Raw genomic sequence first — 71,686 nt, 5'->3', positions numbered from 1 at the left:
CAAGGCTAAGGTTGCTCTTTGTTCTGAAAATCGGTAGTTGGTTTAGTTTTTTATTAGTGCCCAATTCACCCCCTCTCTAGGGCCATTAGATCCTTTCACTAGGATGATATGTATTCTGAATGATAATGTTTAAGGTATGACAATTTTTTTATATGAGTAACTACCATAAGTAGTTTGTAAAAGCGCAATACATAACACATGCAATAATAAGTCAGGTTTTAGTTGATCATGTAGATTATCTGAAAATATCAGTTCAATATGATCAAGGAAATAGGACTTACCTTCTTATAAGTTCTCCTCCAAGCCTTAGTCGTAATCAGGATCCTCCAGACTCATGATGCTTCCTACGCAGTACTCACAAAACTCCGGTGGTTCTGCAAACGCAACTACGATTAATCATGAATTATACTAGAGAAGAATCAAATAATACCAAATGGAAATCTAAAAGAGTCCTAATGGATACCACGATGTGATAGATAGGTAGATCTTGAATTTAGATAAATTTTGACGAAAGAATCATTGAAATCAGAGCCAGAACAGAGAAGTTATGACTCTTGGAAGATTTAATATAAAATTAAATCAAGAAAATTTGTAATTATACTATTCATGAGTGGGACCCACACGTACAGTACACGGTTAGGCCAAATGGGCTTGGGCTTGGGCCTAGATCGGGTCACACAATACTCGGCCCACTCAATCGGGCCGGTCAGTTTTAACATACTGTTGAAGCTGGGTCAGCCCATTGGGGCATGGCATTTGACAGCTGGGCCGGCCTTAATGGGCCATCGGTCTGTGGGCCGAGCTTCGGACGGTTCGGCCGGTCGTGTGGGTGAGGCTGAGCCCAACCATGCATGTCCGTGCATGTGGGTTCGCCAGTTGGGCGGAGCGGTGAAGGCAGGGAGCGGCAGCGAGCAAGGGCGGCAGAGCAGAACTAGAAAACTCATCGTCGATGCGGTAGGGCTACGGCTCGGGTTAAGGTATTGAAGCTAATAGTCTACGTGGGCATGGATCCATAATGGGGGTCGGTGAAGGCAAGCGACCACTGGAGCGGGTCCAGTTGACAGCTGAAGGCGGCCATAAGGGCAGCAGCTCGGATAATGGCGGAGGAGAGGAAGGAGAGCAGGATTCTGTCGGCTAAGGGTTCCTACAGGTGTGGCATGTCGCGGGGAGTCTATCTAAGGGGGTTCAGAGGCTAATAGCCTGGCCATATCCCGGTCAGTGGCGTGTGACCAAGGCACGGTGGTGCTTGGTCATCGCGGAGAGCCATGTCGACGATGGGCAAAAGGGAAAGTAACACGTGCATAACAAGGAGAAGGGTGAGGGAAAACTCACCGCATGTTTGTCTGGCCGGAAGGGTGCTGCAATAGTGGCTAGATGTGTGCCTCCTTCGGGTGGTGGTCAGAGACAGGGAAGAAAGCAGTGCGAGCTCTAATCCAGTGGGGAAGGCACGCTAATCCAGTCGGGGATGCCGTGCATGACTCTTCTCCTTGCTCCACACAACTTGGGCTCGGTCGATTCGTGCTTGAGTTCATCAGATTTTGGTTGTGACTGTGGGAATTTGGGCGATGGTGGCGAGATGGGGGGAAATAGGAAAATGGGGGGTGATGCTCTATTTATAGAGGGAGCAGTGAGGTGGTGCGGCGCTTGCATTGTGCTATCCTCGGCAATGATATTTCGCACAGCGTGATGGTGCCCACCCTTTTTCCTGCTGCATGGCAGTTCTGTGCGGGCTATGCACGCATGGGCGCATAAGTTGTTGCGTCGGAAGCTTTGGCGGCGGGAGAGAGAGCTGAGAAAGGGTGAGAGAGCGAGAGTGCGGATAAGTTGCCGGCACATTGAATGTGTTGGCCACGATGTCTTGGCAAGGACAGCATGACGCTGTCGCGCTGGACGAGGGAGACAGGTGCTCGCCCAACTCACGTGGCATGCTGAGAAGAATGTGGGCGGACCGTTGGATGGCTAACTTGTGGGATGGTGGTGCTTGCGCTCGTGCGTCCGCGCGATGGCCTACGCAGGAGTTGGCTGAGCTGGTTTGCTAGGCGTGTGTCACACCTGGCTATATAAAGGAACAAAACCAGATGTAAACCACATGTATGTCATGATCAAGTTTCATACGTGCAGTGACTTCATCAGTGTATCACACAGTGTCATTATTACAATGCTTAAATTAAACAAAATACAAAGACCTCAAAGTCTTTAACTAAAACACACAAGCAAAACACAGCGAAGCTTCTATCTTCCACAAGCAATCGACCGAGGGTCCGCTAGCCTAGCAATCTTCATCTTCATCGGCGAGGTAGTCTAGTTCTTCTTCATTGTCGGAGCAGCGTTTGATGTTCATTTTGGATGAAAATAGCAAGTGTGAAAAATAAATGACATGTAAGCTTAAATAAAGGAACAAGCTGTAATGAGTAAAATTTGCACAAATGCCAACTATGCTAACGAAGAGTTATAAAAACATCCTATTTAACTATGTGATTCATCACTAGACTTCCAACTTGAGAAATATCCCCATATATTTCTCAACTAACCAAAAAGCACTTCGGATTTCCGAACCATCCAACTTGATACCCTCCACATAACCAAGAGCCATCCAACCAAACCAACTAAACCAAACCAACTAAGCATGTGAGGATCTAAATTTCTCATGACCGTGAGCACGCCTGATATATCAGATTTTACACTCTATAGAGGTTGTTCAGCTTTCCCCATGAGTCGTGATTTCCTTATTGTCGTGCCGACCAAGCACTTAACACATGCCTATGGTGTGTTGCACGAAGATCACTACAAGACCGTTACAAAGTTTCATTCAGTATATGCACGTCCGCTAGGTTTCACCGTCGTCAAAGTGGTTTTCACACCACCCAGAAGCCCCCTTTTGCGCCTTGTAGTTTTCAGCAAGTTTTTACCCTTCTCTTCCACTACACATCTCATACCACTAACCAAATAGCTCTGGCCTTAGCCGTCTTCACACATCCACTCTTCCGTTTGGCACGCATAAAACTGGAATCCACTAATTAATAGGCCATGTCTATCCCATACTAGGTCTCGCGGTTGGTACGAAACTTCTTGGGTTGCCGCTCCACGAACCAGTCCTTACTTAGGTCACTTGAGTAAACACTAAATCAACTACATAACTATCATCATCAACATCACTATTTTGCTCAAGGCCTAAGGTCCCATGATGCTATGCCATTACCAGAATTCCCAACCCATAGTTGCATAGTTCATTAGTCATGCCATCAACCCATTCATACCCTTGTGCTGAATACACAGGATTTGCTTCTAACCAAACTGACACCAAGCAAGCAAGACCTCGACAAATACATGGGATTTTCAAGACCTCAACAAATACATGGGATTTTCTTCATTGCCGGCAGCGACTAACCCCAGATTTGGTTGTCCGCCATGCAAAGAGAAGGATCTGGGACCCGAGGACTTACCAGAGGCTTAGGGAGGACTATGGACCTGCTACTGCGGCCGAACACACTGACGATGGGGAACCTGGGAGCTCGACTGTCGGACCTGTGACAACCCAATCATCAGTCGTAGGGGACGATGCACCGGATGCCCATGTCACGTCCCAAAACATTAATCACATAATTAAGCATGCATAATCATCATGGCAATTGTTTCTACGTATTTATTTATTAAATTAAGTTTCAAACATGTTTCAAAAGTACTTAGGAGATGGTCTAGAGCTCTTTAGTAAAGCCCTAAATATTTTGGAGAAGAAGAAGAATAGAAAAGGGAAGAAAAAGAAAAGGACTATTTCCGCGGTCTGACTGGGATCCCTAGTGGTCTGATCGCTAGGGGCAGCCACATGGGCTTGCCACGTGGGCTTTCTGTGGTTCGATCGGGAGCTTTCGTGATCAAACCGCTAGAGCTCAGAGGCACGACTTAAGTGAGTCAATCACTCACTCTCTCTCTCTCTCTCCTCTCTTTTCTCTTTTCTCTCTCTCACTCCCTCTCCCTCACCCAAACCTTAGAGAAAGAAGGAGATGACGACCACAACGACCGAAGATCGACGGCGGGGACTTCCTCGAGCTTCCTGAAGGCTTCCCCATGTTCTTCCCCCTCTTCTTCATCACCAGAGACGCTTTTCCCCGTGCTTCTTCATCTCAAGCTTAGCAACCACCTCGAGGCTTAATCTACAAATCGGAGCTTCCCCAAGGTGAACCAATCCAATAGGAAGTTCCCCTACACTGAGGTAAACCTTCCCATGCCATTTTCCATCATTTTCTAGCTCTAGTCACTCATCATTTTGAATTGAACCAAGAAACCCAAGTTAAATCTAGATCTAGATCTCATCCATAGGGTTTCACGTGTTTGGACCGTGCATGTTGTCCGAACAATCATAGAAAATATTCCCCTAGTCTTGTGGAGTACTTTGGTACTCTTCGTAGTCGAAGGTTTCACCGGAGCCTTCGCTTGCGGCCTTGTAAAATGACGCCGGCAGAGTCTCGCGGTCTGACCACTGCTCTGGCCGGTCTGACTGCTGATAAGTTAGTTCAAAACCACAGCAAAACCCAATAGTCAGGTGTCAGACCACCATTAGGGACGGTCTGACCGCTAGCTGCTGATCTGATTATCATCGTATTGTCGGTCTGATTGTCAAGGCCCTAAACTCCCTGCATGCCACCGGTCTAACCGCCACTATATCGTCGGTCTGATCGCTAGTAGCTCCAAGCTTTATGCACTTAGGCTATCTTATCCGAAGTTCAAACCATTTTTAACCTAGATTGTTTAGCGTTCCTTTGCAAATGTTTTCAAAGCACGATACTTTATTATTGTTCGAGCATGCATCATATCACACTTTTCCATCATTCACTTGTTTATGCGATGCATTCTTGATTCGTTTAGAGAGTGTCACGCCAACGGTTAACCGAAATGCTTAGCGATTGGTAAGCGTCGGAGCAACAAGATAAGCATTTAAGCATACTCAACCCACTACTTTAGATTGATTGCGTCTATGTATATTTTCACGATTAGCGTTCCGGAGTCAAGTGATAGGTAGAACCTATGTTGATACATTACTTTAATATTAATATTGTTGTTGATCCTTATCCTTGTAACTTGGATATGATAATGTTGATATCTAACTTCAAAGGTTAACCGAAATGCTTAGCAATACATAGGTCATCTATTGAAGTCGAGTGGTGGTTCAACCATTGCTCACAAGCTTAGGGCTTACTTATGCCACAATGATAATGATATTGGGATGGATGAGTTGTGATGATGAGGTGAGATGTGGGTGGTACTAGGGGTAGGTCGGGAGAGGAACCCGGATGCCATAGACAGCTTGTATCGTTTAAGCACTGACCGTTGTTGCAATTGGCTCTATCACTTTTCGTACTAACCACATGCTGATCTAATGTTAAGATAAGTTAATTATCATACACTGTGTTGACATTTGTCTTGCGGCCCTATGACATGTAAGAGAAAAAGAAAAGGAGAAGCAAGGTGACAGGGAATCGGAGGTGTCCGGGACACGCTCGCAGTAACCCCGATGCCTTGAGGGCATGTGCAAGTGGGTAGTTTCGGGTATGAGAAAGATTGACACGAGTACCTCTTTATATGAGCCTATGTGGTCACGCAAGTCACATGGTTCTCGAGTCATGTGAGTAAAGATGTACCCATATAGGTTGTAAGAACAATTCGAATTGTCGTACTTTCGGTCATAAGCATGCGTATGTCCATTCGCAGCAGTCATAGAGTCACAAATGTGAGATAATGTGGTATGGTATGTTAGGATGTGGTTGAGATGATAATGTTACAGATATATGTTCTGATAGTTTCAATTACATATATATTCATGTTGAGGTGATATATGTTCTGATAGTTTCATTTACATATATGTTCATGTTGAGGATTACAAGTAGAAATGTGCATATTATTAAGAATAGATGCTCACATATTTGTATCAAAACTGTTTTTGCATATGCTCACGTTATTTTGAGATGGAACATAAGGGCATATTACTTCACCTATCTTTGTTGTTAATATATTTTGTCTTCAGTTACATAGTTTCTCTTTTGGCTAGGAGTGATCTATTTTATTGTTCCACTAGCTCTCTCTTTTATTGTAAATTATCAGAAATTGTTAATATTGAAAGATTTGTAATATAATTTCATTATACACTCTTTATTAAGCTTTGTTATGATAATATATGTTAGAAATGTGTGTTCCGATCTTGGACATAAAACACATATCGAGACTACCGGAATGAAATCCTAGTTAATCACTGCAGTTGTAATTATAGAAATGATCGACTTAATGATTAATTAGAATACTATTTGAATGGTTTCTCATAGCCCGGTCGTCGGAGGCTGCTTGCTTCCATCGACCATTGAAACCGCCCGACTCGCCTCCGCCAGGGCTCGCCAGATCCTTTTTTCGCCCCTTCGCGGGAGCCACGATCCATTCCTGAGTCCCGTCATGAACAGTAAAGTTAGCACCGTATTCTGCCGCAAAAATATCATCACCGCTCCCCTCCCCGCATCCCTATAGAGGTCGATATGGACTCCGTTGGAGATATTTTGTAGGGTGACACCGAGTGGCATCCGACGTGGATGCTGGTCTAGAGACGGATACTGATTCTGCCGGAGATAGTCTAATATCTCAAATTCAAATCCATCGATTGGTCATATGTGCTTTAATTTTTCTTCAAAAGACTCGTCCAAGCACTCCACCCAAACAAGCACGATTTAACAAAACAAAATCAGACACCAAAAGCATCGTCAGCCGCAAGAACAGCTCAGATCAGGACCGCTGGAATTGATTCCTCCCCGAGTTCCAATCTTCAACGCAATCCCAGCAACCACCCAACAACCAACCCAGCACAAAACAACCCATCCTTTTCTCTTTCACGAGCTCCTTGGTTCGCAATTCACGTGACAAGAATTCCCAGCTTTCCCGATCCCAAATCCAGCTCACTAAACAAAGCAGCAGGCAAGCGCATCGCCTAGTGGAGCAACAAACAAAACGCACCACCCAAGCAACGCATCCCCGCTACCCTGTCTGCCGGTCCGGTCTACCCCCTCTCGCCGGCCGCTCCGTCTTCCCCCCCTCCAAATCGCCCCCAAGATCCCCACCCCGTCCCAGACTCAAACCCAAAAGCCGCCAGCCATGTCGTCCCGCTTCACCCAGGGCGGCGACCACCGCGGGGGCGACTCAGGCGACGCCGCCCTCGCCCGCGACATCGTGACGCTCCACAAGGCGCTCTCCCTCGACCCCTCCACCCACCGCCGCCGCTCCCTCCCGCTCCCCGCCCCGTCCCCCGCCGAGCAGGCGCGGCACAAGCCGCGGCTCAAGCCCTCCTCCTCCTCTTCCTCCTCGCGCAAGCTCCTGCCTTCTGCCGCGGCCAACTCCTCCGCTTCCACCTCCTCCTCCTCGTCTTCGTTCTGGAAGAAGTCCCTGACCGCCATCTCGCACCTGGGCCGGCGCCGCCTCGACTGCGCGTTCACGCTGCACGTGCACTCGGTTGACGGCCTCCCCGCGGCGCTCGACGGGTCCCCGGTGTCCGTCCAGTTCCGCCGGATGTCCGTATCAGCGTCCACGCACCCCGTCGCGGCGGCACTCGGCGCCGCCGCGTTCGAGGAGGCGCTCACGCTGCGCTCCCCGGTCTACTTCTCCCGCGGCGCCAAGACCGCAGTCAAGTACGAGCCGCGGGCCTTCGCCGTCGCCGTGGCCGCCTCTTCGCTCAACCTCGGCAGGCACGAGGTCGACCTCACCAGGCTGCTTCCGATCTCCTTCGATGACCTCGAGGACGGCGGCGACTCCGGGTTCGGGAAGTGGAGCACCAGCTTCCGGCTGTCCGGCCCCGCCCGCGGCGCGCGGCTCAACGTCACCTTTTCGTGCGCGCTCGTCGGTGGATGTGGCGGCGAGCAGCACAAGACCGGGGAGGTAGCGGGGCTGCGGCGAGGGTCGATGGCGCGGCCGGTGTCAGTGCAGGCGCCGACGCCAGTGCCAGCGCGGAGCAGGGATGTGAGGGTGCTTCACGAGGTGTTGCCGAGCTTGAGGTCTACTTTTGTTGGTGATGGGGGTCTTGATGCGAGGAAAGAAGAGGTGGTGGCAACATTAGACAACTGCTTGGAAGAGGGGTCGCCAGAGTCGAAGCATTGCACATCAGTAGAGGTTAAGAAGGTGGACTTGGTGCATCCAGAGGGTGGTTGCGACGGTGCGGAGTTTAGTGTTGTTGATCATGGAGTTGAGGTATCCTCAGATGACCCAGAAAGGCTCAAACATGTGGAGACTAGCAATGTGGCTGTTCAAAAGGAATTTGGGTCTAAAATTGATGAAGAGGGAAAGGTCAAACCTGTGCTAGCAAGTGATGATCTCACTGAAGACCAGACTGTTGCAGTGAAGCCGGAAGAGGTGGCCTGTGACGATGATCTTGCTGAAGATCAGGCTATTGGAGTGAAACCGGAAGAGGCGGCCAGCGATGTTGCTCTTCAAAGGAAGAATGTGGGAGACATGCTGGCTGAAATGACCAAAGCAGCGTCACTGTCTACTGCAGTGCTGGAAGGGGAGGATCAGTTGGTACCAGATACAGAACTGGAGGATTTGGAGTGTATATTCAACAACCTCTCAATTGATGATCCGGAGGAATTTGACTCGCCAATTGCAAACGATAAGCTTTCTAGGCGATTGAGCTGCGTGGGTGTGACTGATAGTTACAAGTCCACCAGTAGGAAGAGCAGATCATGCAGCATGGATGCTTCATCTGATTATGTTGCTAGTGAGTTCTTGGATATGCTTGGGATAGAACATAGTCCATTTGGTCGAACCTCAGATGGTGATTCCGAGTCACCAAGAGAGCGGCTTTGGAAGCAGTTTGAAGAAGAAGCTCTAGCATCTGGTAATGCTATTCTTGGTTTGGACTTCGATGATGGAATGGAAGAACCTACATTTGAGGATGTTGTAGAGGATTTTGATCTCTCTGCAATCATACGTGAGGCTGAACTTGAGTTACAGAATGGAATTCAGGCCATAGATACTAGATTTCGAGCTAAGTCGTTGGAAGATGAGGAAACTGAAGCGTTAATGCGTCAATTTGGGCTAAATGAGAAGTCCTTCCAATCTTCTCCACCTGGAAGTAGAAGTGGCTTTGGTAGCCCCATTGACCTCCCACCTGAGCAGCCCCTTGAGCTACCACCCTTGGCCGATGGTTTGGGTCCATTTATTCAGACAAAAGATGGAGGATTTCTGCGGTCAATGAATCCAGCCCTGTTCAAAAATGCCAAGAACAATTGCAGCTTGGTCATGCAAGCTTCTTCTCCGATCGTATTGCCTGCAGAGATGGGCTCTGGGATTATGGAGATATTGCATGGTCTGGCCTCAGTTGGAATTGAAAAGTTATCAATGCAGGCAAACAAACTTATGCCCTTAGAAGACGTTAATGGCAAAATGATGCAGCAGATTGCCTGGGATGCTGCTCCAGCTTTAGAGTCTGCTGAAAGGTTAGGAATCTTCCTTTTCATGCTTGTTTGTGCCTTTCCCTACTTTATCTTATGCCTTGGTTAATATTTTTTTTTCTCTTACCGATGCAGATATGACCTATTGGACAAGCATAGCATGGATGCGTTGGTAGGAGGAGGTAGCTATGCTGCCCTTGGTAAGAAGAAGAAAGGGAGGTGTGCTGATCTGTCATCATCTTTGGGTGGGGAAAGTGCTTCAGAATATGTTTCGCTTGAAGATCTTGCACCATTAGCTATGGAAAAGATTGAAGCCCTTTCCATTGAGGGTTTGAGGATACAATCTGGCATGTCAGAAGAAGAGGCACCCTCAAATATCAGTGCCCAGCCTATTGGGGATCTTTCATCCCTGCAAGGAAAGTCTGCAGAGAATACCTGGTCCCTTGGTCTAGAGGGAACTGCAGGCTTGCAGCTTCTGGATGTTAAGCAAAGTGGAGATGAAGTGGATGGTTTGATGGGCTTGTCAATCACTCTAGATGAGTGGATGAAGCTTGATTCTGGGGTAGTGGATGAAGAGGACCAGTACAGTGATCGGACATCGAAGATACTTGCTGCTCACCATGCTAAATCAATGGAGTTAGTTGCTGAAAGCTGGAATGGAGACAAAAAGAACAGGAAATCTGGTAGAAGATGGGGTTTGTTAGGGAACAACTTCACTGTTGCTCTCATGGTTCAACTGCGTGACCCACTACGTAATTACGAGCCAGTTGGCACTCCTATGCTTTCTTTAATTCAAGTGGAAAGGGTTTTTATCCCCCCAAAGCCCAAGATTTACACTACTGTCTCAGACAAAGGTAACAGTGAGCAAGATGACGAGGAGCCCAAGACTGAAGAGGTTCCAGATAAGGCGTTGGCCACGAAAGAGAAGGTTGAGGAATTAGAAGATTCAGTTCCTCGGTTCAAGGTTACAGAAGTGCATGTTGCCGGTTTCAAGAGCGAACCTGAGAAGACAAAACCATGGGGTAATCAAACGCAGCAGCAGTCTGGCTCAAGATGGCTGCTTGCAGCTGGCATGGGCAAGGGCAATAAGCATCCCCTGATGAAATCCAAAGCTATAGCGAAGCCAACCAAAGAAGCAGCTGGTCAGGCAGGAGACACCCTCTGGAGCATCTCTTCACGTGTTCATGGAGCAGGTACCCGATGGGGTGAGCTAGCAGGACCTAAGAATCATTCACGGAACCCAAATATCCTCCTTCAAAAGGACAAGAGATTTCGGTGATGGCTTGGCGATTCAGTAGTTAGCACTTAGATCTATCTGGTAAGGAGGGGGCTTATTTATCTGCAATCGGACCTCACCGGAAATGTGGTTTGTCACATCATGTACATTGAGTTCACTTGCATACCGAACCATTTAGGATCATGTTTTTTTTTCGAACCTGCAGGAAAGCTATATATTATTATATTAAAAAGAAAAATGATTTAATTTATAAGGAAACTTAGTCTAAAAATCTTAACAAGTACAGCAGTACAACTCGTGGAACTCTGCTCACACGTAAACCAAAGAAGAACGAAAGAAACCCTTAGATCCATAAATCAATGACGGAGGTTCGGCGAAGCAGCATATATACAATCCAACAATCACAAACAAACAACACCAACATTGAGCAACGTTACACCGTAAGCAATTGCGTCTAGCTAGCACCTCGATCAGGGTAAGAGACATAGGACATAGAAGTATAGTCAGTGTTGTGAAGTGCCAAAGGTGAAGGGAAGCCCTGTCGAACAGAAGAACATCGGACAAAAGGGTATACAACAGTGGAGGATGGTGTGCCCTGTAAGGAGTGCCGTCAGCTGTAACACCAAGACAACAGAGGGACTCTCCAAATGATGTCTTCAAGAGGGAAGCCGAACCTTCGCACGTCCGAAAAGCCAGACAGGGCTTTCACTCGGAGAGGTCCCATAGGGAAGCCTCGCCACGGCGCCTTCAGGGAAGTTATGATGCCCGCGAGCATCACCGTCATCGGCAACAAGATGCATGTCGGGGCTTTCGCCCATAGTTCCCCCTACCACGGCACAACCCATTGAAGCCAGAGGCTCGATGGGTCGACCGGATCAATCACCTGCAAGGAACAGCCAGCAGCATGTATCACAAGAACACAACGCAACCGCTAACAAGAGATGATCGGGGGCAAAGCCCCGACCTGCAACCACGCACACATGACCGTCGGAGGTGCACCAACTTCGTCATCAACAACGACAGGTCACCGCAAAGGAGCATTGGAGGGCACTGATGGCCCCTCCGAGTGCATGGTGCATCAGGCCGACCGCAAAGAGCCTTGCCAGACGGCGACCAACCGGCCAACAGTCAATTCCCGTAGCCCCTAGCCTCGCAATCCCGCATGCCCACAACCCTTCGTCGGAGCCGAAGAGACCGCAAACAGGCGGCAAGAGGTGAGAAAGGCAAGCCACCGCACGGATCCAACCGGGAAGCAGCAGATTTGGCGAAGCACTGCGCGGATCTAGTCGGAGCGAGCAAGCGCAGAGGTTGATCCGATCGAAGCAAGCAGCACACACAGGGGTAGGAGGAGGGGAGGGGAGAGGGGAAGAGGTTGGGAGGGGGAAGAGAGAGGGTGGAACGGAGGGACGGAGGAGTGGCCTCTGCCGCCATCGCCGGTCGGCCTTGGCGGCTGTGGCCTCGTCAGATCTAGGAGGAGGGGCATGTGGAGGCATAGGAGGATCCCCGAGTCAGCCTTCTCTAAGATCATGCTTGCAATGGGTTGTACAGAGAAACTGGTGTTTCTCTTGGGCTCAATTGTACAGAGAAACTAGTGTTTCTTATCACAAATAAAAGAGCTGCTTCTGCCTGCGAAGGTGCAATACTATCTGTTGCACCGATCGTATATCCATTCATGCTTGTTATGTATTGACATTTCTGGTGCAATACTATCTGGCTATTTTCACGCTGCTAGTTGTATTGACATTTCTATCATGTGCTTCACTGTCGTCCCAATTCTCAATGTGTTCATGGAGCCAGTCCAATAGCATGGTTATTTTCTCCATAAAAACATGAGTTATTGTTTTGCTAAAAAACTCTAAAGATGAAATTAGGCAGACCTGTTTCGACATCATGGTGCTGTGAGAAAAAAGGGTACGATTTCATCAAACATGCTGAATAGATCTGCCGTCCCCTGCTGCGTTCTAGACTTCTACGCTCTAGCAATGCATAAACACCAGATGGGCAGGGCCCTGCTGCGTTCTAGACTTCTACGCTCTAGCAATGCATAAACACCAGATGGGCAGGGCAGCCCTGCAGCATGGAGCTTTCCGAGCAGGTTGGTGCAGCAGTGCGGCCTAGCAATCCACACAATGGGATTGGAGTTCAAGACATCCCGTGGTCGCCTTTGGATGTAATGATTTTAGGGGTCCCGTGATTTCATAACTGGTTGGACATAACTTTGTTTAAAGAATTTGTGGACTGGATGTCTGAATCCATCAGATCTAGCTTAAAAATATAGTTATAACAGAGTTAATCGCTCAGCTATAAATCAGTGTTATTGGAATAAAAAATATGATATAGAGTGATCGGCGTAAAGGTTTCACCGTTATAGAGCGGCCGTTCTATTGGTAGGTCCGCCTATGCCACAGACAGCTCATGAAACTATCATTCAGCACAGGCCGCAAAGCAAAAGACAGTCCTTGTAATCTATTCTCGTGATCTCGTCCAGCGGACGCTTTGATAATTGACCATAGAATGATGTACCCCTCGGTTTTTGACATGAAACGCAAGTCCTCGGCCTCTCTTCGTCTTGATTCCGTCTTCATTTTGCGTGTTCGGCTTGAGCAGCGCCAGTTGTTCCTGCCAAGTCATCTCGTCAGATTTCATCACACCCCGGTCCGTAAAGCTCGATGTAGAATTACGGAACACTGGAACAGATGCTGGTAGTCGCGCTAGGTGACCAGATGCGCATGGTCAGTGATACGGCGGGGTGCAGCGTGCGCCGGGTCCAAAAGCCAACGCAGCCGCGCCCGCACGTGTGCTCGATGATGCCGATGCCAACGGGGCAGCTCTTCCCTTTTCCAAACCCATGTGTTGTCATTCGTGTGAGCCTTCCACGTTTACTGACTGGTACCCATGGGCATTTTGCTTGCCTGCGAGCTCAATCGCCGCATCTGAAAGGAAGATGGCAGTTTCAGCCAGCAGAGATGCAAGCAAGGTAGCCATCAGCCAGAACGATATTTTACCAGTTCCAGTTATCTGAAACCGCGGAACGCCGTACTTCTTTTTTAACACTGGGATGACCAAAGCCTCGACCTTTTCTGGATCCTCGGAAAAATTCAAGGTAAAAAGATAACCTTCTGAAAAGAATCCTCGGAGAATTCCAATTTGTTTTCTGTTCTTAGAGTTTCAGAGGCCATTTCCCAAAATCAAAATTAATGTGGATTGGAATGGACGGCACGCCACAATAACCCTATGGTTGCACGTCGTCGTCATCATCGCCGTGGAGGATGATCTCTTACCTTCTCCTTCAGCCACTTTTTTCCACGCTGTACTGGTAAAAGAGTGAGATGTAGACTTGAAGCCTGCCTGTTTCCAAGCTGCTTCGAACCCCATGGTACCCGTCGCCGCATCATGAGATCAGTATGCATCCCTGTCTGTTTTTATACTCCAAACCAACTCGATCTAATCGATCGTGCGTGCGTGCACGTTCTGGTACGTAGTAAACATGTTGTGCAACGCGGCCTGCACTTGTTGAAAACCTGGGATCTTTGTGTTATCCCGTATTGGACCCAAAAATAAGTGACAACGAACGTATCGAGTCTTAGTAAAGAACAGGTAGTCTGAAATCGGAATGCCTGAAATGTGCACGCCTGGCCTTAACTACGTCCACCTTGTTTAGCTGTCCTGCCTTCTAATCTCTACTACTTAAAAAGATATAGTTAAATTCCGACCGTGCATGCTACAGTACATGCGCACCCTAATTAGAAAATTCTCTAATTAGTAATTTTCCTAATCACATCAACTAACTCATATTTGGCATCTCGTGCATGGAGCGTGCCCACGCGGAGTACACGAGGCAACGCTTGGGCTAGTAAATGTAAGCACACAAGGCATGATCCATGAAGAGGAAAATACCACCTAATATGCATATATTCATCATCAAAAGCCAAGTTGTATGTTTAAGGATGAAAATGTAAAAATCAACATAGCGTTTGCAATGAATTTATGATGATTTTAAGAAGCAAACTAGAATAACGGTAAAACAAAATTAAAAAGCAGTTTGATGTATTTGGTCGGCAAATTTAAAGTACTATATATGCAAAGTCATACAAATGCAAAAACAAATTGGCAAAGCAAAGGAGAGAGCAATGAGATATGGGGTTGCAGCAAAATGCAACGTGATGTATTGGCTAGGAAAATTAAAGTATTATATAGGCAAATTCATACAAAATCAGCATACCATAGGCAATTAGAATGATTTTACGAAGCAAACTAGGATAACTATAAACAAAATTGAAAAGCAATTCAATATATTTGTTCGGCATATTTGAAGCACTGTATAAACAAATTCATACAAATGTAAAAGGCAAATCGGTCAAAAATCATAAGCAATTTGTTGCATCTCTGCAAGCAAAAAAGCAATTCGGTCCACGATCTAGGAGGTAGCAATTTGTTTACAACATAATTGAAAATTCAAATATCACAAATTGCCTTCATTAGATTGTAAAAGAATGGAAAAAAAATTGCTAGATCAACTTAATTAAAATGTTTGAGAAGATGGCTAAAACTGCCCAGATTAGAACAAAAATTTTGAAAAAAAAAGTAAATGAATGCTTGAGGTGTTAGCCCAAATTGCTCATATCAGAACATAAAATTGAAAATTAAATTGCCAAGTAAATTCATACAAAAATCCAGAAGCAAGTCGAAAGAAAATTTTCATGCACAAATTAGAAATCAATTTATACAAACTATAAAATCAACTTGTAGGATTCAACAAGCAAATTTACACAAACTTCATAATCAACTTGGTCGGAGGCATGCCGCAATAAAAAAACCAGAGGTGCCATCTCTTGGATGACAATGCTGGCACGAGAAGGTTAGTGCAGTTCGTATCTAGCCTGCCTACAACCACACCTTCCCCTGAGATCGTCATCGACGAGAGCCAAATGCGCAATTTTTGCATCGGCCGCGAAGGCATGGCCATATGCCTGAAACATTAACGACATCTCAATATGTGTGCATGGGAACCCAATTGAGCAGGGAGGATAGATTTTGATAAGCAATAGAGGACAAAAGAGCTTCAATTGAGAGAGATGGGAAGTTATCAAACTTTCTAGAGGGTCATTAGCAACCAGTGGCACACAAGCAGCGAAGCGACGGTCGCAACAGATACTTACTGTGTCGCCGAGGGTGTTATGATTGAGGATGGTGGTGGAGCAATGCGGGGCATCATTGTCGTTAGGGTCATCGTCGTCGAGGAGCGACAGTGAGCTCCCACAGCTCTTCTGTGGCCTCCATGGTCACCTTGCTTGCCTCCCCGGCGTCGTTGTCGCAGGAATCATCGTCACAGAAGTAGTGACGTGGCCTAGCACATCGACTTGGGAGAACTCTAACACCACCTCCATGGCCTCCATGGTCACCTGGCCTACTTGTCCAATGGTAGATCTAGAGTGTCGGAGGGTGAACTCCTCAAGCAAGGATCCGGAGGGACCCTCTTTGAGATTCGGCCGGAGGGATGATTCTGAATCTGTTTTGCGGGTGAAATAAATGGGCGTAAATGCGATGCAAGTGGAATGGAATGATCGGGTGCAGAAAGTAATAAATGCTCAGGAGGTTTTTAGACAGGTTCGGGCCACACTGAGCGTAACACCCTACTCCTGTGTGTATGCTATAAATGCTCTGAGAATGTTTCTCTGAGTGTTTGCTGGGTTACAAGAATATCTGTCTAGTCTAGAGCTTCGTGTTCCTTGTTCTTCGATGATCTAAGTTTATGTGCTTGTTGTTATCCAACTTGTTTGAGCTTTTCTTCACTCTGTCCGGCCTTTGTCCCGTGTCGCTTCTCTGGGAAGCCCGCCCCGCCTTAAATATCCGCCAGGGCGGTAGCGTGTCCAGAAAGGGATGGCGCGAGTTCCAAGGCGCCATAAATAGAAAGCAACCGTCATGGGCTGCTGCGCGAGGTGACGGGGAGGGTTGAAAACGTGCCCTGTCCGGTCTTGTAAGTCATCATACCATTTTTCAATGGGCGCCGCGAGGAGGGCCCACCGGGCAACCATCGAGCAGCCCGGAGTGCCCGCCCGGTCAGAGCAGGCCTAACATAGCAGGGCGGCAGGCGGGGCGCCTTGGGCTTCGCGATGTTATCCCGAGGCGCGCCGGATGTCCCGCGATGGGACCCGGGCATTAAATGTCCCCACACCTCCCTGCCAGGCCGTGGCAGGGACTGACAGAAAGCGTGGGGGGAGCGGTTGGAAGTGACATGCCACGCACCCTCTTAAATGTAGCATCAGACCTTTTACTGGTTGACACCTCACCGCTGGACCTCTGTGGGGGCCACCGGCGAAGGACTTCTTAGGTCCTCGGGGAACCGAGTGCTCGGGAACCACTGTTCACAGCCCCGAGCACTCTCTCCCGGATATGCCCTTTCTTGGTCCTCGGGGAACTGAGTGCTCAGGGGGCCACTGTTCACGGCCCCGAGCACTCTCTCCCGGAACTGACTTCTCCTAGGTCCTCGGGGGGCTTGGGTGCTCGGGGGGCCACTGTTCGCAGCCCCGAGCACCCTCTTCTCGGTACTCGGCTTGTCTCGTCATCGGGGGACTTGAGTGCTCGGGGGGCCGCTGTTCGTGGCTCCGAGCACCCTCTCCCGGGACTTAGTCTTCTCGCACCTCGAGGAGATAGCCCCCGCGGGAGGGCGCCACGTGGCAACATGTTGATCTGGCCTCGGGACTCGGGAACTCCTAGTTCCTGTGTCACAGACATAGAGTGATTGGGAAAGAGATAGAAAGAGCCCTCTGGTGATAAGAGATAAGGTAGTGAGATGGGGAAAGGGATGGTGCGGGACCCATGATCTAGACTCTTCGCTCAACCACACATGGACATGGCTGCAGACGATTGGATGCTCTGCACAATCAGACGATCCACCAAGCGTGCGGGTAGGAGAGTTAACACCCGTATGCTTGAAATCAAGTCATTACCACTAAAAAAATACGCAATGGTCATCGTTCCAAGACAAACAAGGTGTCATGTCACCCCCTCCTCTGAGCTCTGACAGGTGGTCCCTCCGCTCCCATCTTTGCACGTCGCACTCGCTCCCCCTTGGGTTCCTTCCCCAATTCAAGCTCCTCTGAACAAACTACGTGTCGCTGCAACCCTCTTCCACTTCTTCCCTCTCCCTCCCTTCGATCCAATCCCACTCGCGCGACAGCTCCAACCACCGTAACCTTCCTCCGCCCCCTCCCCTCCTCACAGATCCCACTCTTTTGCACTCTCTCCGTCCTCCATGATCTCTCTACCCTACCGTCTACTTGTGGTCTTCGTTGTGAGGCACCTTTATTGGACCCGAAGCCGTGACCAGGCAAAGGAGGATCACTGTGGGATGGTGAAACGGGTGAGCGTCGAGGATCGCCGCCTAAGACCAGAGGAAATCTTGTGCCATCCCCAATCACTTGGCAGACGGTGGTGTTGGAGATCGCTGGCAACAAGAGGGTCATGTGCGTGTGCGGGGATGTTGAGTGATTCAACTCCTTCACCCTCGATCTCGCATCGTCGCCACTAGGGGATTCATGTGCCTATGCTGAGGAGCCGTCGTCGGTGATCCTCGCGCACCGCCCTGGTTCGCGCCTCCTCCTGAAGTCCCAGATCCGAAAGAGAAAGCCCTAGATCTCGTGCGGCTCGGTCGGCGTCTGCGATCGAGGTGGACCCCCTCTTCCTTTTCTCCCCGAGTCTGCATCCTCCACTGATATGCGTATCCACCACCGATTGAGACACCGCTGCTGATAGGCTAGCACCCGACTTCAGCTGTGCCTCCCTCCTCCACTTGACGCTGACCATGCCTCACTCCTCCTGCCGATGCCAGCCGCGCCACCCTCCTCTGCCAACACCACCCGTGCCTCCCTCCACCGATCGTTAGCGAGGCATCCCCTGCCATCACTGACGCGCAAGAAGGCTCCCTCCACTGCGAGTTTGTCTTGGCCGCCTTCCTTGCCAGCGATCGCCAATACAAGGTACATAATATAATGCCAATGTTCTTTCATTTTTTGGGTATTGTTGAGGTTCTGCTTTTTTCAAGAAAATTACAGTGAATAATGTTGCTCCTCTACTTTGTTTTTTGGGAGAATTACGATGAACTTTCCATTTTATGGATAACATGCATATGTTGTTCAGTTTATCAAATGCAATGCTGTTCATATTATAATAGCAATAAAAATTTCTTGACTGGTGCTCGCTTTATTTCTTGATTAAGATTGATGACATCATTTCATTTTACTGATAGCAAAAATAATGGTGTTCTGTTTGACAGATTTAAGAATATAATACCAAACACCTTTCGATTTTTGGGTAATGGTGATGTTCGGTTTGTTGTTTCGGATAGGATTATCATCTTCGGTTCATTTAAATTTTTCACTTCTATTATCTTCCAGTTGATTGAAAATTTGATTTCTTTCGATCGACGAAAATTCCACTGAGTTTCTTTGCGATTAGAGTTTAGGATGGGATTTTTTGGGACCAGGGTTTGCTAGTATCGTCTCGTGGAGATGACCGGGGCAGCAGGCCAACCTAGGGATGGTGGCAACGCGGGGCGGAGCAGTGGGGATGCCGCCAGCCACGGGAGGTGAAGGACCGACGATTAGGAAGGGTTGAGGTGGGAGCAAGCGAATACGACCGGGTTTATCACGGGATTGACCGATGATGACGGATTTAGTGGTTGGGATGTCGCCAGAGACGGTGGAGGCAGGCGGTATGGGCCAAGCATACAAGCAGTAGGGAGAACATAGAGAGAAAGAACAACTTTGTTTCAGGAATCTGGAGGAGGAAGACGATCCAAAGATTGTTGGCAGCAGCGTTGACTGTATTTACAGTCACTCGGGAAATAGCATGTCCCTTAATTTTTGGGTTATGATGATGTTCATTTTCTTGTTTCAAGTAGGATTGCCATCTTCAGTTCATTTTACCAATGATGTACATATGCTGTTAAGTTTGACATAAACCATAGTGGTTAATTATCTTCCGTGGCTGCTTCAGTGATACAAACTATTCTTCCAAAGTATTGGATTTTCTTTGATGGAAGATGCACTACTCTTGGTATTTATGTTGATGTTATGGTTATGGATACAGGGTATATATGGTGAGATTTCTGTGCGCAATGCTCGATGCTGGTCATATGTTGTAGAATACTAGAGAAGCAATAAAACATGAATCGCGAGTAGAGAGATCCCTGGTGCACAAATAGGAGCGTGCATGCGAATGGGAAGAGCCTAACACTTCATCCGAGCAGCCACAAGGTACCAAGCAAAGTTTACTAGATTGTTGCTTCTTGTGTGCTGGCTGAGTTATATAGTAGAATTTGAACTTAGCACAGGATGAACGTGAAATGATGTTCTCCAATGTTTCCTTTAGACTTGTTTAGCTTTCAGATTTCATATTGATATAAATGTAGTTTTATGATTCTACGGAAGTACTTAGCGACATTTTCAAGTAGAACAGAATCCAGCTTCAATCAGTTCAGTGCCTACTTACATGATTAATAATGCCTGCATCTCCATACGGTCTGCATCTCCATATGGTGTGTAGGCGATACCCACCTAGGATCAGTGATCTACTGTAACTAAGAATGCAATATAAACTTATTTAGATTTTTGTTGTTGTTGGCTACTAGCACAATATCGCACACCATTGGGTTCCTGTTGAGAGCATCCAACGCTGTAACATTTTTGCTTCAAATGCTGTACATTGTTTTTTGTTTTTGCATTCAAATTACTGAATTCAGTTTCTGATTTACTTCTTGCCTTTACCAGTCTATTGACAGATGCAGTTCAGGAGAGGGTCGAAAAAGGTATTTCTCCATGTCTATTGTGTATGAGATGGTGAGATGATCATGTAACATTAGATTCATATTTTCCAGACAAGAATCACGGGGAAATGTGGAGAGTATTCCTAAATTATATGCTCTGCTTCAGGCAAGTTTGCACATACCTTATGATGACTATCCATTTACAATTGGAATTTTACTGATTGAAGCTGCTTGTTTATAGGAAATTCATTGCCTCCACTATTTGAGTTTTTGCCCCCACTAGGATATCCATAGTTCACATCATATTTCAAATGCTTCACCAATGTTGTTCTCTGATCAGTTACTTCTCAATTCTGAATTGAATGACTCAGCTCAACTTTCTCAGGTACAGCTTTCTCAGGCACAGTAGCACATGAAATCTATATATTGTCAATAAGTTTTAAATTACAGCTTTTGATCGATCTCTATATGTTTTTGTGTAGATTGAGACTAAAAAACTTCAAGGCCGATCGGTTGAGACTGAACTGAATGAACATTTGTTATTTTCCGGTAGCTTCACTAATCAATTATATTTTATGATATTTTTGTTTCCGTTGTAACGCACGTGTATTTAACTAGTTAATATAAACACTGTCTTCAGTAGGAGGAGATGGAGACAAAGTTTTTGTCACGTTGGGGGTCTATGATTTTTGACAAGCAGGTATCTGCATAGACATGGCAAGGGGTCAATCTTTGATGGGGAATACTTCCTCATCCTCGTCTCTATTTAGCTATTGGGGGATTTTTCTCATCCCTATACCTGCGGGGAATTTCGCAGGATCAGATTCTCAATAAAGATGTAAAATTGAATTATATTTGATTATTTCTATATATTAAAAATATGTACTTAGTATAAATAAATAATTTATTGATATATATGAGGTTAATTAATATAAGATTAATTAAATATCGTATGTTAGATAAAAAATAGAGTAATTTATTATTTACTCTACGTATTGTAATATTTGTATATTTATAAAAAAATGTATATATGTGATATCGGAGATATAACGAGAAGTGGGAACGAAGAGCGGATTCAAGTTCTCATTTTCATATTAATTCACGAGGGACGAAACCTTTCCATCTCTGACCCTTAATAGTGGAATACCCCGTGACAAATCGGATATTGAGTCACATTGACATCCCTATATCTAGGGTTCTGAACGCTTGATCTGTTCACACCCGCGGATGAGCCAAGCAGGGCTTACATTGCGCATGCCAGCTTAGCCCTTCCACTGTGTTGGAAGCAAGCAGTCATAGTTAAACAAGCATCTTTACTCATCGAAGTGTTTGTAATCTCGAATGGATTTTATGCTTGTGAGTAAGCTAGCTCGACTTATTTCTGTTGAACAAATAGTTTTTTTAATCTATCTGTTCATTTCAGAATACGCAACGAATTAAACAGCTCGTCGTATCTTTTGTAAGTTACTATATACAAAACTCAGAATACTGCATGCGATATACAAAACTCAGAATAATGCATGCACGTGTAGTCCATAATCCCTATATAGAATAATAAATGGTACCAATGCACGTAAGTGCGTAACCATAACAAGAGTTGGCTCACATTACACGATATTCAGTATGTACGAGTATATGGCCATGGAATGGAAGTACCCGCTTTCCAGTTTCTCCACCGAAAGCCATCGAGTTTTTTCGATCAATCCATCCACCCAGCGACGACGCACTGCCTAACTGTCGGCCAGGTGGCCCCCTCCACGCCGTCCCGCCCGCCGGTCCATGCAGCCCACCGCTGCCCGGCTGTCCTCCCGCGCACATGTCATCCTAATCGGCCCCGTAAGAGCACTTTCCCCACGAAAAGAACGACCTGAGCCGCAAATTACCCGCCCTAACCCAATTCTGATCTCGTCTCCCCGATCACCCCCGGTCCCGAATCCACCACTTTTTTTCCTCCGCGCCGCCCGTCGTCGTCGCGCTCGCCTTTACCCTTAATCAAATCCCCTTCTCTCTGTTGCTACCGCACCGCCACCCTCCCGAGCCCCAACTTTCTCTCTGCCCCCACCCCCCCCCCCTCCCCCCGGGCTTTTGGTTTTGGAAATGTCGCATGCGGCCGTGGTGGTGCGCTGGCGGCGAGGCGAGGTGACGGCACGACCCGATCGCACGTTGGCGCGAGCGGGCGGGCGGCACAGCACAGTTCCGCCTCGCGCACCGCACCGCACCGAGATTATTTGCCATTTTTATAATCGCGTTACATGAGAGTCGCGTCCGCTTGGCCTGGCTGGCTGGCTCCCCTCCAACCTCCTCTCCTGTCGCGCTTGCGCCTGTGCTCCTCACGTCGTGCCGCGGTCGCGTTGCCCTCCACCACCACCAGCCCACCGCCCCCGCGTCGCTGCTGCAGCTGCTGCTGCTTCGTGGTCCGCCGTACGCCCCCGAGGCGGATCGTGCCGCCGCATAGGGGACCGGCGATTGGCGTGCGCCCGAGGGGAGGAGATCGCCCGTCGGCGCCGCCGACCGAGCCGCGACTCCTCCCGTCCGATCGCAGCGCTTTGAAGGCCCGACCCTCTGTACACCGGGGGGGGGGGGGCTCGATCGCCGCAGATGAAACATGGTGCGTGGCTGGCCCTGACTCGCCCATGCTTACGTTTTTGTTTTGGTGATGCGGTGTGTCGGGGGTGCGGCTTTTGTCTACTTGTGTGCGCGTCTGTTTCTGGCTGGGTTTGGAAGAGAATCGTGTGGTTTTGGAACTCGTGTTTGCGGGAAAGCGAAGTGAGATTGGAGTTGGCCTTTTGCGGAATTTTGAAGGATTTGATGAATTGTTTGGATTTTTCTGGTACACATGTTGGATGAACTGATTCTAGGTTTCTCACGCCGTGGCAAACTGTGGTGACAAGTAGTTTATTTGTGGAGGCAGTTCTGATTATAGCGGAATTACCAGCCGAGCAGTATGCTATGATACACTCTGGCTTAAAAATTCAGTGCATTTCACTTGTATCAGAACCCAGCTGAATTTAATTGGTATAGCCGTATAGGAGTTGGATGAAGTAGAGTTCAGTTTGCTCTGGGGGATTAGCTGAACTATGGAAGACCTTGCTTTGCTTCTGGTTTAGTTTCAGGGCAGAGATGCAAATTGCTGGAATCAGCTACACAATAATATGCTCAGACCTGGACGAATTTCTGTTTATTATACACAAGAAAAAAACTGCATTGTAATTGCAGTTCATGTTGTGGTCTGTGAAAGCTCTGTAAAACCCACCGACCTTTTGCAATTGACTGCGGTGCAAAATTTAGATATAGATGTGTGCCACTCTGCTGATCCACCTTGAATGCCATTTCACATGTTGAATTTGTCACTTGCCACATGTGCAGGCTTCGATGTTAAACATTGTTATAGGCTCTCATGTGTGGTTGGAAGATAAAGATTTAGCTTGGGTTGATGGTGAGGTCTTCCGAATTGATGGGCAAAATGCCCATGTTCGCACAACCAAGGGAAAAACGGTATGTGTTGCCATGTTGATGCATTCTGTTACATCCCTATTTCTTTTGCTTTTGGACTCTAATTTCTGAGTTCAATTTCTGGTTCAGAGTGCATTTGCAACTTTGCTGCTGTGTGTACCATCATCTGTCACTCTTCTAGTATTCGGCTAAGCAAGTATAGACTGATGCTGCCATTTAGCGAAAAACACTCTACTGTTAAACTATTCTCATACATACAGTAGTGTCCTATGCACTGCCAGGAAAACCTTAATAAGAAAGATGGATAATCTATTTGAACAATGAAAGACGGCTAATCTCACTTCTACGTTTATTACAATACGTGGGGGATACGGCAGAAATGTTCCCTTTCTTCATTGGCACCTTAGTTATAGTTGATTATTGTGATGCTACACAAATGCTTCTGTTTTATTTGCAAGCATAGCTAGTGGTTTCTGCTTGCAGATTAATAAAATTGAGAACAGCATTGTGTGATACCATAACAGCTCAGGTTACATGACTTTCATGCACGACTTTAGGGGAGTGTGTGTTGGGGTGGGGGTGGGGGGATGTAGCCTCTACGAAACGCTGGATACAAGATGAGATGCACATTTGATTAGCAAAGCAACTTGGATGTCTGACGTTCGAGAAGATGATGGGGGCCTCCACTGAAAAACTGTACTTGCTATATAGTTACTCATCTAAGCGTTGAAATGTTATTTATACAGAATTACCATAACCAGTTCTTATTTAGATTAGATGGATGGTACTATGTTTGAAAAACTATAATATATAGAAAATATTCTGAATAATGTACCCTAAAATCTTGAGAGGGAAAAGGAGATGCATGCTTAAGCCATTCTTTGGACACTGTACACAGGGATATCCTAGGGTCTTGGAGTTAAAGGTGTTCATTTTTATTGGATATACACCCACCACAGACCTTGGAGCTTGGCCCCTCTTCAAGAGCAGTGCAACATTAACTCGTATAGATCGCCTTTAGCTGGTAAGGACATATGCAAAAAGCCAGTAAATTCAGTTTATCCCTAAGAAAAGGCATACAAGTGATTGAGAACACTGCCATGAGTACGCTGAGTAACGTAAGGGTGCGAATGTTCAAGTTATAATATAATACCACGTTGAAGCCAATGATGTGCCAGATTCACCTTGTATCATTAACTACTGTACTTAGATGTCTAGCTTGAAGTTCTGTTTTGTGTCATTAAACCGCATGGCTATCAGGTTACGTTGTTGCTTGTGTAAGCAGGTCATTGCAAATATATCGGATATACACCCTAAAGACACAGAAGCACCACCTGATGGAGTTGATGACATGACAAGGTTATCATACTTGCATGAGCCTGGTGTTTTAGATAACCTGGCTGTCAGATATGCCAAAAATATAATTTATGTGAGTGATTGTTCTATTATATCGTGGAAAGCTCAATTATTAAGTGAGTTAATCTTCTCTAATGCTGTTCTCTTGAGTTCCAGAGCTACACTGGCAATATTTTGATTGCAATAAATCCATTCCAAAGGCTGCCTAATCTGGTTGATGTCCGTACTATGGAAAAATACAAAGGCGCAGATCTTGGTGACCTAGATCCTCATGTATTTGCAATAGCTGACGTCTCTTACAGGTGAATGTTTATACTACTTCCGTTTGATTTCATTCATGAACTGCCAAGTGGAGGTACCCCTATATTGATTGTATCATTTTGCATTCATTTGAATAAGGAAACAGGCAAATGATAAACGAAGGAAAGAGTAACTCCATTTTGGTCAGTGGTGAAAGTGGTGCTGGCAAAACTGAAACTACTAAGTTATTGATGAGATATCTTGCATTTTTGGGTGGGAGATCTGGAACAGGAGCGAGGACAGTCGAACAGCAGGTTTTAGAAGTAAGTTGGAAACTTCTATAAGTTATAAGTTTTTAACATTTCTTGCTGATGACAGCAATGTTCCATTTGTCAAGAAGATATGAAAGTCTCTTAAAAGCTAGAATTTCAGTTGCAATTATTGTTTCCATTACTTACTTATGTTCTGGATCCAGTCTAACCCAGTCCTTGAAGCTTTTGGGAATGCGAAAACTGTTCGGAACAACAACTCAAGGTAATTTGTTTATGAATATCATAATATGGAACTCAGAAGATGTTGAAAATGTTTTGTCGGTAGATGTGGTAGTACCAAATAGACTTAAGGTACAAAATCCTGGTGGTAGTATCTAATATATTACATAACTGAAAGTATGATGGATAACAGTATTTGTTTTGGTATCTGTTGAAGTATATCACACACCTTTTCTCAATAGCTTAATGTTTTGGGTGAGTTGGTTGGTGCATGAAACTTATGATGTTATCTGAGCCAAAGGTCTTGGGTTGGAGACCTAGCTGGTGCAATGTAAAGAAAAATAGATCCCTTTCTGTGAGTCCTCATAGTCGGCCTGGCCTGTGAACCTAGTCGTGTGGGGGAGTATTAAAGTATACTGCCCACCTTTTGTCAACAGCTTAAGCTTTTGAATGCATTGGTTACTTACAAGTATCCACGTAAGCAAAAGTGCGACCATGTGTGTGGACACTTTTTGGTTGTAGACATGGGGAATTAGATAACCAAAATTATGACAAGGTGGCAATATTTTAAATTTTAGACCTCAATATGAAAGCTTGGAGTTTTGTAGCAATCGGTTGGTTTTGGTAGCCCATGTAGAATTTAACACATAACAGTTGCAGCAAGCTAGCAAGTGATTGAAAAGGCATGGCATCAGACTAGTCCACATTTGGCAAATTATACACAAGAAAAAGGCCTGTTGGTAGCACCTTAGGAAATCTTACTACAGCTCTGGTGAAAATGAAAACTAGTTCAAATTTATGTGGCATAAAAAACCTTTTTCTGGTCGCTGCAGTCACTAGCCAAGCAGACCTGCTGACAAAAGTAATAGCAACAGTGATTAAAAAGAAACTGCAACCATTTCAGACTCTTTGTGTGAGAGGTCAAAATAATTGTAGGTCTTCTGTTCTCAATCTTATAAAGAAAGATAATAATATAAAATTTATCAATTTATCCTCTCGTACGTGCACATACTATGGTACTTACACACCTGTTAAACTTTTTCTCAACATGGTGAAGTCGATTTGGTAAATTTGTTGAAATCCAATTTGACAAGAGTGGGAAGATATCTGGTGCTGCCATTAGAACTTACTTGCTTGAGAGATCTCGAGTCTGCCAAACTAATAGTCCAGAGAGAAACTACCATTGCTTTTACTTCCTGTGTGCAGCACCATCAGAGGTAACTTTTTCCCAACTGTTGTGTAATTTATTTACTTCAGGTCTTCAATCCAAGTTGTTACATGTGCCATTTTTTGTGCCAAACTTGTGGTTGCAGGATCTAAAGAAGTATAAGCTGGGGGACCCATCTTCATTTCACTATCTCAATCAGTCAGCTTGCATTAAAGTTGATGGGATCAACGATGCTGAAGAATATCTCGCAACAAGAACTGCAATGGATACTGTTGGCATCACTGAGCAAGAACAGGTTTCAAATTCCTCCTTTTTTCTTCCAAATAAATGAAGCGATTCAGTAAGTAATTCCTTTTCCCAAATGGCATGACTGTTTTACAGGAAGCTATATTCCGGGTTGTTGCTACTGTGCTTCATCTTGGAAACATTAACTTTGCGAAAGGGAGAGAGGCAGATTCATCTGTAATAAAGGATGACAAATCTAGATTCCATCTTAATACAGCAGGAGAGCTCTTGATGTATGCCTGATGTTTTCAGTTCTCCACTTCTCTTCATAACTTTAATGCTATCTGTTACATATTTATAATCCACGTTGCACTTGGAACGGTCATTACAGGTGTGATTGCAAGAAGTTGGAGAACGCCTTAATAAATAGGGAAATAAATACGCCAGAAGGAGTGATTACCACTTCAGTTGGTCCTAATTCTGCTACTATTAGTAGGGATGGTCTAGCAAAACAGATATACTCTCGATTATTTGACTGGTAATAGACTTGGGCATGTATTCCATACTTAAATATGTACTTGTTTTCTAAGTACATACAGTTATATTATTGCAGGCTTGTGAATAGAATAAATGCATCAATAGGACAAGACCCAAACTCGAACCAACTGATCGGGGTACTTGATATATATGGTTTTGAAAGTTTTAAAACTAACAGGTAAGCAGTTAGTTCCAGAAAGAACAGCAAATTTATACTGTGAAAGACTTTTCATCGGGGCACTTACTCTCCTACTCGTATGTGACTCTGATAACAGTTTTGAACAACTATGCATCAATTTTACCAATGAAAAACTCCAGCAACATTTTAACCAGGTATATGTGAAACTCAAAACTCATATTTTCAATAGAATTTTGTTTTCTTGCTTCCATGAGTCAATCAAAATGTGGTGCTTGTTTTGGCAGAATGTCTTCAAAATGGAGCAGGAGGAGTATACAAGGGAGCAGATTAATTGGAGCTATATAGAGTTTGTTGACAACCAAGATGTACTTGACTTGATTGAAAAGGTATGAGTTAGTTACTATATAAGATTCATTGCCTTGTGGTTACTAAGGCAATTGTTAACATTGGGATAACTTGACCGCCCTGCCTAGCAGGCTTTGATCTTTGCTTTGATTAAATTCCTCTTCCTTATTACAAACTATGTAGGAATTCCTATTTTGGACAGCCTAAACAAGGAAACTTATTTCTATAGAAGGACTAGCAATAAAAGGAAGGCTAATATTATAGATGGACTTTAGAGTCTGAATTGTAGTAGGAAACTAGTACTGATCTTTCCCAATCTGCTTCCTGCGCCTTTGGTAAACAATCCCAAAGCATGGACCCATAACAGTTAATATGGGAAACTCATCTGCTGTTAACTTGCCATCATTTATGACATATGCCCTGATGTTCTTATAAGAAAAAAGAGCTAGCCTGCAGCTGTGAGTAAAGCACTGCTGCAGTCAGTGCTGGATAAAAAGATAAAAGCCCATCTACCTGGCATTGGCTTGAATTCTTGGAGCTAAAACTCAGCTCAAGTAAAAATAAATAGTCAATGCCAAGTCAAACTTTGAGCTCATAATTAACTTTGAGTCGATTTTGATGTGGACCATGCTCAACTTGAATAGGAACACTATGCCAGGAGTGTTTTTTTCTTGTCAAAGGGTATATAAATAAACTGATGGTAGGGAAAACTCCAGGATCGGCTTGGCTCAAGCTTTGGCGATCTTTGAATAAGTGTTGTAGCTTCACTTGAGTCGATCAACATGCATGCTTAAAACCAAGCTAAGATCAGGGCAATAGATTGTCAATCCCAACCTAGCAATATTGCATTATTTTACCACAATGTCCTACATACATGATGGCAATTATCAACACACTTCGTTCTTGACTTCTTGTTTTACATTCTTATCTATTGCCACCTATTATCTTTTTGTCTTCTCATGTTCAGTTATCATTTTTTCTGTGTCCAGAAACCAGGTGGCATTATTGCACTTCTTGATGAAGCCTGGTGAGTTTACACGCTTTAGTTCCACTACGATGTGCATGTTCAATATTTTCCTATGACCAAGTTATTGCTGCGTTTTCCCTCAAAAAAAAAAAAAGTTAATGCTGTGGTGATGTATGCCTGGTGGAGAGAACTGCAAAAATTTAGATACTTGATCCAGTAGGACTTTTTAGATCCTATTTTCCATACTTCACTGAATTGAACACCAGTGTCTGCATCCAAATAACATTTTCTTGTATTAATCAAGGATATGCACTCTTGCACCGATTTTGTGAATACATGCGTTTAACAAGATTCCTTTTTCCCCCTATATCCATCAGCATGTTCCCAAAGTCAACACACGAGACATTATCTCAGAAACTGTATGAAAAGTTCAAGAGCCACAAAAGATTCACCAAACCAAAGCTTTCCCGTACTGCATTTACAGTTCAACATTATGCTGGAGATGTAAGTATTTCCCCCTATACCACTCTTATCAATCTTCTGGTGTTCATTCATTTACTTGACTACACCCTTTTTCCTATTTTTTCCAGGTAACATATCAATCTGACCAATTCCTGGATAAAAACAAAGACTATGTGGTAGCAGAGCATCAAGAATTACTTAATGCTTCCAAGTGCCCTTTTGTATCTGGTTTATTTCCACCAGTGACAGAAGAGAACACAAAATCATCAAAATCCTCGATTGCGACCCGCTTTAAGGTAACATGTCTACTGTGGTTAATTTGTGTTATATATTCTATCAACTTATTTATACTCTATATTGTTTAATGGTCTTTATAATGGTTTGTACTTTAGATGCCTTTGATTTGAATAGTTTTTCCCTTCATGTATTACCAATCATCAAAAGATAAAACCAGTTGCCATGGCATAAAAGGGACATGCGAGCATGGCTCCTAGGTCGTTTTAGAGTTGGTTTTACCATGTTTTTCCCCATCAATATACACCGGGCATTTTGTATTACTGTCTACTGGCTTACAAGACTTACATGATGACACATAAGCTCACATTCGTATGTAACTTCCCTGAAATGGTAAGCTTGCTTATGCAGTTAGCTTCTCTGCTAAGTGGGATTGTGAGATGTTCACCTTTTTCCAATACTTTAACCCTATTGATTGGTGTCTCCCAATCTCTATGCACCATTGCTGCTGTATGCACCCTTGTTTGATGCTGCTGCATCTACTGGGTTGCAAGTATATGGGTTGGGACCAGCCATAAGTCTTTCCCTTGGTACCATAGCATGTAGTTGAAAACTTGACGATGAAGGAGCAGGAGCTATGCTGTAACAGACTGAAAATAGAGATCTGTAAAAATATAGATTTTCTAAAGAAAAAAGTTATCCTCCCTACAATATCATTTCGCATAATCAAGATTGGAGAGGGTCCTTTTCTTTTGTTAACATGTTGAGCGTCATAATAGCATGGTACCTGTATCAAAGTTTAGTTGAATACAGCATTACAGGGAAGAAACAATTGAACCCTCAATAGAAGTTTAGGGGCCGAGTTGACATAGAATAAAAGGGACTCAAGTTTCGAGTGTGAATTGGTTAAAATTATTTTCTATATTCTTAAGCTTTGATACAATGTCATTGTGAACGTGCATTTGATTATTGGATGCGATTTGCAGATGCAACTTCATGAGCTCATGGAGACTTTGAGCTCTACGGAACCACATTACATTAGATGTATAAAACCAAATAGTGTTCTTAAGCCTGCCATTTTTGAGAACACCAACGTTCTACAGCAGCTTCGATGTTCAGTAAGGAAGATGTTGCATACATTTTCTCTAAATTTCTAGATATTCAGTGTCATGGTGCTCTTTGATAATTGTTTTCCTTCCTAATAGGGTGTTCTTGAAGCCATTAGAATCAGCTGTGCTGGATATCCCACACGGAAGCTATTTCATGATTTTCTTCATCGCTTTCGTGTTCTTGCTCCTGAAATTTTGAAAGAAAAGTGAGCACCATTGTTCAACAATTGTATGTGTTCTCTGTTTCTTTCTTTCTTTTTTAGCTGTAATCTTAACGACATTCATTTCTGATAGAAATGATGAAAAAGTCACCTGCCAAAAGATTTTGGACAAAATAGGAGTACAGGGTTATCAGGTAAAACACACTTTACCAGCCAACATCCTTTGCATGTGTCATATATTGATAATTCTCTCCTCTTCACAACCTTGAAACATGACAGTCCATAAAGATGGGGAGATTATTCCTTAATAAGGGAGGGTGCAACATATATAATTGTAAAGAGGTTTTCTAACGGGCTAAGGAAACTTTGTGCTGAAATGGGTGTGACCATGATACCGTGAGAATAGATGGGCAAGGTCATGTGAGTTTGAATGGCCTTGACTTGAAAATTGGATGGCTTTTGTTTGGATTCAGTTAGGAGAATAGATGGGCAAGGTCATGTGAACTGAAATATCTTAGGAGTGAAACATGGACGGTTTTTGTTTGGGTTTCAGTTGGGTTCTATGGTACGGTATGTTTTTTAAGGGAATATGGTACAGTATGTTATGACCCAACAAGTTCAATTGCTTTGAGTTCAAGGCATTTTGTTGTTGTTGTATGTCGACAAGACAAATTATCAAAAAGATTTAAAGAATAAGGCACTTAGTTCACTGGGATGGGTAGGAATTGAATCCTGGCTAATGACCACAATGAACTCATGAGGGAGGGTTGAAGTATAGGGTTGGTTCCTGCTGGAGTTTAATGTGGTTGGAGTGGGAGCAGTGGTGTATTTGCAAAAGAAGGTTGGGATGAGTGAGTTTAGGAATTGGCCATTGCCAGACATTTGACCTCTTTTACATGTTTCTTGTTTTAAGAAAAAACTCGACCAACCTAGGAGGAACTAGGTGACATTGTAAATAAGAAGACATAGGCACCCAAATTCGAGCCAAAGAGGACTCGAACTTGGGTGGTCTAGGCGTACATCCACACCCTCAGCTCAGTTCCTATGTTTCTTGTTTAGGCTTCTTTTTGTTTCTTGGGATGGCATCATAGAAATTCAAGATTCTGAATCGACTTTTTGCATGAACCTGAGTCCCAAAGGATTTTGTCCTGTATAGCTATTACATCTAGTATCAGACAAAATTGTATGCTTGCAAAGTTTGTATAATCATTACTCGCATGCTGCAAAATATGTTCTGAGCAACAGATAGGAAGAACTAAGGTATTTCTGAGAGCTGGTCAAATGGCTGAACTGGATGCTAGAAGAACAGAGGTGCGAAACAATGCAGCCAGAGGTGCTCAGAGTCAATTCCGTACTCATGTTGCTCGTGAGCAGTTCTTAATTCTACGGAATGCATCTATCTGTTTGCAATCCTTTGTTAGAGGTAAAATCTTTTCAATATGGCACCTGAAGTAAAATTGCATAATCATAGAATCACAGTCATAGTATCAGATAGAGCCTTGTGCATATATTAAGATCTCTATTGTTAATTGCAGCAAGATTGGCTTGTAAGCTACACGAGTTCTTGAGACAACAAGCAGCAGCACTGAAAATTCAGAAAAACACCCGGTGGTATTTTGCATGGAAAACTTATTATCAACTACGCTTGTCAGCAATTACGTTGCAGACAGGGCTAAGGGCCATGGTAGCTCGCAATGAATTCAACATCAGAAAGCAAAATAAAGCTTCTATCCATGTCCAGGTAGGCTAGCAATTCTTGTAGCAATTTGCTGCTGTTTTCCTTATTATGCTGCAGATGGACATTAAGCTCCAACATTTTTTTTTGTCTTTTCGTATTTATTTGCTTCTATTTTGGACCATCACTATGCCACCGCTTACCTGCAGTCCCGGTGGCGGTGCCACAGAGATTATTCAAATTATATAAAACTGAAGGGAGCAGCACTAACATATCAATGTGCTTGGCGAAGAAGGGTTGCCCGGAAGGAGCTACAAAAGCTCAGAATGGTACTTGAGCACCTTTACAGTCTATTCATTTGTGTAAGATTTTTCCCTTTTTGTAAAGTTTTTTCGGGTTGCAAACTTTCTAGGCTGCAAGAGATACGCAAGCTCTAAAGGTGGCAAAAGAGAAACTTGAGGAGCGTGTGGAAGAGCTAACAAGCCGCCTGGGCCTAGAGAAGAAACTAAGGGTCAATACTTGGTCTTGAATCCCATTGGAATTGTTAAATAATATTTCAGTACTTGGCAACACAGAGCCTATTCTTTGGACCTAGAAGTACATTATATTGCATCCTGTACTGATGCATGATGCTTATAGACATAGCACCTATTGAGCATACTCATGTATATTCTATATGCAGACTGATTTGGAGAAGTCCAAGGTAGAAGAAGTTTCTAAATTGCAGGCTGCTCTTCTTGAGATGGAGCAGCGAGTACAAGAAGTCACAGCAATGCAGGAGAGAGAATCAGCAAAAAAGGCTGTTGAAGAAGCTCTGGCTCAAGAAAGAGAAAAGATCAGTTTATTGACTACTGAAAATGAGGGCCTCAAGGTATGTTCTTTGCCCATAACATTAATGTTGATTGCAACTGAACTACACGCAGAAGGATTCGAACAAGGATTATTGTTTTTTTCCAAATGAATCACAATCAATCAATCATAGTATTTTCATAAGTTAATAAAGTGAATGGTGTATTATTATAAAACCTATCCTGGAATTTATTGAAGCTGTAGCCTAAATTTAGCATATTTCACATGGTTTAAAATATTATGACAATGGGTCCTTTCTACTATGACAGGCGCTGCTAATAGCAGAACGCGAGGAGAATGATGTAAAAAAGAAAGAACATGCTAATGCTCAGGAAAGAAATGAAGAATTAAATAAGAAAGTCAAGGGCACAGATGAAAAGATCAAACAGTTTAGTGATATTATACAGAGGTTTGGTGCTTCTGTCCTCTACATTGTTTCTCGACTCTTGTACAGAGCTGGTCAAGGTGTATTTAGTATACAAGTTCCAGCAGTGTTGAAACCAGCAAATTCTATTTTCTTTGCTCATTCAAATGGAAATATTATAGCAGCGAGTAGCAGGCGAGCGCATCCATTGTTCTTGTGGGGTCCCTACCCTTAAGATTTTGTAGAAATTCATGGACTTGCATAGAGCTTTTTCTATGCATAGTGGCTGTTTTGTAAGATTTCAGGGTCCATGTACATCCACCAGCCAGTTCAGTGAGGTACTGACTCCAAAATTTATTTGCTGCCATAATGAGATACTGGACTTAAACTGGCCTGTGTAATTGTATTAGAAAAAAATATCCTCTTTTCAATTTTTGGGATGGTCCCTTGCCAGGAAAACAGGTGACAAGAGCCTCATACATAATTCTACTAGCAAAAGCTTTCATGCAACACACATAGACATGCATGTTCAGACATAGGATGGTTGCAGAGCATAATTTTTCCATTTCATATATTATTCATGTGGCGATCTGAGTGGGACTTTTATTTGCATGATCCACAATGTATTCCATTTGGGAGCAAGGAACTGGACCACTCACTGGTGCAGACCAGAATTGTATTGTAGGGGTATTTCATAATATATGTTGTCATTTTGAAGACATGTGGTTTCTTGTTAATTTAAAAATTGCAGGGAGCTTTTGCTCCCATTCCTAGATTTATTCTCATGACTTCCAATGGTTCAGGAAGTCAGGACAGCTCCTTACTTTGCTAGGTGGTTATAGTTATATTTAGGATCCATTCCTGCATTTGCTGGGAATTACTCCGATAATGAACGTTCTCTTTTCTGTATCAAAACAGACTAGAAGGGACTGTAAGGGAAGGAGAGGCCCTTCTGCTAACAGAAAGGCAACAAAGTGAAGCAGCTAGCACTGCACTAGCTGAATCTCAAGTGAGAAATGAAGCATTAGCAAGCAAGCTTGAAGATGCTGTGAACCAAAATGATCTCCTCTGTGAAACTGCTAAAAGGTTTGTTATTCCAGAAACTACTGCGAGCAGCACTCCGATGTGTAGTTTTGTGAAACTAGCCATCATCAATAATCCCTAGTTTGCATCTTTTATAAGATCATAGTTAAATGGCCTGCGAATACAGTGGTGATGGTGATTATTATTTTATGGAACTAGACCTTTTTCTTTTCATCCTTCTCTACATGTGGTCCAATTCCAATAGCTTGCTCCTTGTTGTGGAATGCAGTTTTGAAGAAGCCATGGCAAATCTGGAATCTTCACTGACAGTTGAAAAGCAACAGCATGAGGCAGATATGGTAGAACTAGTTGAAGCACGAGAGAAAATTGAAGAGCTTCAGAGAGAAGTTGGGGATACTGACGAAAAATCCACTCTGCTTCAGACTACTATACAAAGGTTTTTCTTTTGTTCTCCTTTGCAAGATTTCTAACCTCTTGTGAACATGCATGAAGTTTTAAGGTCAAGTTTGTAATATGATGTTTTTTCGCAACCATATATTTTATATATTAATAAAATTCTGTTAAGTTTTCCTTTATTTTTAGGGGATACATCAAGGGAGAACCTGTTATAAATGAATAATATGAAGCAAATTAAAAAGATATGATGCACAGATCTATTTACAAGGAGAGAGGGAAAATATTAATGCAACCATTATGTGATATCTTAACTGACTTTTTGGGAGACTAACAGTTGTCTCTTCTTTTCATGGGTGGACATAGACTTGAAGAAAGATTAAGGGAGAAGGATGCTCTGTTGATCACAGAAAGACAAGAAAATGAAGCGAGTAAGAAATTGCTCAGCAAATCTCAGGATAGAAATAAGGAGTTACTCAATAAAATTGAAGACGCTGAAAAAAATAATGCTCAATTCCAAGACACCATCCAAAGGTCAGTTGCTTAACATTCACCTTGCATTATTTTTATGCCTTAACGCAGTTCATTTCTGATTTATTTTCCTAGTTTCCAAATTTCACTTGCTATCTGTAATCTCAATATCGTACTGTTAGCGAACCATTCTGTAATCTCACCATTGTCACAACTGATTTGTTCCCCATTGATATAGACATGAAGAAAATATAACAGCACTGGAAACTTCACTGAGAACTGAAAGGCAGCAAAACGATGGAATCATGAAGCAACTAACTGACTCTCAGGGAGAAATAGGAGAGCTGCAAAGGAAGCTTGAAGATGCTGATAGCAGAAACAGTCTGCTTCAAGATTCTTTACAGAGGTTCCATTCTTATCTTAGATTAATACCCAATGTGATTCACACTTAAGCACGTAGTACTGGTTTTTATCAATAACCTAGTCACTCGTCTTTAAAACTACATGCATCTAGTTAGCAAGCATTTGACATAGATAAGCACTCTTGTCCTCCTGTAAGTATACAAGTGCTTTCTGTTCCATTAACCAAATGTTGTGAATAGTGTCAAGAAAATCAAGCAATAAGTAAAGAACTTACGAAAATATGATGTAAGAGAGAGGACAAACAAATGAAGAAACTGGAAAATTGGAAGATATCGGACATGACTAAACTGTCCATATTACGTGCTCAGTCAGATTATCTCATGAACCATAGAATGTGATGACCTTAGCAGCTAATTGTCAGAACTCGTCAATCATCATGCTTGGCTGTTGACATAGCCTTTCTAAGCTTTTGTCTGATACTATTTTATCATGAGAAAATGGATAAAAGATTGTATCATTACTCAGTATGAAAGAGATGGCTTATGCAACCAGAGAAGTGGATTCATGAATAGATTCTCAATACTGAAGATTTGCCCCTCTTAACTGTCAGTGATAAAGGTTCATCCTCCTATCATGAATGTAGACATGTAAGAAATAACAAGAGGTCATCCTCACTAACTAGGTATTCTTTAGTGTCCTAATTAGAACTGATTTGATCATGGCTATGGTACCACTTTTCATTTAAAACATACAATAGCTATTCAAAAGGTACGAATTTATTTCCACTTTTATTCTCTTTCCTTATGGATGAAAGCTAGTGTTCATGCAGTTTAATTGCCATTAGCTTGATCCCAGTCATCATCTGTGACAAAAAAAGGAATAGAATTTCAAAGAGCTAGACCAGGAACCAGTTCCCGTCCTGATTTTAGGCTTGTTCTGGTCTATCTGGTTCACGTCTCCTGTTTTTTATTATTTTCCTCATGCTTACCCTTTTCCTTTTTTCTCTCTCTTTCCTGAAAGTTTTGTGTTTATGCCATCTTGTATAAGTATTACATCGACATTTCATTAAAATTAGCTCAAAGCAACCTTCAAACCAGCTGGTACAGCTAGTCATGCCGGAGTGCATGTTTTTCCATCCTTGCTTGTTATCGTTGTAACTATGAAACAACATTTGAAGCAATTGCGAGATTCTCTTTCGAAGGAATAAAAATGACACAAACCAAGAAAGCACTTGCCACATATGAAGAAAGATATTTTGAATTCATTATGGAACTCGATGACGCTGCTACAAAGATGTCAGCTACTTAATACCAGAAGATGGTCATCTAGTCTTAATTGTATGACTTGTTCATCAACTCACTGCATGGTTTTTGACCTGGAATTTTTTGGTTTCTTATTTTTAATTTGACAATGATGTCCTTTTCTTCAGTGAATAGACTGGAAGAATTGCAATATCATGACAATCCTTGTTGCTAACTGCAAGGCAGCAAAATGAAGCGGCAATAAAATAACTAGCTGAATTTCAGAAGAAAAAAATATATAGCAAGGATAATTGCAGATTGGGATACGAAAGTAAACTTGTGCAGGATAGTTACTTTACCAAAAGAGCTACTGTAAGCTTGTCAGGCTTACGCTACTCATTCATTGATAATCTAGAATTACTTTTAGACTTTCAGTAGAGGAGGGTCCAGTTTTTTATTAGAGATCCCATTGTTGTCGTTTCAAAGTAGTTAATTTCTTGTGAGCCCTTTTAATTAGTCACTTTGTATTCTTTCTCAATCACCTTAGACTTGAAGAAGATGCTACTACAAGAGAGGGCTTATTGGTAGCTGAAAAGCAAGAAAATGAAGTGACAAAAAAGACACTAACTGAAGCTCTGGATCAAATAGAGGAATTAGTCAAGGAAGTTGAGTGTACTAACCACAGTGTGCATCAGCTTCAAGATAGTATACAAAGGTCTGTTTACAGCAACATAGCAGTCATTCATGGAACCTGATTGTTTGCCTTGATTTTTACCATTTTGTATCCATGAACGTAGACTTGAACAAAGTGCAGTTGCAAGAGAGGCAATTTTGCTAACGGAACGTCAGGAAAAAGATGCAACATCAAAAGCGCTAGCAGAGGCACAAGGAAGGATTGAGGGTTCACTGAAGGAAATTTACTCTGCTAATAGAAAAATTGATCAACTTCAAAAAACTATAGAGAGGTTTGTTGTTCTTTATTGCCGGGAATCACTTGCATACCCTGCATTTACCTCCATCTGCAAACATCCTGTTGCATGGGTTCTCAAAGCAGTTCTATGCTGATATTCCTTTTTACCTGAGTTCATGGGAATTCCTTACAATTTCCGAGAGCTCATCTACTCTGTGATAGTTAGTGTTGTCAGTGACTGCATAATTTGGAATAGATACTGCTGCAGCTATCAGCCCATTGCCTCCATAGAATAGTTGTTGGAATGGAAGAAAAATAATGTGAATAATGAAGTTGATGACTTTGTTGAATTGTTCTGTGGATAGTGGATGATGTGGAAACCCTTTTTACCATGACCTTGAGCTGGTTGAGATTAAGTGAACTAGGAAATGAATTGTAGAGGAGGTGACGAGAACCTAACATAGTATCATGATCTTTCATTTAACTTGTGTGGAATAAAGATTACTTAGGACACAACTGCTATTTGTTGACCCAGGAGATGCTAAATAATTGCCCACTTGAACGGGTACCACTTGGAAGTTACTCAGTTATTTGACATTTGGCTTGATTGTTTATTTGATCCAAATTCATGGATCATAGCTGTTGTAATTTGATCCTGAACATAGGTTAGAAGAGGGTGCAACAACAATAGATGCTGAGCATGATCAAACAAAGAAAGAACTTTTTGAAGCTCAAGAGATAAACAAGGAATTACTAATGAAAATTGAGGAAGATGAGAAAAAGATAGACCGGCTCCTAGAGAATGTGGAGAGGTCCGTTTCTTGTTTTGCTAACTCTATTTGGTAGTTTGCATATCGCTCATTTGTACATGTATATATACTGGCATATGGCCTACATGGAATATAAGTTACTATTCCTAACAGTTTGGTTGGCATACCTAACAGCTAAACTGAATTATTGTGCACTAACCGGTACAGCAAAGATCCCCTCAATATTTTGAAACCTTGTGAGCTAACACCGATTCCCTTAATTTAATTAATATAGACTTGAAAAAGAAGCAACTGCAAGAGAGTCTTTGCTGCTTATGACAAAGCAAAGTCATGATGGCACTATAAAAGTTCTGGTTGACGCTCAAGAGAGAAACCAAGAGTTGATGAACAAACTAGAGGGCTCAGATAGCAAAATTGGTCTGCTCGAAGATTCAGTAAAAAGGTCGTATCTCTTTTTTTACAAGTGTTTGTGAGACTCATACCAACAATATTCTACAGTTACCTACTTCTATGATTGCCTCGTACCATTGTGCATGACTATTTCCCACCAGAGTGTGATACTTCTCTTCTTTGGACATAGACTTGTAGAAAGTACAGCAGATAAAGATTTTTTATTGGCAGTAGAAAGACATGAAAACAGTCAAACCAAGAAAGAATTAGCTGGTGCTCAGAAAAAGATTGTAGAATTGCTAAATGAAGTGCCAGATACTCGTGCAACTATCGCAGAACTTGACGACTCAATTCGGAGGCCTGTAACTTCTTATAGGATTGAGTAACGCTTCTCCTCTGACTTCAGAGCACTAACCTTGAATTTTATCTTCAATTGCATAATGCAATGATGTGCTCCCATGCGCGTGCATAGACTCGAAGGAGATTTGGGAGTAACCGAGGCTCTATTGCTAACTGAAAAGGAACATAATGTTTCCACCTTAAGATTACTTACAGAAGCACAATCAAAAATTGAAGAATTAATAAAGAATCTTGAAGATGAAGATAGAAAATTTTATAGTCTTCAGGATACAATAAAAAGGTTAGATTTCTTTCAATCTCCCCCCACCCCTTTTGGTAGTTTCAAGGATTTTCCGCTTATTGCTTGCCCTCCCCCTGTGTCGCTCGCCCTGGCGACTCGGGGGGCGACTAGACCCCCAGCCCAACACCCCCCAAAAGCGAGCTAGATCCGGCCGCCGTCGGCCGCCGCCAGCGGCCAGCGGCGGCTCCGAAGCCGGGACGCCGCGGCCACCCCTCCCCTCTCCTCTCCCTCCGTTCCCCCTCTCCTTCCCCCCACTCCTGTCGTTCGTCGCGCTCTCCCCGGACCGATCCGCCAGCATGGTCGCCGCTCGGGCCGGATCCGTGCGTGTGTTCGCCGGATCTGCTCTTCCCGACCGGAATCACGCGAATACATGTGTGTTTGCCGCCTCTTGCCGCCTGTTGCTGTCCGTCGCCTCCGGCGGCAGGTTGTGGGCTTGCGAGGGTTGCGTGGCCCCTTGCTGGCGGTGGGCTGTTGGGGTCGGGGCTGCTACCCGGATGGTCGCCGTGCTCCCTGGCTCTCTCTAGCTGGTGGTCATTTTTTACTTCTGGCTACTCTCCATCTACCAGCCATGGCGCAGGTGGCAACTGCGCGTTGGGCAGTTCCTCGCTTGTCCCTGTGCTCCTTTTGTGTCCATCCGTTGTGATGCAACCCTGACGGCCATGATGTGTGTTGCCGCTGGTCGTCCCTTGATGGTGGTGCATTGCTCGGGCCGTCGTGCTCTTGTTTTCCTGCAGGTCTTCGGCTGATTGACCCATCGAGCCTTTTGGCTCTCGGGGTGCTTCGTGGTTGGGGGGAGTTTTTTGGGCGAAAGCTGTGGTTGGCATCTTGCCATTGCCGTCGACAGTGACGCCCGTGGGTGTCATTACCTCCCTAGAGGCGTCGCGTTGAAACTTCTCCCTGGGTTCGGAGTATACCCTTGTCGTCGTTCTCACATCTAGCGGCATTTCTTGCAAGGCACACCATCCTCTGTTGCTTTTCGGTGAAGCTTCCCTGCACCTTTCGGCGCATCGAGGCTATGGCTTTGTCCCGATGTCCCAGGTCACCATCGGTTAGGTAGTCAGGTGTGAGAGCTGGGCTCCGTCTGTTTAAGTTGTAGGGTTGTTCTGGTCGAGGTGCTAGCTGGACTTAGCTGCTTGCGGAGTTGCGTTGCTTGGTGCGGGCACCGCTTCTCTAGTCGCCGGGTCGTATGCTACTAAGCCGACTTTTGTTATTCGGTTGTTTAGGGGTTGGGGTTGGGGTTTCTTTCTTTCTTCTTTATCTTACGCGTGAGCTGGACTCCACAGGTTGTAGTACTATGCTTGTTATGTTTTTTGACCCGGATTCCCTTATAAATTGGGTCATTTTCTTCTTAATATAATGACGCGTAGCTCTCTTGCGTGTTCGAGAAAAAAAAAAGATTTTCCACTTTGTTCACACGCCATGAGAAAATGGAGTGGGAAAACCTCGAATGCTCTCCATAGGAGTGGCAAACCCTCAAATTTTTTTATGGTAATGGTTGGGATCTTTACTACACACATTGTTTGTTGGATCATCCTCTTTTTCTTTTGTAGAGTTGAGATCACATACCCCAACATCAACATTTATCTTTGTCATTTTACAACTATAGTAGTGAATTTTTCATTTCCCATTCACAGACTTGAACAAGATGGCACTGCCAATGAAGCCTTATTGCTAACCGAAAAACAGGCACATGAGGCAACAAGGAAGACTCTCACTGAAGCACAGGAAAGGAATGAAGAATTGCTGAAGAAAATTCATGATGATGAGAAAAATATTCTTCAACTTCAGTTTACTATACAGAGGTCCATAGACAACTTTGCACTTGCAATCTTGCCTATACCATAGGGCTCTAATTATTTGAAGCAAATGTACCTCATCCCTCAAATACTTGATATATCAAATATTTATTTCTTCTACAAACACAGGTTTGAGGAAAATACAGTTGCAAATGAGAATTTGTTGTTGAGAGAAAGGGAGCAAAATGATGCAACAACAAAAGTGCACATTGAAAGTCAAGAAAGATATGAAGAACTACTAAAGAAATTCGTGGATGTTGACAGTAAAATTGATCTTCTTCAAGATACCATAGAAAGGTACTTCATCTGTCCATTGCTGTTGGACCTATTTATGAGCCTGTATGTTTTGGTAGTGCTTATTGTCTCCTGTCTTTACTAGATTCTAATGCTTCATATCTGGTTCTTCAATTCAGGCTTGGAGAAAATACAACTACAAAGGATGCTCTGTTGCTATCAGAGAGGCATGAGAAGGATTCAATTAAGAAAGCACATACTGAGGCTGAAGAGAAAAACAAAGTGTTACTAATGAAAGTTGAAGATGCTAATGAAAAAAATGAACACCTTCAAACTACAATAAACAAGTTTGTACCTTCACTGATGCTTTGTCAATGTTTTATCCATATTCTACACCTACCCAACCATGCATGCATGCACACTCGTTCATGAAAAAAATCAAGTACCGTGTCTTTCTAATGATTTTTCAATGTTTTCCATATTCCAAACTACCTATCCACACATGCATGCATAATTGCTCACATACCCTCGGCTTATGATGTATGGATTTTGATATTGGATACTGCCAGTTATTTGCTATTCTCAGCTTTATCGAATTATAATATTGTGCTTGTCAATGAAACAGGCTTGAAGAAAACATCTCTGCAAAAGATGTTTCTTTGGAAGCTGCAATGCAAGAGAATGTCACAATCAGGAAATCTCTTACTGAAGCACAAGAGAGAAATGATGAATTACTCAAGAAAATTAACGATAGTGAATACAGGATCCACTTACTTCAAGACACAGCACAGAAGTTAGTATCATTTTTCTCTATGTAGCTTTCTGAATTTCAGTGTGCTGATATTAACATTTATAAGTCATACTTTCTTCTCTGAAACAAGGCTTCAAGTAGATGCTATATCAAGATTGTCTTCTTTTGTAATGGAAAAACAAGAAAGTGATGCTGCCAAGAGAGCTGTTACTGAAGCTCATGAAAGAAATGAAGATTTACTGAAGAGAAACGAGGACCTCCTCAAGAGGAATGATGATTTGATTAAGAAAATTGAAGAGTCTGGTAAAATTGTCACTCAACTTCAGGAGGCCTTACAAAGGTATGCACATGCATACTTGTGTTCCATTTATCTCAAATACATGTATCAGGTCCTGCTCTATGTCACTACGAATTTCAATCAAACAATTCTCATCCATTCTTCCATAAACAGGCTTGAAGGAAAAGCAGCCAACTTAGAGGCTGAGAACCAAGTTCTCCATCAACAAGCAATTGCAACTCCGTCTACTGCCAAATCCTCAGCTTCACGCTCAAAAATAACAAGGATCTATGTAAATTGTGTCTTTAATGAACCTGCTTTAAATATGCTTTGCACGATCATTCAACGCTGGAAACTGAAACTTCTGCTGTTTTTACAGAGAAGCCCAGAGAATGGCCATATGTTGAATGGTGGCATAACACAAACTGAAATGAAGCCCTCAACTGGCACATCAGAAGCAATACCCTCAGTGGTGAGTTTAACCATGTATATAGCTTCATAACATTTCTGAAAAATATCTCTAAACTGAGCTTTTAAACTGTACATTTTAAAATGTTTTATAGGGCAATGTTCCTGACTTGAGCAACCAAAAAGATTTTGAACATGGAGAAAAACTTCAAAGAGCACTTAATCAGAAATATCAGGTATGCTACGTGCTATTTGTTGAATTGAAATCTTCACTTTACCTTGTAATGATAGTTTTATTATCTTTTGGAAGTCTTCCCAGCACCAGCAGCCCCAGGATGATCAGCAGTTGTTACTCACTTGCATTTCACAATATCTTGGATTTTCCGGGAGCAAGCCTGTTGCAGCTCTTCTTATATATCAATTCCTTCTTCATTGGAGATCATTTGAAGCAATGAAAACGGGCATCTTCGACAGCATTCTACAGACTATAAACTCAGCAATAGAGGTTCCTTCTTCTTAGCTTGTATTTTTCCCTTTGATCTTATTATTTTTTAAAACCACTGGCACTCATGGCACACCACTTCTACTTGGTGCAAAAGAACTGGAAAATTATATTTATCAAATTTCTTAGTCATTTGAATCTAGAATCACGTCCATCCAACATGTATGCAAAATAAAAATTGGCGAGGTTAGAGGCTACATGTTCACTCTGGAAGCCTAGAATTTGTGATAAAACATGAAAAGTGAAGCAATTACAATCCTAATTTTATGGCCAAAATTATTTTTAATTGTAAAATTACATACAATACTATGTCATGCGTCTTCACTAGAATTTTGCTGATCGTCCTGATATTTTCTTCCCCTCCCTTAAAGGCTCAAAATGACATGAGAACATTGGCGTATTGGTTGTCCAACTTATCTACGTTAACAGTTCTCCTTCAGCGGTCATACAAAACTACTCGGACAGCAATCTCAACTCCGCAAAGGCGAAGATTTTCGTCGGAAAGGATCTTTCATGCAAATCAAACTTCAAATGCTGGGCTTGCTTATCTCAGTGGCCAATCAGTTGTTGGATCTGCTGGACTAGCCCAAGTTGAAGCAAAATATCCAGCTTTGCTCTTCAAACAGCAGCTTGTGGATCTAATTGAAAAGGTTTATGGTATGATAAGTGACAGTGTGAAAAAGAAGCTAAACCCTTTGCTTGAATTGTGTATACAGGTACTGCCACCTGAAAAGCTGAGCATATGTTTCTTTTTTTCCCCTTTCAAAGATATCTAAATATAGAACTCCTCAGGATCCACGAACTTCACACTCAAGTCAAGCAAAAGGCCATCTGAATGGCCTGGGCCAACAGAACCAACTCGCGCATTGGTTGGGCATTGTGAAAATCCTCACCAGCTACTTGGATGTACTGAGGGCAAATCATGTATGTGCTGAACTATTATTGACCTGTGGCATCCATTAGTGAAATATTCTGAAATCTGAATGCACTTGTCTTATTCGATTGAATTTGCAGGTTCCATCAATTTTGGTGCACAAACTGTTCGCTCAAATATTTTCACTGATTGATGTTCAACTATTTAACCGGTAAACATTTTGTCCTAGTCATTTTGTCTTCACATATTTATGGTTTCTCTAATACATTTTCCTTTGAAACTAGACTACTTTTGCGGCGTGAGTGCTGTTCGTTTAGTAATGGGGAATATGTCAGAGCTGGACTAGCTGAACTAAAACATTGGTCCGACAATGCTACTGGAGAGGTAGGTTAATCACTTCCCTGTTTTGATATGGGTTTTCCAAATGCTATTGGCTTATTTTATATATATATTTCACACAGTTTGCAGGTTCAGCCTGGGAGGCACTGAGGCATATCAGACAGGCTGTTGATTTCTTGGTGTGCATTTCTTTGTTACAAAACTGTCTTTTATCATCTTAAAAAAAAGCAGTCTCCATTTTCACAATTGTTTCAATACTTGACAATTTTCTTATTTTTTAGATAATTTTCTAATCATAAATGCATCCCTACTACTCTTTCGTCAGGTGATTTCTCTAAAGCCAATGAGGACATTAAGAGAGATACGCACTGATGTGTGCCCCGTAAGTATTTGGTTTGACCAGGTTCCTTTCACTGCTTGTCTTCACCGCTTAGGGTTGTACTCATATTTTCATGATATCTTCAGACCCTCAGCATACAACAGCTAGAGCGAATAGTCAGTATGTACTTGGATGACGTGAATGGTACAAACACTATTTCAGCAGAGGTAAGTTGATCAGCTTCACTATTGTAACATTTTGCCTTACCACACAAAGTCTGTGTTCAATTCCAAATGATCTATCAGCTGACAAATGCCTTTGATCTACCTATCTGTAGTTTACATCCAGCTTGAAAACTGTGGTACATGAGGAATCGAATACTGTCACGACTTTTTCTATACTACTAGATGATGATTCCAGGTTTGTTATATTTGAAAATGTTAGCAGAATTAAGTTCAAGAACCATTAATGCCAATAGCTCGTGGTTTCACTCATTTCATTCCTCAATGCAGCATACCTTTTTCACTTGACGATATTACAAAGACATTACCAGTCATTGAGGTGGCTGATGACGACTTGCTACCTTTTGTCCATGAAAACCCAAACTTTGCCTTTTTATTGCAAAGGAGGGAGTAGTAAATTTTTTCTCACCACTGAGACTTCGCCGCTTGTGGATAAGCCAGGAGTCCTATCTAGGATGTACAGTACGCGTGATTCTTTTTATACCAGATGGCAAGCAATCGAAGAGTAGTTGCTAGGAGAGATTATAGGCTTCTGATTTTTATTGATTGGTTCGTTGATTGTATGTGTATTTAGGTTGTTCTTGCCCCTTTTTTCATTGTAGTCATTTTTTGGCTTGTATACTAAGGGGGCTAAGGGCAGAAGGCCCTGCCCTTTTAAGCATAGTAGCACGAGGTTATGCTGTAAGTAGGGAAGCTGTACATGTGTTGTAAATGATAGAAGAAAATAGACGTCATTGTTCTGCTGGTGTAGAAAGATGGCTTTGTGGTTGGCGTGTATTATTAGTTCATTGCATAATTGTTGTATTGCACATCCGTTCCAGTGTACAGAACTTCAGGCTGAAGATTCATTATATATTTCCAGTCCCTTTCCCCCCTGAAAGTAACTCAATTGCCTAAATGAGCGGTCGTTTAGTAACATCTCTCTCTCTCTCTCTCTCTCTCTCTCTCTCTCTCTCTCTCTCTCTCTCTCTCTCTCTCTGAAGCCAAGAAAGATGGCATGCTTTTCTGTCTTGGTCTTTCCTATTCATTCTGGTAGACACTACTTAATAATCGATTCCTATTCCACTACAAAATTGACGACTACCCTTGTGAGCGGGTTGTTGTAACTCAACTGAACGCAGTGATAGTGCAGAATAGAATTTATTGATTTATTGCATTACGTCTTGTATTCTACATCCCATCCGGTTCAGCTCACCCGCGCTACGGCAGTCCACCGGCCTAGCCCCTTGCACACACTAGAGCGCGCCATGTGTCCGCATAGCTGTGCTCGTGCGCTAGCCACGTCTATGTGCGCCATCTGTATATTTAATAGGTGTCAGTAGTTTTCAGTATTGCTGATATTATTGAATAAACTGTTGAGCACTACTAGACTACTAAACTATTGAACATCACTGAGCACTATAAAGCTATTTTACACCCCTGGGTGTAAAATAGTTATTGTAGTACGCCTAGTAGTTTAGTGTTCAATAGTTTCAAGTCCATAGTACTGACACTAGTGAATAAACTATTGATACTACTGGCAACTACCGACAGAACTACTGAATAATTTTACTATGACTTGAAACTACTAATAATGAACTACTGATACTACTAAACAACTTTTCTATGACTTAAAACTACTAGGCAGCTACTGACATAACTACTGATAACTACTGAAGCATTTGAATCATAGTAATTTTTCACATTTCTTATTCTCGAAAGCATCCAATCCATAGCAAAATTACTAAAGAATCCAGTCATAGTAAATTCTCACACTTGTATTTGCATGCATCCAACCTATAGCAAAATTACTAAAGAATTACGGCATAACAGCTACTGGACAACTACTGAGCGGGCGGCACAGGACGAGCGACACTCATATGATGTAGTAACTGGCACGGGAGTGGGTTGGTCCATCAGTTACAGTAACTAGCATGGGAGTGTATTGCGCTACCTACTACAGTAACTAGTGGGTTGTGCCATCTACTATAGTACACGCGGGGTGTGGGTTGGGCCAACTGCTACGGTAACGGGGGCAGGGGCAGTGGGCTGGGTTGGTTAGTTGGGTTAGAGCAGGTTGTTAGTTGGGTTAGGTATTGGGTCCTAGATGTAGAATATATATATATATATAACTAGTCTGTACTCCCGGGAGTACATACTCCCTACTATAATATACCACATAATAAACTGTATATACTCTTTTGTCACTATAAGTATACTTATATACTCATTCTAAGATACTCCAATATGAACTATATGAAAAGATAGAAAAGAAGTCCATCAATTTTATTAGATTTTGATAATACCTTTATATTTGTACATAAAATATAATACACTCAAAAAAATATGTGTAAACCACTAAAAAACTATACATACTATTTGGATAATCTTATATACTCACATGCTCCATGTATATACCATTTATCACATGAGATACTCACTATGTAATAAGATACGTATGTGGGAGTACATACTCCCGAGAGTACCAAATATACATATATATGTATATACATATATATACATATATATAACGGAAGGGTGATGTTGGGGGAGACACCTCTTCCCAACATACACGAATTGATCATTTCTTAACACTCCCCCTTGATCAATTTCATTATCTGTATATAGTATATAAAAACTCCTCTAAAAATATTGTGGAAAAAATATGAAAAGAAAAGTGATTGTAATATACCATTGAAAAACTCTTTAAAAACCTAGTGGGAAAATTTTAGGAGAAAATAGTATAGTATATATGCTTGTATTGATATTGCCTAATGAAAAACCTTATATGAGAAAACTAGAGAGTAAAGGTCATAAAGGGAAAACGAGTGCAATATATATGATCTGATGATCATAAACATGTTATAAACTAGGGATTGACTCCCCCTGAACTCTGCAATTCTCTAAGTCTTTGCATGCTAATTTCACGAATATATTTCTGGAATATTAAAGTGGGCAATGACTTAGTGAATAAATCTACTAGATTTTCACATGACTTCATTTGCAAAATATTTTGTGGCAATATTCTCCATTATATTGCATTTTATATAACATGTATGCATTTAAGCAATACAAACAATATTATCTTGATGGATAATTATGGGATATTCTGATGAATCTATACCACATGATCTTAGAATATGATTAGTCATTCTACGAAGCAATACATTCATGATGCTATGTTGTATCTAGCTAATAACTCAGCTGCAAATGCAAAGTTGGGTTTGAGGCAATTTGCAAAATATCTAAGTGCTCCAATTATACCAGGATATGGAACTTCAAGTTCCAATATTATCTTATCATCACATCTAGGTCTAAATGGATGTTTATCCATACCAAGGGATCGAACGACCATATGTGCTTTGGATGGGATTTCCGATGGAATGTGCTCAAGTTATAGACTTAAGAAAAGACTTAGTTTTACCCAAGTCTTTCATCTCAAACTCTGTCTTTAAATGATTATTTGCCTCTCCTATATCTTGTGTAGTGAGATGATATAAAATTCAGTGAGGAATTTCTTAATGAATACACATGGGCAATCATCATTTGAGCAATCATTCAGAAGAAAGTCAATAAGTCAATTGTACCATATCTTGTCTGACTAATTTAAGTCATAGAGTAACTTTTTAGTTTTACACAATATATATTGTGATTTGCTTTTGGATTCGGAACTTTAAGCCTTTTAAGGACTTTTTCATATAGATATCCGAATCTAGTGACCCATATGAGTATATGGTTACTACATCAACTGCATGGATAAATTCATTTATACTACCAAAATATTAAATATTAGAATTTAATTCCATACATAACTAGAGAGTATGTTATCATCGAAAATCAATGTTAGGTCTCTGCATTAACCCTAGTGCTATAAGCCTTGCTTTGTATATCACCACCTCATTATTTTGAATGAATAGACGCATTTGCTTCCAGTGGGAAGTCTTAAAGAAGAGTAGGTATTACAAAGATAAATACCTATCTTTTGTTAAACAAATGCAATTTTATCTCAATTGTTTCCTTTTATTTGGTCCAGTACGGACATTAGAGGCACTCTGCTATGGCCATAGATTTTGGTCTGAATTCACTTGAAGGTATTTGGCAATTTTTGAGGAGAAATATATATGTCAACAATTTGTAGTCTCTCTCTTGTATGATTCAAGGGAATCAATAAAGTTTGTGGATATTTTATTATACCTTCTAACTCCTCGTAATTTTTCACAATAATGGAGTTAGGATGTTCCAATATCCCAGAATATAAGTTTGTGCGCACATTAATGCTGGGTATTAGATGCAGAGCATCCATTAGATCTCTTTCAACAAGAGGTTGAGTTTCATTTACTGATTTAGAAGATATCTTCATTTGCCTCTACGATTGCTTAAGAAGTATTATTTATACACATATTTCTCCCCTCTTATTTTTATTTAAGAGATGAGTGGTTTTATAAGGTACCTCCACTCATTTTAGTGCATTGACTGCGGAGATTAGTGACACCCTTGTGATAATTAAATGCAATTAGCAAAGTATTTACAAAGTGTTGCAAATATATAATTCTCTATAATTTTTGTTCAGATTCTTTAGTAAGTGGATCTAAGAACTGAAGATATTCTTTGTGGTATATATCCCCCTAATACTGAAATAATTGTCATTATCAAAATATAATCAGCGTACCAGATTGTATCTGTCTCATGTTAGGAGTTCGAGGTATTATATCATTGACGGAGATTTATACCTTATTTAGATCCCCAATTTCTTGTGGGGGCATATAGATCTACGATACGGTGATGATATCGGTACGTAGATAACGTAACTGAATTTTTGCAGATGAAAAATACTTGGTTAATTTTCACGTACTAACTGCAATGGGAAAGTTGCATGATATGCAGTTGGTCGAATTTGGATCAAATTCATAGCTTGTAGTAACGCATGATTCCAACAAGATATTGATAATTTTCAATTCTGTCAAGAGTGGCCATGCAATTAATTTAACTCTCTTGAAAAAAGATTCAGCGAGACCATTTGAGTATGGAGATAAGGTACATAATGCTCTAGATTGATACCTAGAGCTATACAAGAGGTATTGAATGCATGTGAAGGAAATTTCATGGCATTATTCATCCAAATGAAGTTTATCCTACATCCAGGATATATTTTGCTCTTAATTTGATAATTGGAGCAATTAATTTGTCACAAGAATGATTTGTCAAAGATGATAGATACACATGTGGTCATCTTGTAGATGCTTTGTGGAGCACTATAAAGTATCATAAATGGTCCAGATAATAGTTGAAAGGGATCACATATTTTTTCTTGAAGTGGTTAAGGAAATTAAGTTGCTCATGTTTAATTTTAAGGCAAGAGGACCTCAAAATTAATTTTCATATGGCACAAGAGGTGCACATTTATGGCACAAGAGTGCCTACAAATTGATTTTCATATGGCAAAGAGGGCTTCGAATCTGATGATTTTGAAAATTTTGCAACATTTATGTCATCACCAACAGAATTGACAATAATTTTTCATCATCATCCCTAAACCAGCTAAGGCAACCATGCCGAATCTTGAATTTATCAAGATACTAAAAATTTATTGTATCGCAACATGTGTTATAGGATTAAAGTATGGGTAATGCAATCTAGATGATAGGAAGAAATTTTCTCAAGCTCTTGTCATATCTATTGAATTCAGTGAGAAAATAAATATTTATCACCATTCTCAGTTTGGTATATAAAAACCATTTACACTGATGTCTTTATAACCGAGTAAGTTATGAGTTAAATAGGATACAAGAGTGCATCTATGATCTCTAAGTATGTACCCATAAGGAGAATAATTGTGGCTCGATCCAAATGCACAATAAATACATCGTATCCAGTGATAGTCATAGCATTTCCATGTTTCAGAGTATGAAAATATATTTGCTCCTAGAAAATTGCATTAGCGGTACAACTTCCCACTAAGCAAATTTATTCCATCTAATTACTTCCTATAAAATTTCTATATATATTAGAGAAAATTATGTAGGAATTTAATTGATATATATATATATATATATATAATACATAGAGTGCTGATTTTATGAAGTATCATATCTAAAGAGATATTATTGTATATAGTGATATACAATATCATATAGGATAACAGTAGTCATATGACATTTAGGGGAATATTAGAAGACTAATCAACATATCTTAGAAAATAAAATCCACAAGTATGACATTTGCACTAAAGATACCATCCTCCTTCTGTCGGGCTAAATTATTGTTCTCCATTAGAGGAATGATTTAAGAACATCCGTTGGCAATAAGCTTTCTGGTTGTGCATTGAAGTGAGTTTAAGTTTATCCCCAACTTGTTTGGCTTTTCCAATAGATGTGAGATACAAATACAGCCAAGTTTAAAAATCTGGTATTTGTTTTTATGGTAAAACATACCCGTTGACAAACTATATAGTTGTCTATATTATTATTTCTGCTGAAACGATCATTGCATTGTGCAATTCCACTTTTTTTCATGTTGGAAAATCTTTACTTTTCCTTAGATTTCTTGTTGTTCTGTTTATGGTCATGGAATTTGTATGAGTATTAATATGTACATCAGGAGGAGCGCTGCACCTATTGGATGAATTTGATGACGATATTTCTTTAAAGAGAAGCTTGCCTTCTAGTGCGTTGCATACTGCTAGTAAGGGATAGGACGCGTATGCTTCTACCTTTAGAGAGAAAATCCAAGGAGTGACTCGATATTAGAGCTAAAACACCACTTGGGTTCCAGGATTTTCATATTTGCCAGTCGAAACAGAGTTCTCCCCTTCCACCTTTCTTCTTCCTTCCCAAGTATTCCTCTGTTTCCTCTAAAAAAGAGTTCGCTGTCTGAATTGGTCTCACGTCGCGGCGTTGCCGCCTGCGCTGCCGAGTGCCGACGCGGCTCGCTGGACGCCCTTAGGAAGCTTCGAGCAGTACAACGTACGCGCGCACGGTTCCCCGGTGGCTGGCTGGGTACACCATGCTCGGATGCTCGAGTGACCGGCACGTACGGAGGCGTGCATGTCTCGTGTGCGGAGCACGAGCGGTCACGCTAAGCGCTCGGTGCTTGGCCTGGGAAGCTAATGCGCTAGGGGCCGGGTCCGCACGTCAGCACCCGGAAATGTTACCGGTGCGGTGCGACGAGCGTGGCCGTGGAGTCGTGGTCACGGCCGCGGGAGGGGAGAGCTCATTGACTATGGCTTGATGCTGGCGCCCGCGTGCCTGCAGACGGGACCCGGGCGAACAGTTCCAGACCGACTGACGATTGCCACTGCGGTTCGTGAACCGGATGGCCGAGTCGAGCCGGCCGCGTAGGGAAAAGCATGCGCCAAAGGGCAAGGAGCACAAGGTGAGTTGGCTGGGATCGAGATTAGGGGGTGCATGAAGTCACAGGTGATGGCAGAAGATTAGGCATTGATGGTCCTCCCTGAATAAGACAAATGGAGAGTACACTACAGGTTCGTAATGACTGTCTAGGAGCAAGGGGTTTCCACCCCTGAACCAGAAGGTCCGACTAATGTGGTGGGAAACTCTGTTAGCCCAGGGCCCAATCCACCAAAGCATTCAAACGGTTTGGTACTAAGACACAAACAACAGAATTTATATGATGAACAAACCGATAAGCTTAACCAGATTATCATCTTTGTCTTTGAACTACAAGATCGAATGACTCAAACTTTTTCATGTTCATCACATTGTGGCAGTTGGCCACGAAAATACTACAAACCGCGCAGAGCAACTTTTGCATCAAGAGCAAATAAGAGCAGACCAACAAAAGGTTCAGATTGTTTGTTCTATCATCTTCAATTGCAACTCTTGCACTGTAACGGGATAAGGGTATGAATGGCCTAGTTATGGCAATGGCTTTGATGAAGATTTACTCATGAAGTCACTGTCATGATGCATTCAGATTACAGCTACTTGGACTTGGTTGATTTGTGCTTCTTTTTTGGAAGCGTTTCTTCAGTACTTGCGAGATACGATTCAACTCTGACATTTTCCTGTGCCTCATTCTTTCTGAATTCTTTTGCCTTTTTCTGCAAATAGAGAATAAATCAAGGATGATAAGTGACCATGCTAACTGAAGAACACCCAATACTCCCAAACAAGTTAACAATAACAGTTGTTGGTATAATAAAGCACGAAACAACAATAGCAGTGTACCTTCAAGGACTTGGCTATATCGGCTATCTCATTATTGGCATTGGTAGTCTTGTCAGATTCAGACGGGCCTGCAGTGTTCTCCTGCAACAAATAACAAGGCATGTTTAATCATGAATGCTAGAGAACGAGAATCAAAACAATATTTAAAACAGTGAGACCATTCAAACCTTTGGAGGAACAAATGCAGCCTCTCTCTTTCTTTTGTTTTCTTCAGCTTTCCCTGCTTGCTTCTCCAGCTTCTCTTGCCATTTCTTTGCTGATTTCTTTTTGTCACTCATGAAATACTCACCACTCTCAAGTTCAAGATCGATCTACACCAAAATGATAAATCAATCTAGAGCACAATATGCAAAAGGAAACTAGCAAAAGATATGAAGCACTTTCAACTATTACACCCACATAATACAAGACAAATAAGGAAGCTGCATATAGCCTGTGGATGCTATTCGCTCCAAATTCAAGTAGCATACTAGGAACTGCACAAATCTTACAAAGATAATGACATGTAATGAATTATCTGTGTGCATGGGCAGCTGAAATAAGCATAAGTTGCAGGACAGTACTGCTAACCACTAATAATTTTACTAGTACACTGGTTGTGGAGGTTGTATACAAACCAGTACAGCAACTTTAGGAACAATAAGATTGAAATGAAAATTTTAACTAGGACTTTACCTTGCTAGGTGGTTGAGGCGGCGGAAAGGGTGTGTATGGCTTCTTCTCCTTAGTTTGAGGCTTCTTCTGCTTGACATTCTTCCTGAAAAATAAAGTGTGACAAGGAATCAGATACATATAATATACTTGGTATAGACCCTCTATTATAAATACGATGCAAGTCACTTACTTCTTGAAATTCGGGAGAAACCTATCCCAGCTTTCAGTGGCTAGAGCAGGATTTTTAGCCAGCTCACGTTTGATTAGGAGTTCCTATATAGTTTGAAAGTAATAGATAAGCAACCAATAATTTGTTCCCTGTGAACATCCCTTCAAAAGAACATCTAGAAGGGCAAAACCACCTTGATGTGGTACACTGGATGCTTTACGTTCTTTATGCAATCCTCTACAATCCTTCGAACTTGTTTCAGTCCCTTAAAGGAACCCATGGCTGCGACCGTGTTTCCCTTTCATTGGTAAGGCAACAGCAGTAATAAATAACATTCACAAATTACATAAAAAGGAGGAAACCCCATAATGTAACAAAAAAGACCCCACACTGCAATCTAAAATGTAGCACATAGTAAGGTAAGAAATTAGCAAAAACCTGCACTAATATATAGCAGCCAGTCAAAATCTCAATGGCCTGTAGTACATGAAACAAAGTGTAAGCAACGAAGGGGTTTATGATTATTCTGAGTTTGACATTAAAGAAGGCGCCCATAGGAGTGAGAACAACTTTTACCTTAAGGGTAGATAAATTAGGGCCTAAAAGGCGTTCTCTCCTTTTAACAAACCTTTCCTGCAGATGGCACATTATTAATGGACTGGAGGATAAGTTAAATTCAATATGACAGAAACAGTGAGCAAGGACACTAAATAGCTAACTATATTTAGCATATTATCATATGGTCACGCCCATTGCAAACTTTATTAAAAATATCAATGTGATATTTTTAAATAATACCAGCAAAAGAAACCTTATACTGTAGGTTACCAAATCAATGTATACTAAGATTCATAAAACTCTATGGGGGCAACAAAGTACAAGCTATTGCGCAGATGATTATATGACAAAGGTTTGTGATGATATGTTTATGTACAATCACAAAATACACGTACGGAGGCTTGTATAAGAAACCCCGAGCCTAGCAAACATGAGAAATACAGCACTATAGAATGACCAAACATAACTGTGGGAGGCTGGGGAGCAAGGTTGTCCAAGATATTACCAATTTAGTCATGCCATTAGAAATGAATAAACAAACACATACGACATACAATGTCAATAACACCATGAACAACTACGAAATGCATGTGATCATTAAGGAATCTGGAATGGGGAGCAAGGTTATCCCAGATATTGCCAATTTAGTTGTGTCATTAGAAATGAACAAACAAACAAATACCACATATAATTTCAATAACACCACGAACAACTACGAAATGCATGTGATACATTTAAGGAATCTGGAACAAAATGCAGTTGACCATGTTGTGAATGGTTCAAAAGGTTATTTAGTGTCCTCATCAGATTAGATCCATCATTTTACTTTATGAGTTACATGAATGATCTTGACATTGTTCTTCCCAGTGGAATATTTCATAGCAAACAGAGAAGCACCTTCTAATGTTGAGTTAATTAAGGATAATCTCTAGAAGAGAGATGGAAGGAAGTTGAATGATGAAAAGGAGTCTTACCTTATTTCTTACAAGGCTACCAATCTTGATAATATCGCAACTCATTTCATCATTGAGAATTTTGATTGCCTGCAAAAACCAGTATTGATTGAGATCAAACAAGTTCCATACAGTTTTCCAAATAAATGAAAAAAATTCCTCAATCTGCATGCAAGAGTTGATCATGGCATGGGACATGGAAATTACTTGCTATACCCGAACAAAATTATAAACTAACTCAACTCCACTCAGATACGCAGTCTACCTCCCAAAAGTTCGACAACAAGCTCCACACAGTATAAACAGATAAGACCTTAACAACTGAATACACAAGGAGTCATACCTGAGGCGCAGGGATGCTCCGCGACAATAGCTTTATCAGGTCCCTAGCCTTGACAATAATGTAGGGGTCCCTGGTCTTCCGGGTGGTGGAAACCGTCATGGATCCCTCCACCTACACACGCACATCATGAGAGGTCTTTATATCAAGTGCTTACCACATAACGATCTCGACACCCAATAGCAATCCAAAAAATAAGACTAATCACTCATCACGTACCAAATTGAGCTCGCACGAGACCCCGAACTCCTTCAAGGCGCCCTTCACGATCGGCCACGCCTCCTGCAGGTACTTCTCTGCATCCAAACAAGCAATAACTCACCAATTCGTCTCCAATAAACTCAAAACGCGCCTCATGCAACAAATTGCGGGGGCGAAGTGGAGAAGAGGACGGAACCCTTGCCTCGGTACTGGGGGAAGAGGGTGGAGAAGGAGCTGACTTCGAGCATGCCGCTCTCGTTCCACGCGGGGTCGAACTTCTCGATCTTCCAGTGGTCGATGGTGGGGTCCTCGTCCCACGGCTTGGGCTTGTCGTGCTTCCCCTTCCGCCGCCACTCCTTCCCCTCCGCCTCCACCGCCGCCGCCGCATTCGCTTCGTCCTCCGACGCCATGGTTGGGGGCTAGGGTTTAGCTGGGCTTCGAAAATCGAGAGAAAAGCAGCAGGATGCGGGCGTTAGGGTTGTTGGTCGTCACGCTGTTAGGGTTGTTGGTTCGGCTGCCGCCGGCGGAGAGATGGGATATTGGGATTGGAGAGGAAGGCTTGGGGCTTTGGGTGCGTGATTATACGAGAGATTTAATCATTTGACCTCTAAAACATTGAAATGTCAGTTAAATTGACACTGAATTTATCTGTATAGACTTAGGATCGCCTATGTGTCATCTTCAACAGGCAATTGTCACATATTTTGATATCAAATGATCAATTTTCTCGTGTTTATATTGAGATCCCTTGAGTTGTGGGATATTGCAGATGAAGGACTCTGTGTTCGAATGACGGGTGGGGCCAGCCTCCCAGCCTCCAGTTGAAGTTTGTAAATACATCAGTCCAAAATAAGGATACGCGGAAGCAACTGTTGCGATACATAGAATAGAAATCTCTAATCTGTGGAAATTTGTCTTGAGTTTTATTCTTTGGCAAAGTCCTTATAGCTAACTTTACATTTGTATTTTGCGCGATGTTAGTTTTAAAATTAAGTAAATTTCATAAAACTACAAATACTTTGATAAAATTACCGTAAACTATATATTTAAATAATAGTTTCATAAAACTACAAATTTATTATCAATTTTATCGCAAAACTACATATCTTTGGTAAAATTATCGTAACACTATAGATTTAAACAATTATTTCACAAAATTAAAAGATTTAATGCTGATTTTATCGTAAAACTATAGACTTAAGCAATAATTTTATAAAATTACAGATTTAGCGTCGATTTTATTGCAAAACTGCATATTCTAGATGAGTTGTTTCTAGCCTCGTTACCATAATGATCAAACCCTGCTTGTAGTCTTACAGTAGCTAGCAGCTTATGAAACAGACTGTCTGAAAGCTCATGAAACTATAAATACTTAGAAAAAACTTATCGTAAATAGCAAAATTACAGATTTCAAAAATAGTTCACAAAACTACAAATTTAGCACCAATTTTATCATAAAGCTATAGATTATATCGCAGACTTGTTAACCTGACGAAGTCACATGAACTCTCGGACGGTCCGTTTCATGAGTTGGTAGCTGCTGTGAGACTACAAGCGAGGTCTGATCGTCATGGTAATAGAGCTGGGAACCGCTCCTCTAGAATATTGCTATAAAATTAGCGCTAAATATGTAGTTTTGTGAAATTATTACTTAAATATGTAATTTTACGATAATTTTACCAAAGTATCTATAGTTTTGTAATAAAATTGTTATTAAATATGTGGTTTTGTAAAACTATTGTTTAAATATGTAGTTTTACGATAATTTTATTGAAGTATATGTAGTTTTGCAAAATTTACTCTATAAAATTCCACTGGCCCCACCAAATTTAATCAACATTTGTGGTGTCATGATGATCTCATGTTAGTTATAAGATTAGGCTGACTCCACCAAATTTAGGGGCTGTTTGGATGCTAGCCCATATGAACATTATCAAACGGTGCTACCTATGAATTTTGGCCACTGCTTGGTTCATTATCGAAGTTTGGCACACCCTTGGTACTTTGGTGACATGCAATAGAACCGGTGCCAAATCGCTGGCTTTTTCGCGGGCGAGGAAATCGGCCACCAAAATTTGGCGGAGCCAACGCGCGATAGGCTTGGCTGCTGTGCTCACCGCATATAAAAGGGCAGCGGGCCTAGGTTCTCATTTTCCCGATTCCTCACCGCACAGCAGCCGCCTCTGCTTCTCCGTCCGTCCATGCTATAGCTGCAGCTGTGCAACAGTACGACTCCCTCATCTGATTTCTTGATTGCTAATCACCTTTGATTTATCTTTGCTATTCACCAAAGTAATAATCAACAGAAGCAGCCTAGTGCGGACGGATTGTGGAGTGTGAGCTGGCCATCGATTTGACAAGTCAAGAATTGAAGGTGAGCATTTCTGTTTTCCCCAGTAGCATTGTTCTTATTAATGTTGTTTCTTTTTTAAAAAACAAATCCTTTTCAATCCTGATTTGGTTTCCTATACGTGCTTTTCCCCTTTTTAATTGACCAATCGGCTACCTTGTGCAATTGATCTGCCATCATTTGTACTTATGCATACCATCCATATTTATTTTGCCTAGATGGAATCAGCACCATCTTTCTTACTGTGTGTGGAGACAGAAGGTACTAGCTGTTCTTGTTGTTCTTGTGATGATGTGGTGGAGGAAAAGAGACGGTAGGAGGACCAATGTAAAGGTATGAAGTATGGTCCTCTAAGTTGATAGGGATATCTAGAGGGGCAACGAATTAATTAGGATGATCGACATCTTAGGACGTGTATTAGCTAGTTGAGGATGGGAAGAGATGTGTTCTACAAGCTCTGTGCTTGCCTCAGAAATAGGGAGCTACTGAATGACACTTTTCATATTTTAGTAGACGAGCAAGTTGCGATGTTTCATAATATGGTTGTATAATATCATACTAATGGATCCGTAGGATTTTCCTTATGGCGATCTGATGAGACAGTGAGTAGGTATTTCAATGTGGTGTTACCAGGGTTAAAAAACCGTCGGTAACCATCTAAAAATCGCGGTTACCGCCCTTCTCGGTCCGGTTCGGTTTCAGAAACTGAACGGTAACCGAAATTTAAATTCAAAAAATTCAAAAAAAAATCAAAAAATCTTAAAAAAACTAGACACAATTCTAAGACCTTCTGTGATTTTTTTTTCAAAAATAATGTCGTTTGCATCATATAGGGAGAAATTTTGGAAAAAATGAAAAAAATTGAAGCGTGCGGCTCAGTTATTAACTCACGTTAAGGAAAAGTGTAACATGCAAACACATATTTTTCTTATATAAAACGTATTTTAAGAGAATCTTTAAAATTGATTTCACTTTATTTACAGTTTTATTAAATTCTCTATGATTTTTACAAAGTTCACAAGTATAAAGTGAATATGTTAAGAAATAGCACTGTAATTAACTTTTTCATGTCTACTATTATTTTTTTACGTAAATCATAGTATAAATAAGCTAATGAAAGTGGTTTTACTAATTTTTGAGGTGTGATGGGTCAGTTATGAATTAATCTAGTCGCAACACATTTACACAATCATGCATATTACAATAACTAAGTCATGAGTTCATGTATTTTTAAAAGACATAGGATCATGTAAGAAGACTAAAAAAATTAGTTTCATGATTTTTGGATTAGCAAAGAGTAAACTATGCATTTAACTTGGTTTAACAAATAAAATTTCTCACAGAAAATTTTGAACTTTTTTATGAGTATAAATACTTATGTCATGTAGATAATGTTACAAGGAAGCTAACAAAATTTGTTTCACTTGATTTGAAGCTCAGATGAATTAGTTATTGATTTTACAAGGTTGAGCCATTTTTTAGGTTTTTTATTGAACTGCGCTGAAATTCGATAAAACCGCTCGATAAATCAAGAAAACCGAGCGGTTACCGACCCAAACCGCTCGGTAACCGACCAATTCAAAAATGCGAGAAAACCGCTCGGTAACCGACCCAAACCGCTTAGTAACCGACCAAAACCGAGCGGTTACCGAACAGCTAAAATCACGATTTTTTTTTCCAAAATTCAAATTTTGCCAAATGAATTTTCTCTGAATTTTTTTGAATTTTTGACCGGTAACCGCGGTTATCGCGCATTTTCGGTTACCGCCGGAGCTCGGTAACCGAGCTCCGGTCGGTAACGTAAACCTTGGGTGTTACAAGCCATGGGTGAGTTAGCTCGTGATCTAATACACATATTAAGATCACTAGCAGCCCCAATAAATTCCACCCCTGCTTTGAGGTATTCTGATCAACATATTAAAATAAAGTTTACTATAAGCAGTATTACTTAAATTAAATTAACATGTGTTTTCTTGTATAACAGGGATGCATAGGGGTATTAGATGGCACTCACATCAGGGCATGTGTACCTCCTAAAATGGTGGATAGGTTTATAGGCAAGTCATATCCCACACAAAATGTATTAGCAGTTGTTGACTTCGACCTTCGATTCCCTTATGTCCTAGTAAGGTGGGAGGGTTCTATTCATGATTCTCTTGTGTTACAAGACGCTCTATCTCGTTCCAACAGCCTCAAAATACTTGAAGGTATTTTGATTTTTTAAGTTCATCTCACTAATAATACTATTAGTAAATAGTAGTAGTTGACAATAGGTCCTTTCTTAATCTTGTTGTAGGGAAATTTTATTTGGCTGATACTGATTATGCTGCAAGGCCAAGAATATTGCCACTTATCATGGTGTTCATTATCACCTACAAGAATTCCTTGGACCACAAGATCCAAATTGCCCAAAAAAGCTATTCAATCATCGACATTCCTCACTTAGGATAACATTTGAGTGGGCATTTGGTACTCTCAAGAAATGTTTCAAGATTCTTAGCAATAAGTCATTCATACCGCTCAAATCACAAATTAAAGTGGTCATTGCTTGCTGTGCGCTTCACAATTGGATACTAGAGAATGGGTCTGATGAGATTTGTATTTGATGAAGGAATGAGAGGGGTATGTACTAACAGGGTATGATAATAAGAATGACTTTGACACCATTGCTCGCAATAGTCCAATTGACTTGGAAGGCAGTGCTAATCCTTCTTCAAGATCAAGCAAGAAGCGCAAGCATGTGAATCACCTTCCAAGAAGCCACCCAAGGCAAGCCGCAATGGCAAAGTATCAAATGATGAGATGGATGCTAGTATTAAGATGCTTATAGACTCTATTACATATGGTAACTCTGTTGCCCTTGTTCAATAACTAGCCCCAGCAGCCTCAATAGACCCTAATGCTAATCTTTGGAAGCGAATTGAGGAGCTCACTATAACAGCAAAGGACAAGATTGAGATTGTGACATTTCTTGCTAAGCCAGACTGGGATTACTTTCGGAGCTACCTCAACTTTGCAAGTGATGCAACTTTCCAGGTGTGCATGGGTGTTAGACTTCTTTGATAAATATGGTGGTGGAGATGTTAGTGGCCCTTTTTGATTGCACATGATCGGGTGGTTGACAACATATTTTGGTCATATTTTGTGAAGTCATGCACATTGTAGGTATAGTGGACTCCTTAGTATATATAAGCTAGCTAATATTAGTATATTGTAATTATTGGGCTTTCATAGGGCCAGGTTAAGATCAGTCTTTTGTAATTATGATGGTTTCAATCATAAGGCTAGATTACCTTGGTAATGAACTATGGTTATTTTGTATTGTACAACTTCATGATATATGGTTGTAGCAAATGGATGTTGAAGCTCTCTTATTTGGTAGTAAACGATGAACTTGTGTCATCTATTGATCACTTGCGAAGCTGATTATTATTATATAGCTGTAAACATACACAGGTTGTGAAAATAATCACAAGTCCATGTCTCAAGTGTGCATGCTTATGTGAGAGGTGGTAGCCTCACCTCTCTTATTGGTAGAGTTAGCATATTTCATCTTGGCTGTAAACCAAACAACAGGTAACAACTTTACCAAAGTTTGGTAGCTAAATTCGGCTCCAAACCAAGCAACATACATCAACTACACCAAAATTTGGCAATCTGTATTGGCTCCAAACCAAACATTGTACTCCTGCCAACATTTTGGTAGTGCCTAAGCATTGGCAACACCAAGGTTTGGTAAGGTTTATATGGGTTAGCATCCAAACAACCCATTATTCTTTGGCTCTATGTTGCTTGGGAGCCAAGTCCTTAAATGCTTTTTTGATGATCACTTGATCAGAGATAGGCACAAGAAGGAAGCACATGTTCTGCTATAGGTGTGTTTGATTGCATGTATGTGGCTCAGCCTGGTATGTGGGATGCAGATATCATGCCCTACTAATGATGTTATTAGTGCGTATTAAGTGGTATTGATATATTTTAAGAATATTAAAGCTTAATAAGATAAGCTAAGGACTATAAGAGTATAATTACACAAAATAAGGGTATATTTTACTACTCACATGGCCCTAGCTTGGCCTGTATCAGTGAGTCAGGCTGTATGCATGCAGTGTGTCACTTCGTTTAGTTGGCTGCATGTGCCCAACCTGGTTGAGAAGAGACGATATTTGGTTACTCGTATGAGTATATGTTGCATAAGATTGAAATGAAAAAAAAAGTGTTAACATGATGTTAATTGTGCATGAATACACCATATATTACTTAATTTATCATATTAAACCTTAATTCATGTTGGAACATACTAATATCACTTAATATGCATTAATCACATGCTAATACCATAATTAGCTGAGCGTATGCCTGCATATCGCGATCCTTGCTCTGGAGAAGCAGCCAATTTATGTGTTTCCACTCAGCCAGGCTGAGAAACCCTTTTTGCATCACGTGAGCCCAAGCCTACGAGGGTATGCGGGCCCCAAACAACAACTTTCTGCATCCCACGGGCCAGGCTAGACCATATGTAACCATAAAGGTGTGTTTAGTATAGCTCTAGCTCTAGTATTTCTGACCTTGGCGCCATTTGTCCTTGGCTTCGGTAGCTTCCTTCTGCTACAAGGTCGTTCTAGAGTTGGAGGGGATACCGGCTCACGCCTGGTTACCAGAGGTTGCATAGGCGACCAGGATCATCCTGCTTCATCACTGGTCTTGCTCCTGGCACGTTCACTAAAGAGAACATAGGTGTCTTCTAGATCCTGGCTCGATGCGTACACCCCTCCCTCATTCCGCTGGAGAAGATCCTGTTGATCCCTGAGCTCGACATGCCTCCGGTAGCCCAGTCGTTGGTGTTCAACATGCCGGAAGGAATGAGCTTGAGTTACCGGATCATCGTCCATCTGCGTGAGATGGTGGACCTCCATCCCTCGGTGGGGCCTAATGTCAGGGCTATCGATGTTGAGCAGGACCCAGGTGGGGATTGACGCCATGATGGTGATGGATGAGGACCAAAGCAGTTCTGCTTCTCTTGTGCGGCGGGTCGCTTTGTTGGAGCATGGTCGTCACTCACACCAGCAGCCAGTGACATGGCTGGGGGTTCCAGGCTCGCGTCGAGCGATGACGAGATTCTTCCAGTGGTGATTCCCCTGCGAGAGTCATCACCGTTGGCTTGGCAGTGGGGTCTACACCCAACATCGTCATTCATCGCTTTGGCTCCATCTGTTCCAGCTTCCCTGCCAGCTATTGCCATCACACTGCCAGTGCCGTCTTCCTTCGCTTGGATTATGTCATCATCGCGCCAACCAGTCACAGTTGCCACCCCGCCGGCAGCCAGTCCGGTGGCATCTCCATTGTTCTTGCTGTCAAACGAGGACACTAGAAAAGCTAATGGAAAAGGCAAGGTTCCCATGCTTTTCCCAAACGCTCCCTTGTCTTCGGTCACGGGCAGAGAACAGGAGACTGCCACCCCTCTGATCCCTAGGATGATTCACTGTCGCACCATACTTTTGGAAAGCGAGGTACTACTTTCCAAGATCCGGTTGCTCTTTCTGTTGGTGCCACCTACCATGCTCCTTCCAGGTCGTTCGACCCCATGGTGGAGGAGGGAGACCGCAGGCTGGTGTCTTGGTCGAGGTACGACACGGTCACTGTGAGAACTTCTGGAGCCTTCCAACTAGGCTGCCGAGTGGGCTAGAAACCAAGGCACTCTAAATCAGCTCACGTGGTTCCGCTGGGACATACCCGAAGCTTGCACGATCCCATTCAGAAGATGACAGTCCCACAGCGAGCGCCAAACAATCCCCTTAAAAAATGCAAGGCATGTTCACCCATTCGAGCGCTAGTTTGCAGCCAAACAGACAAGCTTGACCTTCGGCCTCCATCGCACTGTGACTCACCGAAAGTTCAGACCAAGCAGACAACAGGACCTCACCCAAGCAGTTTCTAATAATACAACTGGCAGAAGAAGCCTTAGACCTCAAATCAAAACTGGCGTCAGTATTCACCTTTGCCCAACCTACTGGAGGCGGCACCCAGCAAGCAAGAGTTGCAGCCTGCTGCAGAGGTCTGGGAGCACCACAACCCTGCACGGGTCCAGAACCTGAAGCAAAAGCTTTCCCTTTATCGTCATTGCCGTGCCGGATTTGCAATAGTGACTCCAAGTAGCTTTTTAGGAAATTGGCCGACTGAGAGACATAAGCTTCTCCCTTTGCATAGATAGCATCATTCCTCAAATGCCATACCCGCCAAAACAAAAGAAGAATGCAAGCCCGAGTAAAATCATTCACCGAATCAAGGATAACCTGAAGCCACGCCGAACCCGAGTAGGAGAACTCTGATTCAGAAGGCAGCGCCCAGAATTTCCTCATTTCCTCCCGCAACGCTCTGGCTTTGGAGCACCTTACCACAGCATGGAATCCATCCTCCTCCGCAGATCCACATAGAGAGCACGTCGGCCAGGGGGACAAAGTCCGACGCCACCGACTCACCTGCGTAGCCAGAGCGCCCCGAGCAAGTTTCCACCCAAAAACTTTAACTTTCTGAGGAACCCAAGAACTCCAAATGCACTTCCAAATATGATTGTCTCCCTCACCAAGAGTACTGATTGCTAGCAAATGCGAGGGTTGAGTGCGGACCTTTATAGCCAAAAGATAAGCGCTCCGGACCATAAACAAACCCCGTGGATCAAAATGCCAAGCGATAAAGTCATCATCTTCCCAGATTGGAACTTTTAGTTTCAGTACCTCAACCGCGTCATGAGGCCACATGATCCGATGGATAAGAACCTCATTCCAGTGCTTGGTACCCGGAACCATGAGCTCATTAACTCTATGTAATCTTGATGCTTCCTTCATTCCCAAAACTTTAAGTGCATTGTCCGTTGGCAGCCAATTATCTCGCTATATCCTAATATTCCTTCCAGAACCGACCCTCCAAATAAGACCCTTTTTCAACAACTCCAACCCATGGACTATACCTTGCCATGAAGGTGATCCCCCGGAGGGAAAGGCTGTATCATGAATTTTGACCCCGAGGGTAATAATTCACTTTTAACAAACGGGCACACAAAGACTCCGGGAATTGGATTAGCCTCCACGCTTGGCGAGCAAGGAGGGCTTGATTAAAGGCGCGAAGATCTCTGAAACCCAAACCACTATAGCACTTTGGAACTATCATCTTCTCCCAAGCAATCCAATGAACTTTCCTGACATTCTCCTCATCTCCCCACTAGAAATTTCTTATCATTTGCATTAAGTCCTCACACAATCCTGCCGAGAATTTAAAGATTCCCATCGCATATGTTGGTAAGGCCTGCAGCATAGACTTGATCAATGTTTCTTTCCCACCAGATGAGAGGTATTTCTCAGACCAATCCGTCAACCATTTGACATACTTATCTTTGATTGGCTGAAATTTGTTGTCCTTCATTCTACCCTCCGGGACAGGGCGCCCCAAATACTTCTCTTCAAAACCCACATGCTGCACATTCAGGATTGATGCCACCGCCTCTTGGTTCTCCTGACTGCAGCACTTGTCGAAAAGAAGAGAGCACTTGTCACGGCTTAGCAGCTGACCCGTGCAGCGTTCAAATAGATGCAGTGCCTCAAGAATGATATGAGTTTGATCATTGATAGCCTTAAAGAAAAGAAGGTTGTCATCAGCAAATAATAAATGAGACACCCCCGGTGCATTCCTGCAGATTTCCAACTCCTTCAATCTTCCATCATCGATCTCCTTTTTCAAGATACGAGACAGTCCATCAGCAATAAACAAGAATAAATAGGGTGATAATGGATCACCTTGTCGAAGACCTCGCGAGGGGGAAAACTCTTGCAGCAGCCCCCCCCCCATTGAACCAAATAGAGAAGCGTACAATGGTGACACAAGACATTATCCACCGTACCCAAGTGTGATGAAAACCCAATCAGATCATGGTCTTTTTCAAAGTTCGCCAATCCACCCGATCATACGCCTTGGCAAGATCCAGTTTGTAAGCACAGAATTGTCCTCTTTCATATGTATTCTTTTGCATAGCATGCACACACTCAAAAGCAATGAGTGCATTATTAGTTATAAGCCTTCCTAGAATAAAAGCACTCTGAGTTGTGCTGATAATCCCTTCTAGGATGGGCCTTAGCCGATTAACCAGGCACTTCAAAACCACCTTATAGATCACATTACATAAGTTGATAGGCCGAAAGTCCTTCAGCGTCTCCGGATCATTCTTCTTCGGGATCAACACAATGGACGTATCATTAACACCATCCGGCATCAATCCATCCACAAAAAAATTGTTTCACTGCCTTAATCACATCATCCCGCAAAACAGCCCAGTTCCTTTGAAAGAACCTTGCCGGGAAACCATCTGGTCCCGTCGCTTTTAAGGGCCCAATTTGAAACAAGGCATCATTGATTTCTTCATCCGAACACTCCTTGCACAGCCCCTTGTTCATATCATCCGTAATAACCCGTTCATATATCAGTAACAGAGGCGCCAGATCCACCTCGTTATCTCTCATATACAGGGAGATAAAGAAATCCCTTGTCAATCTTTCCATCTCTTTAGGATCTTCAACCCACTGATCACCGTTTTTTAGACGAGTGATGTTGTTCTTTTTCGCTCTTCACATAGCTTTCCGATGGAAGAACTTCGTGTTTCGATCCCCTTCCCGAAGCCAAGCAATATGAGATCTTTGCAGCCATAGCAACTCCTCTTTATAGAGTAATTCATCCATCTCCTTGTTCAGCCTTTTTTCTTCAGAGCGCGCCTCATCGGTATTAAGAGACTTAAGCTCTTCCAACCTGAGCCGCCTCTTCTCAAGCTCTTCCGTGACGTTTCCAACATGCTCCTTCCCCCATGCATGCAGTGTGCTCATCATGGAACTTAGTTTGCAGCCCACGTCCCCCAAATTGGCCACCGGCCGAGAGTTCTCCCAGGAGAACTTGATTTCTTCATACAAACCCTCCTCGCACTCCCATAAGCTTTCATATCGCTTCACCTTCCTTCCCCTCCTCCTGCTCGGCGGAGCTTTTAGTCTCAAAAGCAAGGGACAATGGCCCAATCGCGAAGACACCAAATGGCGCAAGTGGGCCTCTGGGAAAGCTTCAGACCATGCCGGATTTGTGACGCCACAATCCAGTTTGACTTTCACATTGCGAAAACCATCTTGCTTATTATCATAAGTCCACGGGAGGCCCACGAAGCCAATGTTGTGCAAATCACAATGAGAAAGGACTTCACGAAAATCCAGCATTAGCCTTTTCGATCTACGCGACCGAGAGAAGTGCTCTCCTTGCCACATCGCCTCATTGAAATCCCCTATCATTAGCCAAGGTATATCAGAACAGTCCTTTATCCTTCTCAGTAGCGTCCACATGTGAAGCCTATCCTGCATCTTTGGCTCTCGCCATACACAAAAGTAGCACGCCAAAGCATCCCTGACGCACCCTCCTTTATGTGAACATCAATATGATGCAAGCCATAGGATAACAACTCCACCACCAGCCCTTCCTCCCAAAACAACACCAAACCTCCTCCCTTTCCTTCTCCTTTCACAGCAAAGCAGTGTTTCATTCCGAGCCACCAACGCAACTTTCTCACATACTCACAATCCTGGCGAGTTTCTGATAGGAAAATGAGCTTGGGCCGATGGGTCTACACAAGGCAGACCAACTCCTGGACTGTCCGGGCTTGCCCAAGTCCCCGACAGTTCCAACTCAGGCAATACATTAGGCTCAGCGGGGGCCCTCCGAGGAGCCTGCCGATTTTGCCAAGTCATTGTTTGAAGTAGTGCTTCCTTCCTTCTTCTGCCTCTTACTGTCTCTACTGTGCTCTACTGCATCATCACCGATCAACTCCTCTCCGTTCCCAGCTGTCTCTGCCACAACATGAGGGTCAGCCGTCAGAGCGAGGACGTCACCTCTCCTCCTTTCATCACCTTCATCCATCCCTATCCTCCTCTTGCAAGAGGGACCCAAAGAAGTCCTCAGGGCAAGTCATTTTGCCATGCTCGAGGGTGTGCTACGAATGTCCTCATCCTTAAGCTCCTCCGACTCGAAGCTGCCCCTCGACATCCAAGTCCCCCACGACCTCCTCGTCCATGACTGCTCCCACATCCTCTTCCTCCCGACACCCAGTCCTCCTTTTCCTGAATTCTGGCACGATGAGAGACGCTGGAAAGCCGATCACCTCCTCTGAGTGAACCCCGTCATCGCACTCCTTTGTAACGTGCCCAACCAATCCATACACTCCACAAAACACCAGCATCTTCTCATACATAAAGCGGAAGAACATCTTCTTTTTGTTCAACGTCAAACTCGCCACCCTCGTAAGAGGTTTATCGACCTCAATCCATACTCGAACCCTAACCCCATTGCCATGACCTTTAACCAAGAGCTCGTCCAAGCGGATGGCAGAGCCCACCCGCCTTGCTAGTTGAGAAGCAACACTCCCAGTACGAATTTTCTCTTTTAGGTCATGCACCTGCACCCAAGCCTGGACTCGCTTAAGTTCCACCGTCTCTGTCAGTGTATCAGGAACCGGGGGTCCCTGAGTCCCGAGGCCAGGCCAGCCGTCCGCCACGTGTCACCATCCCGCGAGGTCCCTCCTGCGAGGTGAGGAAAGTCTAAGTTCCGGGAGAAAGGTGCTCGGGGTTACAGTCCCTGGTCCCCGAGCACCCCAGTTCCCCGATGACCCGCAGAGTCTAAGTACCGGGAAGAAAGTGCTCGGGGAGGTGCCCGGTCACCCCCGAGCACCCTAGTCCCCCGACGATCAGAATAGCTAAGTTCCGGGAGAGAGTGCTCGGGGACTGCATGCAGCAGTCCCCGAGCGCACGGTTCCCCGAGGGTCAGTGTGAAAGTGCTCGGGAGAGAGTGCTCGGGGCTGCACGTGGCAGCCCCCGGGCTCTTGGTTCACCGAAAGATCTGTGCAAAAGTGCTCGGGAGAGAGTGGTCGGGGTTGCACGTGGCAGCCCCCGGGCTCTCGGTTCCCCGAAGGTTCGTACAAGAGTGCTCGGGGAGGTAAACAGTACCCCCGAGCACCCGGTGCCCCGAGGACAAGGATAAGCATTCTCGGGAGAGAGTGCTCGGGGAGGTGAACAGTACCCTCGAGCGCTCGGTGCCCCGACGACCCGGGATGGCCCCCGAGGGGCCCGCCGATGAGGTGTCAATCAGTCAGAGGCCTGGGGCCGCATTTAATGAGCGTGCGCGGCCTGACATTCCTAACTGCTCCCGCCGCAGTGTCAGTTCCTGCCACGTTGTGGCAGAGAGGCGTGGGGCCATTAATTGCACGGGTCGCGTCCCGTATCATCCGGTGTGTCTCGGGATAAAATCGCCAGGATCAAGACGTTCCGTCCGCCACCCTGCTGTGGCAGAGGAACAAGACAGGGCGGGCACACCGGGTCGCTCTGCGGCTGCCCGGTGGGCCCCCCTACGGCGCCCGTTGCCAGGGCGTTTATGGTGACAAGTGACCGGGCGTGCGCCGCGCTCCCCCCCCCCGGTCACTTCGCCCAGCGGAAATGATGACGCCTTTCTCAGTCATGGCGTCTTGGAACTTGTGCCCCCTCCTTCCCGTTCGGGGCATGTCGCAGCCGGCAAGTGCATAAAAGAGTCGGCACACAGAAGAGAACAGGCAATCCATCAAAGCCCAACGAATCAACCACCCCCCGATCAACCGAAGAATAGACCGAAAGAGAATCCGACCAAAGATACATCCGAGACGTCCAAGAGGCCGCAAGCATCGAGCATAGAAGCACCAAGAACCAAACCGTAGTTCCAGCCCCAAGAACAAGGAGCCTCAAGCTCCTAGTTAGACACAATATTCTTGTAACCAGCAACATCCTTGAGGGACTTCCTCAGGGCAGTCATTACATCCATACAGGAGTAGGGTATTACGCCCCCGTGCAGCCCGAACCTGTCTAATTTTCCGGTGCATTTACTTTTGTCTGCACTAGGTCTTCTCCCTCACTACCGGCCATTGCATTTACTCTCATTCATTTCTCCGACGAACTTATTCAGGATCATTCCCCCGGCCGAATCTCTAAAAAGGGATCTCTCGGGATCCCTGCGACAGGAGTTAATCCTCCAACAGTCTCCAACTCCGACCATCCGTCATATTCTGTCAATAGCACTGGACACCCGCGAAAGATC

The 71,686-nt window shown here is 42.9% G+C and overlaps 3 protein-coding genes across 9 annotated transcripts; 2 read left to right on the top strand and 1 right to left on the bottom strand.

Moving 5' to 3' along the window:
• Window positions 1–6,864: 6,864 nt before the first annotated feature.
• LOC133908595 (protein PLASTID MOVEMENT IMPAIRED 1-RELATED 1-like) lies at window positions 6,865–10,846 on the top strand. Its single transcript, XM_062350699.1, has 2 exons — window positions 6,865–9,461; window positions 9,552–10,846. Exons 1-2 carry the CDS (start codon window positions 7,129–7,131, stop codon window positions 10,693–10,695), a joined length of 3,477 nt encoding a protein of 1,158 aa, XP_062206683.1. The 5' UTR covers window positions 6,865–7,128; the 3' UTR covers window positions 10,696–10,846.
• An 11,707-nt stretch (window positions 10,847–22,553) lies between these two features.
• On the top strand, window positions 22,554–46,970 carry LOC133908594 (myosin-17-like). 7 transcript variants are annotated; one of them, XM_062350692.1, is made up of 51 exons: window positions 22,554–23,027; window positions 23,786–23,914; window positions 25,158–25,301; window positions 25,385–25,530; window positions 25,635–25,791; window positions 25,944–26,002; window positions 27,017–27,176; window positions 27,273–27,422; window positions 27,509–27,645; window positions 27,744–27,890; window positions 27,966–28,067; window positions 28,165–28,222; window positions 28,313–28,414; window positions 29,363–29,400; window positions 29,718–29,844; window positions 29,931–30,098; window positions 31,023–31,154; window positions 31,242–31,351; window positions 31,440–31,500; window positions 32,552–32,729; window positions 32,842–33,047; window positions 33,191–33,310; window positions 33,394–33,492; window positions 33,664–33,852; window positions 34,100–34,239; window positions 35,113–35,280; window positions 35,507–35,674; window positions 35,998–36,165; window positions 36,341–36,508; window positions 38,254–38,421; window positions 38,504–38,671; window positions 39,282–39,428; window positions 39,661–39,828; window positions 42,051–42,218; window positions 42,342–42,509; window positions 42,626–42,793; window positions 43,072–43,239; window positions 43,328–43,537; window positions 43,649–43,766; window positions 43,854–43,946; window positions 44,038–44,118; window positions 44,193–44,387; window positions 44,756–45,100; window positions 45,177–45,308; window positions 45,399–45,469; window positions 45,543–45,642; window positions 45,720–45,776; window positions 45,923–45,979; window positions 46,063–46,143; window positions 46,254–46,336; window positions 46,429–46,970. In XM_062350692.1, the coding sequence occupies exons 1-51, from the start codon at window positions 23,025–23,027 to the stop codon at window positions 46,550–46,552; spliced, it is 6,804 nt and encodes a 2,267-aa protein (XP_062206676.1). In that variant the 5' UTR covers window positions 22,554–23,024; the 3' UTR covers window positions 46,553–46,970. The 7 variants fall into 7 exon arrangements, with proteins under 7 accessions (XP_062206676.1, XP_062206677.1, XP_062206678.1 ...); XM_062350693.1 differs by lacking the exon at window positions 39,282–39,428 and having other exon boundaries at window positions 22,555–23,027; XM_062350694.1 differs by lacking the exon at window positions 39,661–39,828 and having other exon boundaries at window positions 22,555–23,027.
• Window positions 46,971–53,779: 6,809 nt separating this feature from the next.
• LOC133908593 (KRR1 small subunit processome component homolog) lies at window positions 53,780–57,822 on the bottom strand. Its single transcript, XM_062350691.1, has 12 exons — window positions 57,401–57,822; window positions 57,217–57,293; window positions 57,001–57,111; window positions 56,679–56,747; window positions 55,723–55,779; window positions 55,585–55,623; window positions 55,340–55,444; window positions 55,168–55,250; window positions 54,999–55,080; window positions 54,491–54,634; window positions 54,324–54,404; window positions 53,780–54,196 (listed from the first exon to the last, which is right to left on the bottom strand). The coding sequence occupies exons 1-12, from the start codon at window positions 57,606–57,608 to the stop codon at window positions 54,077–54,079; spliced, it is 1,176 nt and encodes a 391-aa protein (XP_062206675.1). The 5' UTR covers window positions 57,609–57,822; the 3' UTR covers window positions 53,780–54,076.
• Between the last annotated feature and the right edge of the window lie 13,864 nt (window positions 57,823–71,686).

The sequence above is a fragment of the Phragmites australis genome, chromosome 2 (genome assembly GCF_958298935.1).
Source record: "Phragmites australis chromosome 2, lpPhrAust1.1, whole genome shotgun sequence".
NCBI lineage: Eukaryota > Viridiplantae > Streptophyta > Magnoliopsida > Poales > Poaceae > Phragmites > Phragmites australis.
Note: the sequence above shows the minus strand (reverse complement) of the source record. Positions and strands in the feature narration are given on the sequence as shown.

Coding starts and splice junctions, on each gene's coding strand:
- LOC133908595 (XM_062350699.1), top strand. CDS start 7,129: ATGTCGTCCCGCTTCACCCAGGGCGGCGACCACCGCGGGGGCGACTCA. Junction 9,462..9,551: donor GCTTTAGAGTCTGCTGAAAG/GTTAGGAATCTT, acceptor TTACCGATGCAG/ATATGACCTATTGGACAAGC.
- LOC133908594 (XM_062350692.1), top strand. Junction 27,891..27,965: donor TACTCTCGATTATTTGACTG/GTAATAGACTTG, acceptor ATATTATTGCAG/GCTTGTGAATAGAATAAATG. Junction 28,068..28,164: donor GAAAGTTTTAAAACTAACAG/GTAAGCAGTTAG, acceptor CTCTGATAACAG/TTTTGAACAACTATGCATCA.
- LOC133908593 (XM_062350691.1), bottom strand. CDS start 57,608: ATGGCGTCGGAGGACGAAGCGAATGCGGCGGCGGCGGTGGAGGCGGAG. Junction 57,112..57,216: donor TCTCGTGCGAGCTCAATTTG/GTACGTGATGAG, acceptor GTGCGTGTGTAG/GTGGAGGGATCCATGACGGT. Junction 54,197..54,323: donor ATATAGCCAAGTCCTTGAAG/GTACACTGCTAT, acceptor CTCTATTTGCAG/AAAAAGGCAAAAGAATTCAG.